Raw genomic sequence first — 72,089 nt, 5'->3', positions numbered from 1 at the left:
GGTCGGTGTAAATTATTACCGGGTGAAGAGCCCCCTCGAGCAGGTAACGCCACTCCTCCAATGCCAGTTTGATGGCCAATAACTCACGGTCTCCTATGGAATAATTGCGCTCAGAGGAGGAGAAGAGTTTAGAGAAGAAGCCGCAAGTTACCATCCTCCCGGAAGATGATTTTTGAGTAAGTACCGCTCCGACTCCAGAGGAGGAGGCGTCAACTTCCAGGAAGAACTGCTTGTTGCCATCCGGGCGATGCAGTACCGGGGCGGAAGAGAAGGCCTGTTTTAAGGAAAGAAAGGCCTCCTCTGCTTCGGGCGGCCACTCTTTGGGATTAGTACCCTTACGGGTGAGCGTGGAAATTGGGGCAGTCCGGGAAGAGAAGTGTGGTATGAAGAGGCGGTAGTAGTTGGCGAAACCCAGGAACTGCTGAATGGCCTTCAACCCCTCCGGTCGAGGCCATTTCTCGATGGCAGACAGTTTCTCTGGATCCATTCGTAGGCCGGTCTGAGAAATAATGTAGCCCAAAAACGGAAGCGAGGTCTGCTCAAAGAGGCACTTCTCGTATTTAGCGAAGAGGTGATTCTGCCTGAGCCTGAGCAGGACCTGACGAACGTCCCTCCGGTGAGTCTGGAGATCCGGAGAGAAGACCAAGATGTCGTCCAGGTACACCACCACGCAGGAGTAGAGAAGGTCCCGGAAGATGTCATTGACCAACTCTTGAAAGACGGCGGGAGCGTTACAGAGACCAAAGGGCATTACCAGATATTCATAGTGGCCGTCCAGGGTGTTGAATGCCGTCTTCCATTCATCCCCCTGACGGATACGGACCAGGTTGTACGCCCCACGGAGGTCCAGTTTGGTGAAGATTCTAGCCCCCCTCAGACGATCAAATAACTCCGGAATGAGCGGAAGGGGGTAATTATTCTTCACCGTGATCTGGTTAAGGCCTCTATAGTCTATACAGGGACGGAGAGAGCCGTCCTTCTTTTTGACGAAAAAGAAGCCTGCTCCCGCCGGGGAGGTAGATTTCCGGATGAATCCCCTGGCCAGATTCTCCTCAATATATTCGGACATCGACCGGGTCTCAGCAGCGGATAATGGATAAATACGCCCACGGGGAGGAGTAGTACCGGGTAACAGGTCGATAGGGCAGTCGTATGGTCTATGAGGGGGTAGTGTCTCTGCCTCCTTTTTATTAAAGACATCAGCATAAGACCAATAAGGAATCGGAAGTCCAGGTAGATTAGCTGGGGTAGGAGAAGGACGGACGGGATGGACGGGAACCAGACAGGTCTTATGGCAGTCCTGTCCCCAGCGAAGGACTTCTCCGGTCTGCCAGTCAAGCACGGGTGCATGTCTCTGGAGCCAAGGTAGGCCTAGCAAGAGGGTGTGAGAGAGTCCAGGCAGAACATGAAAGGAGATACTCTCAGAATGCAGCATTCCCACCTGCAGAGTAATGGATTCGGTGATGAGTTGGATGGGGCGTGGTAAGAGACCCCCATCCACGGCAGCAACAGACAAGGGTACAGCCAGAGGTTTGGTGTGGATGCGGTATTTCTCTACCAGGGACTGTGAAATAAGATTCCCAGCTGCTCCAGAGTCAAGTTGGGCTAGTTCGAAATGACGGTTCTCCCCGCAGACGATTGAGACTGACAACAGTAGAGATGGAGAGGGTTTATTCTTGTCTAGGTCGACCTCTCTGAGCGAACCTAGACACAGGCGTTTCCCGACCTCTCCGGGCAGGCACGGATCCGGTGCTCCTTACTGCCACAGTAGAAGCAGCTCCCCTCGGCACGGCGTAAGTCCTGACGGGTTTTGACCATCTTGGTCCGGTCGACCTGCATAGGCTCAGGAGAGTGTACCTGGGGAGAGACGGAGGGAGTGACGGGTTTCTGAAAAGTAGGAGCTAGACGTGGAAACCTCCTCTCACGGGTGACCTCCTTGGCACGCTCCTGGAACCGTAGGTCAATCCGGGTGGCAAGAGTTATTAGGTCATCGAGAGTGGTAGGAATGTCCCGACCGGCGAGTTCATCTTTAATACGGCCGGACAGACCTTCCCAGAAGACGGATACCAGAGCGTCGTTATCCCAGGCCAGCTCCGAGACAAGGGTACGGAACCGTATGGCATATTGGCCCACGGTGAGGCTTCCCTGACGGAGGCGTAACAGTGATGATGCGGATGAGGTTTTCCGTCCGGGTTCGTCGAAGACTTTCCGGAAAGCCGTGAGAAAGGCAGGCAAGTCGGACACCAGGGGGTCTCCTCTCTCCCATAAAGGATTAAGCCAGGCCAGGGCCTCCCCGGTGAGATGGGACATGATGAAGGCAATTTTGGCCCGGTCGGAGTTAAACTGGTGGGACAGGAGTTCAAAGTGCAGGGTGCACTGATTTATGAAGCCCCGAGCCTGGGCGGAGTCGCCTCCGAAGCGAGGAGGTGCAGAAAGCCGGGGTCCGGGGTAGGATACCATGGTATTAGTGGGCAGCGGAGCTGCCGGATTGCGAGTCATGGCACTGGCGGTGGTTGCTGGCGGAGCAGTCAGAGTGTCCAGGCGAGAATTGACATTCCGCAGGTGACCCAGGATGGACTCCTGTTGGGACCTCTGACGGGACAGTTCATGACACAGGTCCGAGAGCGAGGGAGCTTGGGTGCCACCGGGTTCCATGGCCCGAGCAAACTGTAACGGGTCTGGGAGGCGGAACCTCTGAGCTACTATATAAGGGGGCGGTCCTTATAAGGGAGCGGGTGGCGACCAGGGAAGACGGGCAGGCAGTCACAGCAGGTGACCGGGACAGTCTCTGAGTGAACGGGCTGGAGGTCACGGCAAGTGACCGGGGCAGTCTCTGGATGAATGGGCAGGAGGTCACGGCAAGTGACCGGGGCAGTCTCTGGATGAACGGGCAGGAGGTCACGGCAAGTGACCGGGGCAGTCTTTGGATGAACGGGTAGGAGGTCACGGCAAGTGACCGGGGCAGTCTCTGGATGAACGGGCAGGAGGTCACGGCAAGTGACCGGGGCAGTCTCTGGGTAAAGGGTAGGTACGACCTGTGATGGCAGAGCCTCCAGGTAGGCTAGCAGGCAGATGGTAGATGTGTGCTCCCAGGTGAGCAAGCGAGAGTCTCTGGAATGGCAGGTGGTCACAGCACGTGATGGCGGAGCCTCCAGGTAGGCTAGCAGGCAGGTAGCAGGTGTGCGCTCCCAGGTGAGCGGGCAGGAGTCTCTGGAATGGCAGGTGGTCACAGCACGTGACGGCGGAGCCTCCAGGTAGGCTAGCAGGCAGGTAGCAGATGTGCGCTCCCAGGTGAGCGGGCAAGCTGGTCCATAGACAGACTGACAGAAGTTGGTGGGCAGACCGTCGGACCTCAGGCTAGCAGGCAGGTAGCAGGATATCAGGCAGGAATAAGACAGCAAGCTGGCAGGAATCTGGCAGGTATCTGGCAGGTAACTGGCAACGGGACCTGAGGGCTGAAGCAGAGTAACGAACAGTGCTACAACATTGCTCGGGCACCTCCATTTTGGAGGAGGTGCCTTATAAATGGTGAAGTCCTCCGGCCATTGGCCGGGGACTCCTTAGGATGGCGCGCGCGGCCCCTTTAAGCACAGAGGCCGGGAAGGAGCGCGCGCTGCCAGCAGAGCGGGAGGAGGACGCCGGGCTAGCAGCAGAGAGGTGAGGGGAACAGCGTCCCTGCCTAGCAGAGGGCAGGGACACCGGCGCTACACCCACAAAGCGCTCCATGCTTCAGTACCCCCCTACATCTCCTCCCTTGTCTTAGTCTACCACTCTACACGTGCCCTCCGTTCTGCCAATGACTTAAAACTAAAATCCTCCATAATCCGAACTTTCCACTCCCGTCTCCAAGATTTCTCGCGTGCTGCGCCAATTCTTTGGAATGCACTACCCAGGACAGTTCGATTAATTCCCAATACCCACAGTTTCAAGAAGACCCTAAAAACCCATTTCTTTAGACTGGCGTATCGCCTAAACACACTATCTGTCCGTCCCAGTTTTCCCCCATATTAAAATCTTCTTCAATTTCAGGTTCATACCATCCATGTACCTAATAGCCTCGGTCAGGACCGTACACATACTGGCTGGCGACCAGTCCATGTATTATTATTTGTCCTATTTAGTATATCAAGGCTGCATTATACAATATATGTACACTTTACCTTTTGTGTCTCCCCCATTTCCTCATAGACTGTAAGCTTGCGAGCAGGGCCCTCACTCCTTTTGATTTGTAAATATCCTTATTCTGCATTGTCTGTATAAGTCCCCCCTAAAATTGTAAAGTGCTGCGGAATATGTTGGCGCTATAAAAATAAAAGATTATTATTATTATATGTCTGAAGGCGCGAGACTAAATCCAGCGCTGATTGGCTGCAGGGTTTGAGTGACGTCACACTGGTACATGATTGCCGACACGGCACCGGAGCTAAGTATAAGTGTTGTTATTTTAAAAGGAGGAAACATACCGATTGAGAGGGGTTGTCTCAAGTAGTGGACAACCCCTTTAAGCTTCGTTTTGATAATATATTTACCATGCCATCGTTTCAATGTAATAATGCATCTAAAAGGAAAGTTCAGTCAATGGCAATAATGAACTAAACAAAGGCTCACATTGGTGCCAAATAGGGGAAAACACTATGCAAGGCTCTTAAAATACGACATACATGGCAGTGATAAGCCAAAGTTCTCACTGTGGAAACATTTTCTATTTAGTTTATGTAACTTTACATTTATGAAGTGACTTGTGAGCAATGTCAACTTTAATGTATTCCTCTGAAATGAAATGTTACCATGATGCACGTATATACAATATGTGAAACACGTTGCCAAGAACCAGCTACATGTATTTTGGCCAAGAAGTCGATAAGTTTTATTTAAAGATTCCAAGTGTTCGAATTATTACAATGTGTTTATTGTGTTGAACAATTACTAAAACACTAGAATTTGTGTTTTATGACTTTTTGAATTTTAGTTTTAGGACTTTTCTATACATTTGGCTAAATAGTCAGTATATTTTATGTAATGGTATATTAGGCTTTAGAATTCAGTTCAGCACCTCCTTATTCCCTACTGCTAAAGTCTTATTGAAAATAATAGAGTAAAATCAATGGCAGCTTTCACTGACTACGGGTATATTACTTTTGATTCCAATAATATTATACTCAGTCCATACATATTTGGAAGCATTTTACTATACTGGTAACTGCATGATTTACTTTGGATGTCTATGTAGAGAATAGTGGTTCAATAAGAAGCAATTTCTCTAAAAATAATATATTTCAGTCAGACATAGTGAGATCAGTGCTTATTTCAAAATGGTCCAGCATGTTTTTATTGGTAAAAGAGACCATTTCTCAAATAGCATTAAAAAAAATGCTATTTAAGTCTTAACGCGTAACCATCATTTGAATTTTTATTTCATAAATCAATAATAATCGTGAAAATAAGCAACTTTGTAATATATCTTATTAAAGAAATCTGCTTATTTCTCCTCCATGACTGTTTATTCATTCTTAAAATTCTCAATTTTCGAATAAAATTTGTATTCAGTGAAGACAGATTTTTACTTGATTGAGATAGAAGATGTCAATAGCTATTGATAAAATTCTATGTAGACAGGAGGGAGGGGAAGAGGGGGGAGCTCTGTCCTTTTCCTCCCTCCTCTCCTTAGAACTTTATGAGCAACAATTGTCACCTCGCATGTAAGTAATGTAAAAATCTGTCTTCACTGAATACAGATTTTACCCAAGAATTGAGAATTTTGAAAATCAATGATAAATCCTGGTAGAAAAAGAAGCAGATTTTGCTATTAAAATACATTATATTGTTGCTTATTTTCACGTGTATGATTGATTTATGAAATAAAAAATAAAATGACGGTTATGTTTAAACTAAGTGATTTTGGCCCTTTATGGCAATAGGCTATCTAGAAATGCTTGAATACCCCTTAGTAAAGAATTTAATGGGAATCAAATTAATTTAGAATTTTTTGGAATTTGCTAAACTTGGCGATTTTGAACAACTTGCAATTCACTTTGTGTGAACAGCTTAAAATGCCATTTTACAATTGCATCAGCCTGAGGCTCCCATAATTTTGGGTGCTTGGGTGGGCTCCCTTATAATGCCTTCCAACTATAACATCACATAGGTATAGCACAGCCAATCAGGAGTGACTATAATAGCCTATGTAAAAGCAGAAGGAGGAATTCAACTGCCATTTTAGGGTAAATCTGGATAGTGAGATGACGTCACAGCTCACAGATTAGCCATAGAGATAGGGAGAGAAAGGCATAAAATGCAGAAGAAACTGTACAGATAGCGTGTGAAAGTACAGCAGTGAAGGAGATTAGTGTGTGAGAAAAAGAGAATAGTGTCATAAATACTTTCAGGCAATTGGAGGCTTTGGAATATCCTCAATTCATGTCAAATTGATTCATCGAATTTATTGTAAAAATTTGTCAAACTGGTGAATATGAATTTCATAAGATTTGCTCAGTTCTATCCCTTGGTCTTAATAAGTCTCCATGTGTTCCTTGTTCCATGTTCCTTTATATCTCATTTTGCTCATTAGAAAAACTTTATCATGAATACAAATGGTTCTAGTCATCTGAAAACTTTCAACACTTTAAGTTCCAAGTCTAATGGACCCAGAACTACTCCTGTTATCATGACAGTAAATGGCTATTCTGTTATATGTGTCAGTTTCGAAAATCTTTATTTTTTCCCAGAAAAATGTTACTGTCACTTTGGAAGATTGTGGCTAAGAATTGACTTTTTCTTGAAAATCAGATTAGGAGAATACCTGAAGTACTATGTGATACTGGCATAGCGGTTGTGGTAAATGCAATAACGCAATAGATTGTGGTAATTCATGGTATCATGACGCTGGGCAAAATACAAGGGAAGAATTACAGTCACACATTGCAATGCGAAAGTAAAATATGAAAATTGGAGATATCATGTAATCAAAAAGACAATCTACTAAATTTATAGAAAACATTAAAGCATAATTAAATTAGTCAGAGCTTTGTAATGCGATACATCCCAATGTTCCTTTATTTTCATTTTGCTAAATATTTTGACAATGAAGCTAATATTTAATTAGCTTGAATATGATTCAATTTAGTGGTGAAATATATGAAGAATGGAAAAACAACTAAATTGTAAAAAAGCTTTTAGTTTTATTAAAAGTTTATTTCATGAACAAGCGTCTCTCTTTCCAGACGAATTCGCTCAATTTGGGTGGTGGAGGTAGATTCAATTTGCATCATATAACTTCAGTGCAAATTAAATGTGTCTAGAATTGACATTAATGACGGACATCACACCCCATGTGACTATGTGGGACCTAGTCAGCTGCAATTATCTCCAGAAGGTAAGGAAACAGAAAGAGCCCAAAGAAAAAAAAAAGAAGAGGAGCAATGGAACTGAACTATATTTTTTGTGGTTGCGCATGTCAGCAGAAAGATGCACCAAATTTAATAAAAGGTGCACATGTCTTAATGAATTTGGCACATGTTGCTCCAGCACACTGTTCATTAAGACTGGTATACAAAAAAACAGTCTTAATAAATCAGGGTCTGAGTGTTCTGCTCACCCCTTAAAGAAAATCTGTCAACATAATTTTACTCCCAAACTTATTTATATGTGCATGGAGCACTGTCAAAGATAAGTCCAACAATAAGTTTACACGGCTAGTCTGTTTCTTCATTACTGGGAAATCAGCGTTTGAGTTGTTATGCAAATAAGGCTGTAGATCTATTTGTAGATCTGAAGCCTCTGTCACTCCAGCTCTAGTCCCTGTCCAGCCCCACCTACTCATGTTTGACTGACAGCCTCTGTGCTATATGACTACAGGAAAGTAACTGTCAGTCAAGCAAGAGGAGGCAGCACTAGGGGGTGTCATAAGTGGGCTTATTGGGTATACAGATCAAAGGCTGGGGGCATGGGATCACTGCCTGCACATTCCCACTGTGAACAAGTAATTGAAGCAGGTTAGCTGAAGAAGAGCAGAGTAGTATTATAAGTAGTGTGCATATACAGTAATTAACAGGTAGCTGTCAATGTTGGATAACTATTTGAACCAGCAGATGTATCCCTATATGCTTCCACTGGCACATTGGTGTTAAACGCAGGGGCATCAATACTCTCATCTTGTGCAGATGATCTACAAGTACTGCGCAGTCAGAACAAAGTAAAACAATATTTTATACTAGGTTTACAGAATCCATGGATATATCCATGATTGGAGAGCCTATTTGCATCTGTGGGTAAAATTGCAACAATTTTGGTAGCTAGCAACCCACAAGAATGCAACAAGAATGTGTGGTTTTTATTGAATGATTGAAGAATGTTTGGTAAGATAATGGCCATATTGTTTCTACACGAGGTTTCTGGGGTAAATCAAATCAGCTGCCCCCCCTTACCTCAGTAGAGGGAGTAATAAGGGTTCTGGTGGGACACTTTATTACATGTGATCTAATGAATATCTGGGTCAGATCCCAGGAGAAGCAACCGATATTGCAGATCTGTCCATATTTCCCTCAGTGTTCTCCACTAGAAACTCTGATTGATCCAATTTGTAAAATGTATCAGTATTTTATCCCTTTTATTTTATACTATTTTTGCTTCTATAATGAGTTCATCACTTGTTGCTCCAACGTACCCATGATCTCGAGGAGAGAAAATAGCTTTGTTATGTTACCTTGTAGTCAGATTGCAAGTAGTGAACCGTTTACAAGCTTGGAGAAGCTGGGTGTGCATGCTTTCCAGTATGCTTCCCAGTGCAGGCTTCTGGTTGACCTGGTAAAACGGCAAGTGGTGGCAGCATAAAGTGTGGTGTGGATGTGGGGACCATCTGTGGGGTGCGCTTAGCTCATTGTTAGCCTATTGCGATAGGAGAGTGAATGAGTGAGTGAGAAGTGGATTATCCCTTTAGGTCACGGTCCCACTATCAGTATTTGGTCAGTATTCAGTCAGTATTTTTTCCCAGAAGTGGGAGCCAAAACCAGTTGAAGAACAATCAGAGAAAAGGTATTATAGAAACAAGTCACCAATTCTGCATTTATCACCCACTCCTGGTTTTGGCTCCCACTCCTGAGAAAAAATACAGACCAAATACTGACCAAATACTGATAGTGAGTCCGTGGCCTTACAGTCACATCTAAGACACGAGTGTTGTGAGCATCTGGTATTCGTGATAGTGAGGAATAGAGCCGAAGTGACAGAGGTTTCAGATCTACCCTAGTCCTTTAGCCTCATTTGCATATCATTTCAAATGCTAATTTTTCAGTAATGGGGGAATGGATTGTCTATGTAAAGGTATTGCTGGACTTGTCTTTGAAAAAACTACATGCACATATAAATAGTTTGGGATGGTGAAATCCTGACAGATTCCCTTTAAAATTTCATATCTACAGTAATTTATTCTCGAGAACAGATCTTGAGTACGAAGATCATAGGAATTATTTTCATTAAGCGCCTTCTATATACAAGACATGGCTACATATTATTCCAATGAATATGGTACTTGAAAGATCTACAAAACTTTGAAGTGTGAGCACATCTAGTATACAGTACTATTAGGTTGTTTTTTTTCTACTACCTTCGATAAACTCTTTTAACTTTTAGATATATTTTTAACACGTAAAATGTGCATATTGCAACAAAGGTAAAGTAAAGTGCTGTTTATTTTTAAAAGTACATAAAGGAAGATAAAGCGATCTGGGGGCAAGGAGGCAGCATGTGACATCTGGCTGAGGAACAACCTCAGGCCTCTGGCCTGCAGGCTGGTGGAGTTAAGAGTAACAGGAGTTGACATATATGTTCTCCGGTGGGAATAGAACCTGCACTTTACACGTTATGAGAGCATCAAGCTTGACAGGCTGTGGGGAGGCTTCAGCAAGGTCAGCTGCAGCTCGATCTCGTCTCTCTGCTTTTTTTTTTACTAGAATAATCTAGTTCAGACTTTTGGTTGAGATAGAATGGGCACTAAATAAGAAATGGTTGGAAAATGTGTCATGTGTGAAATCTAATAGTGATTGATAGTTTCCTTAAACGAGCTACAAATAGGTCTGTCTTAAGTGAATGTAACTTATTAAAATGAAGCCCCCGTATTAGATTACTTTCCGTAGAATTGTACAATCTGCTGTGAAAATAACACAATATAGTAATGCGGAGTAAATAATTCTACATCTAGTCACTCTGAATTAGATTCATAGACTTCTACGCTAAATTGGATCTGTAGCTCTGGGCTAAAGCCTATATATTATATGCTCAGGGTGAAAAATTCTGCTTTTTAATAAGTTTTCACATGTTTTATTTTATGTTCTTCAAGATGTTTTGTCAATAATTGAATGTATTAATATAACATCAATCTTATTTATGTTATGGCAATATTCTTTAAAAAAGATAATGCTCTCAAAATATAAAACGCTGAAGGGTTTGGCCCATATATATTATATTTCTTTGTTAAATACATAGTTACTGGGGTTGAGAGACGACAATTGTCCATCAAGTACAACCATTCTCAGATCAATTATACATTATTTATTGTTACACTCTTTATTATCCTTGATTACCATTTGTAATTGTAAGGGTATATGTGCACGATCAGGAGTAGCAGCAGTTTGGAGGCAGCTCACCTGCGCTGCGTCCAAAATGCTGCATTGTACAGTACAAGCATAGTGGACGGGATTTAAAGAAATCCTATGTCCATCATGCTTCTATTTGCTGCCGTGTAAACTCACCGGTGGTGCGGCTTTGGGAGCCGCAGCATGTTAATTTCTGTTACGGAGACGCTAGTCTCCGCAACAGAAATTTCCATAATAGAAGGGATAGGATGCGTTAAATCCACATAGTTCAGTGAACACATGCAGATTAAACTGCGTGATTAGAACGCAGAGCTTTGTACGCAGCGAATATATGCTGCGTCCAAAGCGCTGCTATTTCCTGATCGTGGGAACGTGCTATCATGGTATCCGTTTAAATTGATCATAAACAAGTCAAATTTGTTGAGAATTTCCCAAAATTTGCAAGTTTTAGCTGACCCAAATTTTGGGAGATTTGACTCATGCACATGCAGCAGAATGTCATAGATTCATATAGTCCAGAAAAGGGTTAGAAAACGCTAAAATATCATACTCCCCTCTTCCCTCATCTGTCCCTGTCACCGCAGCTCTCTACCAGTCCTGTGCCTACTGCCTAAGCTCCAACTCAGGGCTTCTCTTAACTAGAGATGAGCGGTGTTCGACTAGAACTGTTCGCCAATCCCAAATTTGAGCTGTTTTGAGCGGTGTTCGAGTCGTTCGACGAACGCGAACAATTTGCAAAAAATTCGGCTGTTCGAGGTTATGTTCGATAACTGTTCGTGCACCAAAAGGGTGTCCTGCATGTCTGGCGCTATTTAGAGCACCAATCATGCAGGGATTGTCTGCCACTCACTGTAATGCCAAAAATTGGCGTGGGGTTCCCCATAATTTTAGTCTCTAGCGGAGGTTAAGCTGACGGCCGGGGCAGATGTTTGAAGCCTGGGAAGGGGGTAATACCCACAGAGCTTTCCAGGCTACTAATATCAGCCCCCAGCTGAATGCCTAGCCTTTACTAGCTATTAAAATGGGGGACCCCAAAAAAATGACGTGGTGTCCCCCCTATTTTAATAGCTAGCAAAGGCTAGGCAGACAGCTGGGGGCTGATATTAATAGCCCAGGAAGGGTGCCATGAATTTTGGCCCCCTCCCAGGCTAGAAACACCAGCTGTCAGCCGCACCAGAAATGGCGCATCCATAGGATGCGCCAATTCTGGCACTTAGCCTCGCTCTTCCCACTGCCCTGTAGCGGTGGCAGTGGGGTAATAGGGCTGGGGTTGATGTCAGTTTATAATGCCAGCTGACATCAAGCCCAGTTTAGTAATGGAGAGGCGTCTATGAGACACCCCCATTACTAACCCCATAGTCAAAGTTAAAAAAAACACAACACCCAGAATAAAGTCCTTTAATTGAAATAAACACACAATTCTTTATTGTTCTAAATTAAACCATACTTACCGTCACGCCCATTCCAGCTGAAGCCAACGATCTCCTGCAATAAAAGTAAAATAATAAAGCAACGTCATCCTTACCTTTCCATGGTTCCCACGACAGCTTCAGCTCTGCTACATTCACATGACAGGCTGGAGCGCAGCAGAACGCTGCCATACAGCTTGCCATGCGGCAGACACTGAGAAGCGCAGGCATGCTTGTGCTCCTCAGTGTCTCGCTGTGATGGCATAAAGATGAGCCGATGTCATGTCCAATGAATTCAGCTCACCTCATGCACGTCACTGACAGTGTGGGAAAATTCTCCTGCGCATGCGGTGAGTGCAGGAGAATTTTCCCATGCTGTCAGTGACGTGCATGAGGTGAGCTCATGTCCAATGAACTCGGCTCACCTCATGCACGTCACTGACAGCGTGGGAAAATTCTCAGCGCTCAGCAGGCATGCTTGCGCTCTGCAGTGTCTCTGAAGGATGACAAGCTGGATGGCAGCACTCAGTTGTGATCCAGCCTGTCATCTCAATGCCATCCCAGCGTGGGAGAATTCTCCTGCTGAAGCGCTGAGCACTGAGAATTTTCCCACGCTGTCAGTGACGTGCATGAGGTTAGCCGAGTTCATTTGACATGAGCTCACCTCATGCACGTCACTGACAGCGTGGAAAAATTCTCCTGCACTCACCGCATGCGCAGGAGAATTTTCCCACGCTGTCAGTGACGTGCATGAGGTGAGCAGAGTTCATTGGACATGACCTCGGCTCATCTTTATGCCGTCACAGCCAGACACTGAGGAGCGCAAGCATGCCTGCTCTTCTCAGTGTCTGCCCCATGGCAAGCTGGATGGCAGCGTTCTGCTGCGCTCCAGCCTGTCATGTGAATGTAGCAGAGCTGAAGCTGTCGTGGGAACCATGGAAAGGTAAGCATGATGTTGCTTTATTATTTTACTTTTATTGCAGGAGATCGTTGGCTTCAGCTGGAATGGGCGTGACGGTAAGTATGGTTTAATTTAGAACAATAAAGAATTGTGTGTTTATTTCAATTAAAGGACTTTATTCTGGGTGTTTGTGGTTTTTTTTTAACTTTGACTATGCGGTTAGTAATGGGGGTGTCTTATAGACGCCTCTCCATTACTAACCTGGGCTTGATGTCAGCTGGCATTATAAGCTGACATCAACCCCAGCCCTATTACCCCACTGCCACCGCTACAGGGCAGTGGGAAGAGCGAGGCTAAGTGCCAGAATTGGCGCATCCTATGGATGCGCCATTTCTGGGGCGGCTGACGGCTGGTGTTTCTAGCCTGGGAGGGGGCCAATATTCATGGCACCCTTCCTGGGCTATTAATATCAGCCCCCAGCTGTCTGCCTAGCTTTTGCTAGCTATTAAAATAGGGGGGACCCCACATCATTTTTTTTTGGGTCCCCCATTTTAATAGCTAGTAAAGACTAGGCATTCAACTGGGGGCTGATATTAGTAGCCTGGGAACCTCCGTGGGTATTACCCCCTTCCCAGGCTTCAAACATCTGCCCCAGCGGTCTGCTTAACCTCCGCTAGAGGCTAAAATAACGGGGAACCACACGCCAATTTTTTTTTTAATAAATCCTTTATTTTAACACTAAATGACAAGTACAGTAATCAACACTATTACTGTACTTCTTATATATGTGACTGACATGTTTCTATCTAACTAATCTATGTGTGATGCTCTATTCTTTCTGTTATAAATTGTCGGGTACCAATGCTGAATTGCCGGCCGGCTTTTTTAAAGAGACGGTGCGTGAAAACACTATTATTTTTTTTAATAAATCCTTTAACACTAAATGACAAGTGCAGTAAGCAACACTGTCACTGTACTTCTTATATATGTGACTGACATGTTTCTATCTATCTAATCTATGTGTGATGCTCTATTCCTTCTTGTCTAAATTGTCGGGTACCGGTGTATGCCGCTGCTGAATTGCCGGCCGGCTTTTTTAAAGAGAGTGTCTTCTGAGCAGTTTGTCAGCTTTTGTACACCTTTGAAGGTGTTTTCTATGTGTTTCTATGTGTTTTTGTTTGCCTGCCATTGGCTTTAACGGTGTTCGGCGGTGTTCTAAGGTGTTTGACGAACAGTTCCACGAACATCCCGGTGTCCGACGAACCGAACCGAACCCGAACACTACGGGGGTGGCTCAACACTACTCTTAACTCTTTGCTGGCACCAACTAGACCTCGACACAGATTATGACGTTATAAGCTACTTTACTCTACGTGGTCAATTACATCATAAGGCATCATACATCATTGAGACCCAATCAGTGAGGAGTTTTTATTTTAATTTTTCGCTAAGTCACTTTCCTAAGGAAGGTTGAACTTGATGGACCTAGGTCTGTATTCAACTTACATTACTATGTTACTATGCTACTATTCAAGAGCCCACACTGAAATATTGTTCCTAGTGAAGCTCAGTAGCAATATTATTATTATTATTGCTTTCATAAATCTCCAAGGGATTCAAAATCAAAATCAGCCTTTCCCGGGCACAAAGGAATAATAGCAAATAAACAGTTCATTGAGCAGGCACATAAATGTCAGTGCAAGCTTTTCATCCCAAACTCCAGTAGCTTCTAGTGCCAAACAAAATTATTCAACTCTGGACACAGTTCACACTGAAAAGGCTGTTGCTTCTACACTCTGCAGCTCCAACACACAGACTGCTCAGCTTTCCTAGATGACCATGACCCATGCAGTTTTCATTCAGAGAGAGACCCTGGCATGTTTCTCTCCCTGCTATAGTTCACATTTTGGTTGGTCAGTCACCAGCAGCACACTGAACTTAACATCCAGCAGACTGACACACCTAGTGACCACAGGCCATTGTTCTTAGTCAAAGCTAGTCAGGTGCATCTAATCAAGACCTGCAGTGCTAGGATTAACCCAGTCCTACCTGGATAAGTTATTTAACTGTCTTCCCTAAGAAATACTGAACCTTTTCCAGGATAATCTTTTCTCTACAGAGTAAAATAAACCTTTAGGATCAATCCATTATAAAATCATGACATTGTCAAGGATTCAACTAAATATGAAACATCAGTAATGTCATATACTATGATTTAAATGATTTTTTGTTCCTAGATCCTACATTTCTTACATTATGTATATACAGCAATTATAGAAGATTGCACTTACAGGATGGTGATTGACAAATGTAAAAAGGTTGCCATGGTAATGGACCTTATTGCCATTATTTCCAAGATAAGAAAGATCTGTTTATATTTATATATAGATGATTAACTTCTTTATCTATCTATCTATCTATCTATCATAGTAATAATACTAATAAGGTCAGTGCAGGGAGCACACAATGCAAAGAGGAACTTTCATTGCAGCAGAGCTTGGTTTTCAGGTTATTAACCGGGAGGGCAGGCAGAGAGTGCCATCACCGCATTACATATGGTTGGCAGGTGGAGAGTGGCAGACCCTGCACTACACATGGAGAGCAGGTAGAGAGCGACAGACTCCTCACTACGCATGGAGGGAAGGCAGAGAGAGACAGACCCTGCACTACATACGGAGGGCAGGTAGAGAGAGACAGACCCTCCGCAACACATGGAGGACAGGTAGAGAGTGACAGATACCACACTACACTAGGAGGACAGGTAGAGAGTGACAGATACCGCACTACACATGGAGGAAAGGTAGAGAGAGACAGACCCCACACTACACATGGAGGAAAGGTGAGAGTGAAAGACCTAACACTACACATGGACAGGTAGAGCGCGACAGACCCCACACTACACATAGAGGACAGGTAGAGAGTGACAGAGCCCACACTACACACGGAGGCCAAGTAAAGAGAGACAGACCTCTCACTACATATGGAGGAAAGGTAGAGAGTGACAGACCCCACACTACATATGTAAGACAGGTAGAGAGTGACAGTCCCCGCGTAAGGGGACAATACATTGAGGAATCAAAACAGCATGGAGGTAAGGCAGAGAGGAGGCATTTGATCAGGCCTCTGGGGACAGCTTTGTCAGGGAAACGAGCTGAGGAGAAAAACAGCACGTGTGCAAGTTGTGAGGTGATTCTGATGCCGGAGAGAGAGACAGGAGGAACAGCAGCAGTGTCTGGAGCTCCTGTCAGGAAGAAAGGTGCCGCATATCTGCCCAGCCCAGACGTCGACGGTAAAGCTCCGAATCCCGAGCGACGCTAGTCATGGTTCCCAGCCCAGACGTCGAAGGTCAAGCCCCGAAAACCCGAGCGACGCCAGTCAAGGTTCCTCACCTGGGTGATGTCGGCCGACAGAACAGGAACAGGTTGCGGCGGCACGGTTCTCAGACGTGTGCGCCAGTGACAGGACGTCGCAGAAGCTCCGGAGGTGTCAGATCGGGGATTCACGGTCGGGTCAGCGACCAGGAAGAATGCGCGAGACGGGCCGTTACCTCTGACGGGGACATATGGTACCGGGCACGGATAGAGGGAAACACAATAGTCAGACGGGGACCAGCAGACGCCAGAGTGGCATCGCGAAAGCGGATAGAGAGTTATGGGAGAAACATGCAGCGAGTTGTGATAGGAACAGAGTATTGCCAAAGCTTTAAAAGACTGACCCTTGCCCACTAAAGTTAATATAGTTTCCCTTCCCTCCAATAGATCATTTTAAACTACCAGCCCCTGAATTCTAGTGTATTCTGATAATTTATTCTGTTATGTGATTTACTGCTTATTTTACTGTCAAATGTTGTAAAGAAATTGTTAGCATATAATACATGTTTTACAGTTTACATTAGTTGTTAAATAAAAGAAATATACTGTTGTTCCACCTGTGTCTCCGCTGTTGCACACTGTTTACCTGCATTATATTTGGCGTAGTCAGCAGGATGCAACATTCCAGTGTGGAAATGGGGGAACAGGGAGATGGGGGGCTTGTCAGGGGAAGTATTCCCCTGGGGGCCATGCCCTGTAACCTCCCAAAATTCACATTGAATAATAAACTGTACAGTTGTGAGATTGGGTAGAGAGACTGCAGAGCATGGTTAGGATGTACCCTATGACCCCAGCCATACAGGCAGAGCTAGCCTTACTGACTCTTGATGGGGAAGCACGACAGTTATATAAACCTAAGGACCGTGACACAATGGAAAAAGCGATTGGGATTTTGGAAGATATGCACGGTGACACTACTGACCTTCGTAACTTACGCATGCGCTTATTTAAAGGGGTTATCCAGTACTTTATATTACCCCCCCAATGTATCCCCCGGGGCCCCTAAGGATTTTTTAAATTAGCTTACGTTGCAGATACTGCCTGTGAGCGGCGCTATCACTGGCCGCTCACAGGCATCACGTGACCCCTGGCTGCAGCGGGCTCTGACATCCGCTGACGTCACGACAAGTGTCTGTCTTCTGCACTCCACGATGGATGCGAGGCTGTGGGCGGGGTTGCCCCCCTGCATCACACCCGGCATCCACAGCGTGCTCTGCCTTTCCCCATTCATTGGAAAAGCGCGCGGTGGATGCTAATTCCACCCACAACCCAGCAGCCACCGTGGGGACGTGATGCCTGTGAGCAGCCAAGGATAGCACCGGTCACAGGTAGTATCTGCAATGTAAGCTAATTACAAAAATCCTTAGGGGCCCCGGGGTGGGGATACATTGGGGGGGGGTAATATAAAGTACTGGACAACTTCTTTAAACGAATTAAAGGGGAAGGTGAAACTATTGCGCAGTATGTCAATGCTCTGCAGGAGGTGACGGCCCATATCGCCAAGAAGACTAAAGAGGAATATCAAGGGCTGGGATCCTTAGATGAAGTACTGCAGGATCAATTTGTGGCCGGACTAAGGGACCCCTACCTGCGACACAGTTCAGAGTCACCAGGTAGCTACCATCTTGGAAGCTGCCGGCAGGGAACTTGACTGGGCACGAGAGTTACATCAGGAGATCAGAGATATTCGAGGAGAGTTACGCAATCTCAGAGGAGCCTCTAGTAACTTGCCAAGGGACGGCCCCTCAGCTAGACATAAGGAGAAGGTCCAAGGAGAGGAAACTATGCCCCCAAATTCCTCACCTCACTCCCGTCGCCAGATGGAAGAGTGAAGAGTTAAATGTTGGAACTGTGGTGGCCGAGGACATACAGTATATCCCAAGAGAGTCCAAGCCGGAGCCAAGGAAGAAAGTAGTGTCCTTTAAACTAAGGATCCCCACGGTTGAGGAGCACACCATGGGGTACCATGTCCTAGGAGAAGGGGAGGAAGGCTCTGAAAATATTGTCTCTGAAAGGCCCAATTTGGCAGAATTTGATGGGAAACGCATAGAATGTTTAATGGACACGGGGTCTCTGGTAACCACTATGCCTGAAGAATACTTACACGCTCAGTTCCCTGCGGTCGGCTGGTCCAACAAGGGGCCGAATATTAGACTAGTAGCTGCCAACCATCTCCCCATTCCAGTGGCCGGCGTGGTGTGGATGACTGTCCGTATGTGCGGACAAGAATTAGAAAAGAAAGGGATTGTGTTGGTGAAAGGCCCAATAAGCTCTGGGTCCATACTGACGTTGGGAATGAATATCCTGAAGCAAGTAGGGGAGTTCCTGACTGGTGAATCACAAAGAGGCAACCGGAATTGCGTAACCAGGCGTCACACTAGACAAAGGGTTTTTCAACAACTCATCCAAGTGAGTTAGGTTCAGAACTTACCAGACACCGCTCAGCTTCTTGGCAAAGTGATTATACCTCCAGAAGCTGCTGTGACTCTACCCATTGAACAAACCATACTCACCCTTCCTGTAAGGACCTGTGTACCAATTGAGGGGGTGTAGGTGCAAATTGAGCCCATAGAAGGAGACCAAACAATACCTGGGCTCCTGCTCGCCCGAACTCTCGCCACAGTGTGGCATGGGTGTGTGCTGGTACGCTGCTTCAACTTGAACAAAATACATTTACCGTTGAACCCTTGGAAAGAAATCACCCAGGTGAACGTAATGCCGTAGGATCTTCCCAAACCCGACTCCATCGAGTTGACACCCCTAGAAGGCGATCCATAGACTCTATCAGTGTCTCTCGCTATAAGAGTGAAAGAAGGGGGAGCATGGGTGGTTCGCGTCTCCTTGAATAGATGAAATAAGTATTGGATGCAAACATGTGCCAATTGTTCCCCCCGCATCCGTGTTCAAAAAGGATGCATTGTCCAGTTCAATGTTATAAATTTATTTCAAAACTAAAATCAGACGCGTTTCGTGGACATCCTGTCCACTTCATCAAGTGCATAGCACATGTTTGCATGTTTGCATCCAATACTTATTGCACTTCGGACCCCTGAGGTTTGGTGTCTCCGGCAGCACTCCATTTGCCACTACATGAGTTGTGCATCCTCAAAACTCAACAAGGTGAGCGTTCTTACAACATATATAATTGTTTGTCTTGGTAACAGATGAAGGCTGACCTTACAGAATTTTCCCCAGAGCAAGTAGGACAAATCGAGGGCCTACTGCAGCGTTATCACGGGGTGTTCGCTTGTTATGAAGACAATTTCGGGTGCACTGAGGCTATCCAGCATGAGATCCCTATGGGAGACACCACTCCCGTTAGAGCGAGATACCATCAGATTCCACCACAAATGTATCAAGAAGTGAAAGACCTCTTGTCCCATATGTTATGAAATGGAGTAATTCGAGAGAGCCCTTGGGCTGCACCCATTGTACTAGTTCGGAAGAAGGATGGGACCTTGAGGTTCAGCGTAGATTATCGATGGTTGAACGCTTGTATGGTGCGGGATTCCTATCCCCTGCCACGAATTGAAGAGTCCCTGTCTGCTTTATGAAAAGCTAAATATTTCTCCTCCCTCGATCTGAGCAGCGGCTACTGCCAAGTTCCTATTGCCGATAAGAATTGGTCGAAGACTGCCTTCATCCTTCCCATGGGTCTATTCGAGTTCAACGGGATGCTGTTCGGCCTAACTAACGCACCTGGAATTTTTCAACGGTTGATGGAGAGATGTCTTGGGGATCTCAATTTCAAAGCAACCATAATCTATCTGGACGACATTGTAGTATTCTTCTCCACCTTTGAGAAACATATCAGTCAGTTATAACAAGTGCTAGAGAGGCTCCAAAAGTATGGGCTGAAGATTAAACCTCGGAAATGCCACTTGTTCCAGAGGGAGATTGAGTATCTGGGGCACATCGTCTTCAGTGCTGGGGTCTACCGCACCCCCGAAAAAGTGTCGGCTGTACAGAAGTGGCCCATTCCGACTAATATAAGAGAGCTAAGAGCGTTCCTGGACCTGGCAGGTTACTATCGAAGATTCATCAAAAATTTTGCCAAAATAGTGACCCCGCTCCACGAGCTTCTGAAAGGATCAACTGGGGAGCATAAACAATGGGCCATTAAGTGGGGGCCCTGACAGGAAGGAGCTTTTTGTGCCCTGAAGATGGCATTAACCAATGTTCCCATATTGGCCTATGCCGACTTCTCCCAACCCTTCTTACTATACACCGATGAAAGTCTGTAAGGCTTAGGAGCAATATTAGTGCAAATTCAAGAAGGCAAAGAACAGGTGATTGCATATGCTAGTTGGTCACTGAGAGAAACCGAAAGGAACCCTGATAACTACAGTTCATTCAAGTTAGAGCTACTAGCACTAGTCTGGGCCATGACTGAAAAGTTTGCTGAGTATCTTTCAGGGTCGAAGGTTCAGGTGAGAACCGATAACAATCCCCTTCCTCATCTCGAAAATGCAAAGTTAAGAGTACTGTAGCAAAGGTGGGTTGCCAGAATGTCCAAATACTGGTACAGAATCGCGCATCGGTGAAAAGCTCAGAATACCCATGCCCATGTCGAGTCACTCCAATAAGTTCAAAGGGAGACATATGACGCGCCCCTGGGCCTGTGTCGCGCTGCGTTGCGCACGCGGGAGCTTACCCGGAGCCGGATCTGTTGAGGGTTGTAGTCTCGTGGCGGTGACCCGGTCCGTGCCCAGGGAGTCAAACTGAGCGGCGATGTATCAGCGGTAGATGTTGGACGACTACGCCACCCGTTGAGTACAGCTAAGGAGCTGCTGCTGCAGGGCAGACCGCTGAGGCCGGTGGTAGGATTGTGCAGCGTGATAGTATAACCCCCAACGGGAGGGGTATGGCCTCAGGGCAGCCGACGTGGATGATGGGGGTAGCAGGAACCACTCGGAGACGGTACGGTGTAGTTCAGGGTCTTTACTGGTGACAAAGATAGACCCTCCCGGAGTACTGGCTAGCGATTGGGGCCTGGTCAGTCCTTGAGCAGATGGGATCTCCCCTGGCCAGGCGGAGTTGTAGGCCTCCCAAACTAACTGTACTCTTCTGGCTACCTTGCTAGAGGCGGGTATAAGTAGCCCACGTCCCTGAGTGTACCGTGTGGTGCTCACCCGTATGGCCGGTGACTCGGGGCCTTCTAGTAGCTTCCGCTCCACGACGGCGGTGCTGGTCCCATGCGTGTGACCGTGCCTTCGGGTTTCTTGGCCAGAGGACCTGGAATCCCCTGCCTGACGGATTCTGCTGCTGGGTAGGAGTTAGTCCCCACAGCCTCGGACTCCGGGTCCGGTAAGAAATCTTCTCAGTCAGGGCGAGCTCTGCAGCTGCCAGCCCCTGACTCCTTGTAACACTGCTCCCACAGAGCTCCTGATTTTCTGTTCCTATATTTGCTTCTTTTCTCTGTCTCTACTTCTTCTCTACTCCCTAACCCTGCCTCAGCCCTAGGTTTATATAGGGGAAGTTCTTCCCCTCCCAGGACTGTGCAGGAGGTGTGGCATGCATAGGATCCCTGACCAAGAGACCTCCCACCTGCTCTCAGACGTAATATCTCTATCACTGTGGCAACCAGACCCCTGGGGTGTCACATTCCCCCCTAGTGAAATTTAGTACTCCGGGACTAAACATATTTTTGGAAAAACATAACAAGGTATAAACAATAATAGTACAATAAGAAAAACATATAAAGATGGTCACGGCGTGTCCGCAAACGGGTGCAGTTTTTGAAGAAAAGCAAGGTGTCCATTTCACCAAAACAGGGAGACGTAACCAGGTAGGGGTCTGTCCTGCCCCGAGTGCTTAACAGTCTTTAGTCCGTCCTGGGTTACGCTCCAACTATGTACACAGGATTCCCGGTAAATCCACCAAAGACTCCTATAAACAACTTGAAACACATAATTATACACAAGCAACAAGAAAAATAGGTAACCACAAATAAAACAATTTATACACTTCAAATCCTCCAACGTGCGGGTAACTGGCCTCTAGTGGCCCTAGTGGACCTACGGAGCTGACTGTCTGGCCCTGAACTACAGGGTGTAGGAGCTGTCAAGGGTAAATTGGGCAGCTGTCTACGGGCCCTTTGGCTCACTAGGGATATGGCAGGCTCACTGCAAGCAGAGGGTTGATCCTCCTGATCTGCTGGTGTGGGGTCTTCTGCCTCCTGGACCGGCTGTTCTTCCAGCTCTACCTGTTGCTCCATAGGTGCTTGGGATGCTGGTTGGAGGAAGGTGAGTACGGGTACCACAACTGCACCATTGACTTGAGTCCAAGACCGAGGGAAGTCTCCGAGCACAGTACTAACCATATCTTCCCTTTCCTCTACGGGTCGATGGTCTTCTTGTTCCTCTTCAGGGTTCCGTAGCTGTTCAGGACACTTCTTCAGGTGATCCCGGGATACAATGGCTGTGGTCTCCCCTCCGTCTTTACTGATGGTACAGACCTTCAGGTTCTCATGGCTTGAGGGCAGTACGGTGTACGGGTCCTTCTCCCACTGGTCGTCCAACTTGTGGAGCCGTCTTTTCCTCTTCAAGACCTGCTCTCCGGGCACCAGGGGAACAGCGGGAGCATACTGGTTGTAAGTTTTCTCTTGTCTCTCCCTAGCCTGACAGAGACTTCGCTCCACGCTCTCCTGTACTTTCCGGTACTGCTGCTGCCTCTCTGTGTCCCAGTCTGCTTCTGGTGAAGTGTCCTCGGGTGTCAGGACTCCCATTTCCAGGTCAACAGGTAACTTACCAGGTCTCGCCCTCATTAGGTAAGCCGGGGTACAGTTGGTGGAACCTACCGGGATGTGGTTGTATAGGTCCACCAGATCGGGCAGCTTCTCAGGCCACAGACTGCGTTCTTCCAGGGGCAACGTTTTCAGAAGATCCATTACCACCTGGTTCATTTTCTCACAAAGTCCATTAGTTTGCGGATGATAGGGTGTCGTCCTTATCTTCCGGCAGCCATACAGATTGCAGAATTCCTGGAAGACCTCCGCTTCAAAGGCAGGTCCCTGGTCCGTCAGCACTTGGTCCGGGTACCCGTGTGGACGGCAGAAGTGCTGCTGGAAGGCTCTAGCTGCTGTTTGAGCCGTTAAGTCCTTGACGGGGACGACAACCAAGAACCGGGAGTAATGATCCACGATGGTTAACGCGTAGACGTAGCCACTTCTGCTTGGGGTCAGTTTTACATGATCCAAGGCTACCAGTTCCAACGGCTGCCGGGTGACGATGGACTGCAGGGGAGTCTTCTGGCTGGCACGGTCCTTCCTCCTCAGGTTGCACGGGCCACAGTCTCTGCACCACCTCTCGATGGTTCCCCTCAAGCCTACCCAATGGAACCGCCCGCGCAGCAGGAACTCCAGCTTCTTCCATCCGAAATGCCCAGCTCCATCGTGGTATGCCTCCATCACCATGGCTGCGTCTCGTCGTGGCACCACTACTTGCCAGATTAGTTCATGCGTCCGGGAGTTAACCATCCTGCGGCACAACTTCCCCTTGTAAAGGAACAGTCTACTCTTTTCTGCCCACAGTTGCTTGGCTTCCTCTGGAGCGTCTGGGTCAAGGCGAGCCTCTGGCCGAGTCAGCATCTCCTTCACCAGCCGGACGGCAGGGTCACTGTCTTGCGTTTCCGCCCAGTTGTAGTGAGGTAAGGGGTTAAGCGTAGCGCCTTGCTTACTCCTTACCCGATGGGAATACTGGATAGTCCCATGACGGTGAAACGCGGGGAGTTCGACTTCTTCCAGTCCCTCTGGATCTTCTCCTACGTCCGGTAGGTTTGGCATCCTGGACAGGGCGTCCGCGTTGGTATTGGAGCGTCCTGCCCGGTATTTGATGGTGAACTCGTAGTTGGACAGGCGGGCCATCCATCTCTGCTCTAGGGCACCGAGTCTTGCCGTGTCCAGGTGTGTCAACGGGTTGTTATCCGTGTACACGACGAACCGGGAAGAAGCGAGGTAGTGCTTAAAGCGTTCGGTGACTGCCCACACCACTGCCAGGAACTCTAGCTTAAATGAGCTGTAATTCTCAGGGTTTCTTTCGGTGGGTCGCAGTTTTCGGCTGGCGTAAGCGATTACTCGCTCTTTCCCCTGCTGGATCTGGGACAGCACGGCTCCTAGCCCGATGTTACTTGCGTCGGTGTAGAGGATAAAGGGCTGGCTGTAATCCGGGTACGCCAGGATTTCATCCCCCGTGAGGGCCATCTTCAGCTGGCGGAAGGACTCTTCTTCCAACTTCTCCCATCTGAAGGGCGGCTTCTGGTTCTTGGCCTTCTGGGACTGGCCTATCAGGAGGTCCTGCATAGGAGCTGCCTTTTTGGTGAAACCGGGGATGAACCTGCGGTAGTAGCCTACCAACCCGAGGAACTGCCGCACTTCCTTTACACTGGAGGGACTTGGCCATTCCTTAATTGCGGTGATCTTATCAGGGTCGGGAGCCACTCCGTCAGCGCTCACCACGTGTCCCAGGTACTGCACCTTTGGTTTCAGGAGGTGACACTTGGAGGGTTTCACCTTTAGGCCGTAGCTTGCCAGAGCTTCGAACACTTCCGCCAGGTGTTTCAGGTGGTCCTCATAAGTCTTAGAATATACGATGACATCGTCCAGGTACAACAGGACCGTCTCGAAGTTTCTGTGGCCCAAACAGCACTCCATTAATCGTTGGAAGGTTCCTGGTGCGTTGCAGAGTCCGAACGGCATACAGGTAAACTCGCTAAGTCCCATCGGGGTGGTGAATGCGGTCTTCTCCCTGTCTGCCTCTGCTACAGGAACCTGCCAGTACCCACTAGTGAGATCCAAGGTAGAGAAGAAGTTAGCAGATCTTAAAGCAGCCAAAGACTCCTCTATCCTTGGTAAGGGGTACGCATCCTTGTGTGTGATACGGTTGATTTTCCGGTAATCTACACACATCCTCATGGTGTTGTCTTTCTTTTTGACTAAGACTAGTGGAGCTGCCCAGGGGCTACAGCTATCCCTGATCACCCCAGCCTCCTTCATGTCTCTAAGCATCCCCTTGGCGTGTTGGTAGTGTGCAGGGGGTACGGGTCGATACCTCTCTTTTATGGGAGGATGGTCTCCCGTGGGGATGTGGTGTTCTACCCCCTTGACTCGCCCGAAGTCTAACGGGTGTTTACTAAACACTCTCTCGTACTCTTGAACCACCCGATAGACTCCCTGTTTCTGGTGTGAGGGAGTGGAGTCAGTACCCAAATGTAGTTGCTGACACCAGTCCTCCATTGTTTTCTTAGAGCCGTTACCTTCCTCCGGGTGAGATGGAGGCAAGGGTTCCACAGATTGTATAGCATTTTGGTTAATGGTATATAATTTGGCTAGCGTGGCATACCGGGGCAGGTACACTTCCCTCTTCCCGATATTGATTATGCGAACGGGCACCCTCCCATGGCGTACATTAACCACCCCCCGTACTGTCAAGATGGTGGGCCTACTGTCTGAGTAAACTGGTTCTACCATTGCCTGGTAATCTCTACCTCTCAGACCAATAGCTGCCCGGCACCAAATCATCATTTCACTTTTTGGGGGCATGGCAATAGGGAAAGGGTCACACATTGTCACGCTACCAATCTCACCGCCGGAGAGTTCCACCTGTTGCCGTCGCATCAGTGCCCGGATCTCTTTTTGGAGCACTCGCTGCTCGCCGGAGCTGGCGTTCTTGGCAACCTGCTGTAAAAGGAAAATCACCTCTGCAAGACAATTTTCAATTACATTAGTTCCTAGAGTTATCTTTGGGTGACTCTCGTGTTTGTCAATGTCTACAATGATCAGTCCCTGTGCTGCCAGTTCAACTCTATCAATTTTAATGGTCACCTCTTTAAATCCGATCTGTGGCACGGGCTGACCATTGCTGGCGATGATACTCAAGTCGTCGTCAGGGTAGCGGGTAATATCCGAGTCATTCCAGTACTGCTTGAAGAGCACGTACGGGATGGTGGTGACCTGTGACCCGGTGTCCAGTAGGGCACTCATAGGAATGCCATCCAGTACCACAGGCAAGACTGGACGTCCTCCCACATATTTGTCGCGCCAGTTCGATGGGCCTGATGATCTTTTTCCTAGGGGTTGGCCCTCTACCCTAGGTTGTGCCAGTTTAAAGGACAGTACCTTGCCATATGTCCGGGTTGATTACAGCGGCGGCAGATGGGTCGTCCGTCCTCGTTGTATCGGTCGCTGGGTCTTCCTCTGGCCGGTGGGGTCCTCCTTGGTCGACGCCACGGGATGTCCTCCGGTCCGGATGCCAGCTGGATCTTCCCTGGAGTAGAAACCTGTAAAGACTGCACAGTTCGGGTTAGCGCAGCAACGCTTTTAGCTAGCTCTTGGACCTGATGGTGCAGGTCTGGAGCCGGGTCATTGCTCAAAGCCTGCGCATCAGCTCCCACAGGCCCTGCCGACAAGGGCGCCGCCTCCTGGTGGTAAGTAGTAGTGGGGCGTCTGTGGGTCACAACGCCACCTGGTACCGGTTCTCGGAGCACCCGGATGGCTCTGTCCTTGAACTGTGCAAATCCCAGATGAGGGTCCTGTAAGGCCATTGCCCGCAACTGGGTTCGGTGGGCATTGCAATATAAACCCTCTATAAATTGTTCAGTCAACAGCCTGTCCTCGTCTCCCACGCCGTCAGGGTCGGTCTGCTTAATGGCTCTCAGGGCTTCTTGTAGGTTTAATGCATAGTCCCTTATACTCTCATGTGCCCGCTGTTTGCACCCGTAGAATCTAAGCTTGATCTCGGCTGAGGTGCGGGTATCAAAGGTGTCCCACAACCGGGCCAGTATCCCTGCGACAGTCCTCCCCCCAGGTGGCCAGGACTTTACCTCCCTTTGGGCTGCCCCGGTTAATTGGGCCACCAGGATGCTCACTTTTTGCTCTTCTGTAAGGGGGTACACCTGGAAGAGGCTATCCAGCTTTTCTCTAAAGTCATGCAGGGTATGCGATTCCCCTGAGTACTGGGGTAGCCAGGCTGCCCCCGGGATATAGGGCATGGTGAAAGGCATGACCGCAACAGAGGTGGCGCTGGCGGGGGTTGAAGCGGTGAAGCTCTCCTCCGTATCAGACATCCTTCTCCCCCCTAGTGGACCGTGGCCTACCTTGCGATGATCCTCTTCCATAGGCCGCGGCTCCGCAGTGGTTCGTCAGGGTTGAGGACCTTCCGTCGCGCTCCTGTGACGTCGGCGTCTGCTGGGCTCCTTCCAGGACCTTACGCAACGTCCGGACGTGAGGCGGGGCTTCAGTTCTCGCGCGCTTTCGGAGTCCACGCCCCTCTTCTTCCCGCGCGGCGTCCTCAAGATGGCGTCCAATGGCGGGAAAACTCCACGTATGGCGGGAAGAAGGCTGAAGATGGCGCCGGATGGCGGGAAAACTCCACCGATGGCGGGAAGGAAGCGGAAGATGGCGCCGGATGGCGGGAATCTTCACCACAGGTAAGTTTGAACAGTCTTTTTCAGGCACGCAGTACCCGGTGGTTGCGGGCACGAAATCCTGCCGACTACGCCAAAAGTTGACGCGCCCCTGGGCCTGTGTCGCGCTGCGTTGCGCACGCGGGAGCTTACCCGGAGCCGGATCTGTTGAGGGTTGTAGTCTCGTGGCGGTGACCCGGTCCGTGCCCAGGGAGTCAAACTGAGCGGCGATGTATCAGCGGTAGATGTTGGACGACTACGCCACCCGTTGAGTACAGCTAAGGAGCTGCTGCTGCAGGGCAGACCGCTGAGGCCGGTGGTAGGATTGTGCAGCGTGATAGTATAACCCCCAACGGGAGGGGTATGGCCTCAGGGCAGCCGACGTGGATGATGGGGGTAGCAGGAACCACTCGGAGACGGTACGGTGTAGTTCAGGGTCTTTACTGGTGACAAAGATAGACCCTCCCGGAGTACTGGCTAGCGATTGGGGCCTGGTCAGTCCTTGAGCAGATGGGATCTCCCCTGGCCAGGCGGAGTTGTAGGCCTCCCAAACTAACTGTACTCTTCTGGCTACCTTGCTAGAGGCGGGTATAAGTAGCCCACGTCCCTGAGTGTACCGTGTGGTGCTCACCCGTATGGCCGGTGACTCGGGGCCTTCTAGTAGCTTCCGCTCCACGACGGCGGTGCTGGTCCCATGCGTGTGACCGTGCCTTCGGGTTTCTTGGCCAGAGGACCTGGAATCCCCTGCCTGACGGATTCTGCTGCTGGGTAGGAGTTAGTCCCCACAGCCTCGGACTCCGGGTCCGGTAAGAAATCTTCTCAGTCAGGGCGAGCTCTGCAGCTGCCAGCCCCTGACTCCTTGTAACACTGCTCCCACAGAGCTCCTGATGTTCTGTTCCTATATTTGCTTCTTTTCTCTGTCTCTACTTCTTCTCTACTCCCTAACCCTGCCTCAGCCCTAGGTTTATATAGGGGAAGTTCTTCCCCTCCCAGGACTGTGCAGGAGGTGTGGCATGCATAGGATCCCTGACCAAGAGACCTCCCACCTGCTCTCAGACGTAATATCTCTATCACTGTGGCAACCAGACCCCTGGGGTGTCACACATACATGAAGATCTAGAAGGCGACGAGATCTCGGATTTCACTTGTTTCACAGCCGCCATGGTGGCTGGTCAAGGAAAAGAAGGCAGGCATTAACCAGGTCCGGGGACACCCAAGGGATGAGTGGATTTAACTCCAGCAGTCCAATCCTGAACTTGCGGAGCTGAGGAAGTGGATTACCTTGGGGCAGAAACCTGATCAGGAGTTAAGAGCGTCGCTATCAGCTAGTATATTGCAGATCTTAGGCCAATGGGAACGACTTGTCATGAAGAATGATCTGCTGTGCTGAAGGATTAAGCTGCCTCGGGAGATGGACGTCATCTGGCAAGTGGTGATCTCTGAAGAGATGGCGATGAGTCTGGCAACGGAAGCTCATGAATGCGGGGCCCATTTTGGCACTGAAAAGACTTTCCGAAGGCTGCAATGATTAGTGTACTGGCCTCAGCTGTTTCAGACAGTGAAAGAAGCCTTTCAAAGGTGTCGTCAGTGTGAGTTAACCAAGCCTCCAGAAAAAAGGGCAGAAGTTCATCTGGATGCAAATCCAACAGAAAATTCAGGAATGTGTGCAGCTCTTGGCAGAAGTTGGACTACCCTTAAAGAAGCAACACACATTTGTAAACTTCCCTCACCCAGGGACTGGCGAGATAAAAGAATGGAGAATGTAAGGAGACATGACACTGAGGAACCAGAACAGCATGGAGGCATGGCAGAGGGGAGGAGTTTGATCAGGCCTCTGGGGACAGTGTTATCAGGGAAACGAGCTTAGGAGAAAAACTGCACGTGTGCAAGTTCTAAGGTAATTCTGACGCCGGAGAAAGAGACGGGATGAACAGCAGCAGTGTCCGGAGCTCCTGTCAGGAAGAAAGGTGCCGCATATCCGCCCAGCCCAGACGTCGACGGTAAAGCCCCGAATCCCGAGCGACGCTAGTCAAGGTTCCCAGCCCAGACGTCGATGGCCAGTCCCTGAAGACCAGAGCGACACCAGTCAAGGTTCCTCACACAGGTGGCGTTGGTCGACAGAACGGGAACAGGTTGCAGCGGCATGGTTCTCAGACGTGTGCGCCAGTGACAGGACGTCGCAGAAGCTCCGGTGGAGTCAGATCGGAGTTTCACAGTCGGGTCGGCGACCAGGAAGGACGCGTGAGACGGGCCGTTGCCTCTGACAGGGACATATGGTACCGGGCACGTATAGAGGGAAAGACAGTAGTCAAAAGGGGACCAGCAGACGCCAGAGTGGCATCACAAAAGTGTAAATGCAAATTTACAAAATGACTGTCCCAGAGTAATGATAATAATAGAGTTGATAATAATTAAAGAATAAAAAATGTTGGGAATATGCCAGCACTGCTGAAGAATAGATACAGCCCAAGGTATCCTCTCAAAGCATTTATTTATACATCCATATAAAACATGGCTACAAGTTTGGGCACTGAACCAGTACACTGGATATATTTCGTTATGTTCTCCTAATAGTCATTACTATAATAACAAATTAAGCTGCTGCAGTAGCAGTGTTTTATGATATTTTATAATGATGATGATGATGATGAATATCATTTTTGACAGAACTGTTTTTGTTCCTGTCTACTCAGTATTATTCATAGTAATAGGAGTGGCATTTTATTATTAATATTGGGGGTTGTAGTTAACATTAAATATCATGGTCTCAAATAGCTGCGGAAAAATCTTTCTTCACTTTTTTTCCAAATATAAGACTGACATTCTACCTGATCCTTTGCAAAAATTCTCTAACTCTCAGTTATTTATTTAAAGGTCACGCTGAATAGTGAAATATAGAGAATAGTCAGCGCAGATGTGCCGGGCAGTGCTGGGGATTACAAGAAAAAGGAAATAAAATAGAAATAAATTCTGTTAAAAATCTTAAAATGATGTATGTGAAATGTGGAAATGAAACATAGAATTGTATCTGCTATGTATTATTTATAAACAGTGCATTAAATAGCTCATGTTGTTGCCCTGTCTGCCAATAGCAGTTTGTATCACCGGCTAATGAATTCAGTGTGTACTGGGGAAAGCCGTGGCTAGGATTCCAGACTGGACAGAGAGAGACGAGCCGCATATTCCTCTGTATGGGATCTGTACGGCAAAATAGAAATGGATTAGACTTTGTCAAAGAAATATAATGTTTTAGCAAAGTCAGGGGAATTATCTTTCAGAAATGGAACAGAATGAATAATTTATCACTTGGTGACTTGATAGACATGGACTTGGAGAAGCAATTGGAATAGACATTGGTGAATAGATGACAAGCTCAATTTGAACAGTCTTGGGAGATCTCAAATAGTATTTGTATTCAGACGTCCTGGACTTTTTTTTTCTCTCTGGAGTGAAAATATAATTTAAGTCTTTCACCAATATACAATATAACTGTATCTATACCTGCAAGATCTTCAATCACCCAGGGTCATTTTTATGCAGATTGTAGCATTCCTTAAATTAAAATGTCTTAAAGGGAGTGTCCCTACTGAAAAACTTGCTCCTTTATATAATTGAATTATATATTATTATATTTCTTCTGTGCTGCCTCCAGTCTCTACATGGACCCAGGGCACCTTGCTTTTGAGAACAAGTTTTGAATTAGGACAGCCACAGTCATCAAATTTTAATTATGGGATTTGTATAAATATCCCTTTTAAGGAAACCACTGCCCAATCTGGCAACTTAATGGTTAGTGGGCTGGCTGAGCTCCTGATTTGCCGACAATACTGGCCAGTGGCATCATTGCACTGCTCGTCTGAATGTGTGTGCTCTCGAGCTGCTGTATAAGATAAAATATATAAATATATGTATAAGATAGTCTAAGCAGCATGTGGTCATCAACAAGTCTACAAAACAGGATTTAGGCTACTGCCCAAAATTTCATCCTATATCCTATAGACTTGAATGGAGGAAAGATGTGTGCAGGGACAGGAGCCACAGCTACTCTGCCCTTCTCTATTTTTACGTCCGCTGACACATAGTGAGGTGAACTACAAGAGTTAGAGACCGTCCTGATTGGGTTCACCTTGTCGTGGTGGGATGGCTTTTACGTTTTTTTGATCAAAACAATGTTAACTAAGTACCCTATGTTATTTACATATACTACTGCTATTTATTTACTTACTACAGGATACTTGCTCATTTTGTTTTTATCTTAGGTTCTAGAAGAAGTAGCAGGCGAGCTTTGCATGCATATCTGCTGCTGTGTCATAGTGATGGCCATAACTCTTGACAACAAGCTTTAAACAATGTGATGGTTCAGAAGAGGAAAGCAGGAGAACACGGCACATTGGTTACATAAAACCCATGGATGTGTTATTCATATTTAGCAATGTACTGGCATTTTGAATGATGGGAATTTTGGATAAAACAAGTTCTCTAGGATCGGTAATAACTTTCTGATCAATGGGGATCCGACCACTGGGACCTTCACCGATTGTCAGATAGAGGAACTTTTATCCCTGACAGAGACCTTTTACAAGATGATGAAGCAGGTCAGATGGCCGACTGCCACTCCATTAATTCCTATGGGGAATGAGGCTGCCAGGAAAAACCGGACACAACGCTCAGCAGCCCCATAGTACATGAATGGAACAGCAGTTAATCATTCACATTGCTGCTCCATTCCTACTGGAATAAAACTTCCCCATTCTGCTCATCGCTGCGTGTCCCAGCGGTTGGACCCCAACAGATGAATTAGTTATTACCTGTCCAAAGTCTGACTCTGAGAGTCTGAAGAGCTGTGACATCACCCAGAAGAGGACCAGAACAGCGCTGGATACCAGGGAAGATGTCAGTAAATATATTAACAAGTGCATGCTAAGTATATTCACATATACACAGGTTTCGGAGGGGGGGAAGAATGTGATGACTTTTTAAACATTTCAATACATCTCCCATTGAAAATAGGTTTTATTTTGGGGGAAGAACAAAAAAGAGTAGTCAAGTACACTTCTCTGTATGTTAAAAAAACAACTAAATATGACATAAACCTAACAAAACATATTCAGAAAACCTTTTTTTTTACTACGTCTCCCCCATTTTAGAACCAAATACAGTTTTTACACTATTTACAGTTTGTATAAAATTGAACCAAGCCCGTATTATATCTGCATTGATGATAAGTAAATAAAAATAATTTATGTGCAGTACATGAATATATTTTGGAAAGGTAACAAAAAGGTTTTCAATTAAAGACATAACTATAGGGTGGCTGAGGTAATAATTGCCACTTAGCCTATATCTGAGGGGCACACTGGCCCTTCTGCCACATTAGTGGACCAAGGTTTTAGTACAGCATGTAAAATTGGGGCATAAGGCAAAGTCTTGCATCTTGAGATGAAAGATTTGTGACACTTTCCTGCAACTTGCTATTGTGCAACTACTTTAGAACTCCAATTTGACTGCAAAACGGCCAAAGCTGGATTGTTTTCCTGATCTATTCCAGGGTAAAAAGTTGCAACTTTTTGAGATGTGCATATATAAAAGGTGCAAAACTAGACAAAAAACAGGTCTAAAGGTAACGATGAATCAGGGCCTATAACTTTGCTCCAAATTCATGAACCACATGTGCCATTTTAATGAATTTGGCACAATAAATGTTAGCTAATACCTCAAGACAAAAAAATAAAAGTGACCTGAAAGAAATGTAAATGATGAATAGGGGCCATAGTCTTTTTCAGGCAGGTGAATCTGCCGAGTTTTTCAAGAGTAAGACACTGGAGTAAAAGTCAGAATTTTTTTTCTTGAGTTGATTTTTTAGTGTTTTTTGGTTGAATCCTTATCACTTTTTCAATGTATTTGATCGCCGACTGGTTTTCTTTGAGCATTTTCCCAGCATTTTTGTGGGGTATTTTTACTGTCGTTTTTCAACAAAGTTTTAACTTCATTGAACAATGAAGAAACCACTAGCAGTTCTTCAATTAAAAGTATTGCCAAAATGCTCCAAAAAATGCTCACTGCTCAGGCATATTTTAAACCTTCCCATTAACCCCTTAACCCCCGATGGTGGTTTGCACGTTAATGACCAGGCCAATTTTTACAATTCTGACCACTGTCATTTTATGAGGTAATTACTCTGGAACGCTTCAACAGATCCCCCTGATGACATATTGTACTTCATGATTGTGGTAAAATTTCTTCGATATCACTTGCGTTTATTTGTGAAAAAAATGGAAATTTGGCAAAAATTTTTAAAATTTTGCAATTTTCAAACTTTTAATTTTTATGCCCTTAAATCAGAGAGATATGTCACACAAAATAGTTAATAAATAACATTTCCCACATATCTAATTTACATCAGCACAATTTTGGAACCAAAATTTTTTTTTGTTCGGGAGCTATAAGGGTTAAAAGTTGACCAGCGATTTCTCATTTTTCCAACAAAATTTACAAAACCATTTTTTTAGGGACCATATCACATTTGAAGTCACTTTGAGAGGTCTTTATGACAGAAAATACCCAAAAGTGGCACCATTCTAAAAACTGCACCCCTCAAGGTGCTCAAAACCACATTAAAGAACTTTATTAACCCTTCAGGTGCTTCACAGGAATTTTTGGAATGTGGAAGAAAAAAATGAACATTTAACTTTTTTCACAAAAATGTTACTTTAGACCCAATTTTTTTTATTTTCACAGGGGTAACAAGAAAAAATGGACCCCAAAATTTGTTTTGCAATTTCCCCTGGGCACGCAGATACCCCATATGTGGGGAAAAAACACTGTTTGGGCACACGGCAGGGCTTCGGAAGGGAAGGAGCGCCATTTGACTTTTTGATTGTAAAATTTGCTTGAATAATTAGCGGACGCCATGTTACGTTTGGAGAGCCCCTGATGTGCCTAAACATTGGAGCTACCCCACAAGTGACCCCATTTTGGAAACTAGACCCCCCAAGGCACCTATCTAGATGCATAGTGAGCACTTGGAACCCCCAGGTGCTTCACAAATTGATTCGTAAAAATGAAAAAGTGTTTTTTTTTCACTTTTTCATTTTTACGAATCAATTTGTGAAGCACCTGGGGGTTGCAAGTGCTCACTATGCATCTAGATAGGTGCCTTGGGGGGTCTAGTTTCCAAAATGCGGTCACTTGTGGGGGAGCTCCAATGTTTGGGCACACAGGGACTCTCCAAATGCAACATGGTGTCCGCTAACAAATTGAACGGCTCAAATTGTTAGCGGACACCATGTTGTGTTTGGAGAGCCCCTGTGTGCCCAAACATTGGAGCTCCCCCACAAGTGACCCCATTTTAGAAACTAGACCCCCCAAGGCACCTATCTAGATGCATAGTGAGCACTTGGAACCCCCAGGTGCTTCACAAATTGATTCGTAAAAATGAAAAAGTGTTTTTTTTTTCACTTTTTCATTTTTACGAATCAATTTGTGAAGCACCTGGGGGTTCCAAGTGCTCACTATGAATCTAGATAGGTGCCTTGGGGGGTCTAGTTTCCAAAATGGGGTCACTTGTGGGGGAGCTCCAATGTTTGGGCACGCAGGGGCTCTCCTAACGCAACATGGCGTCCGCTAACAATTTGAGCCGATTTTCCATTCAATTTGTTAGCGGACACCATGTCGCGTTTGGAGAGCCCCTGATGTGCCTAACAGTGGAGCTCCCCCACAAGTGACCCCATTTTGGAAACTATACCCATCAAGGATTTTATTAAGGTGTATAGTGAACATTTTGAACCCAGAGGCACGACACAGAATTTGATAACATTAGGTCATCATATTGAATAAGTTGTCATTAGTCTTGAGCGCAAGTGCTCGCTACTTGAGTTTGCATCGGGTACTCAGGTATGCACCATGTACTGCGTGTGCTCGAGTGACATGCTCGAGTCCCTGCCCCGCATGTTTCATGGTTATCAGACACCCAAAAAAAAACATGCGGGGATCGCTCGTGCATGGCAGGCAATCCCCGCAAAGTTTTTTTGGCCGTGAAGCATATGGGGCGGAGACTCGAGCATGTCACTCAAATACGCACGATACTCAATGCATACCCGAGCACCCGATGCAAACTCAAGTAGCGAGCACTTGCGCTCAACACTAGTCACCATATCGTCATCTTTTTTTCTTACTTTTGAAAAAAATCACAACCCCATCACAACCCTAACCCCAAACCCAGCCCTAACCCTAGCCCAACCCTAACCCGAGAGTTTATTTTTTACGCCGTTCTTCGTGCGGTATAAGTTATTAGACGACTTTATTCTTCGTGTCGGTGCGATTACAGTGATACCAGAATCATATGGGGTTTTTATGACTGACAGCTGTCACACACTAAAAGACGCATTTTTTGTAAAATCTAGTTTTTGCATCGCCATATTTTGAGAGCTATAATTTTTCCAGATTTTGGCAGACAGTCATGTGACGGCTTGTTTTTTGCGGGATGAGTTGACGTTGTTATTGGTGCCATTTTCAGGCACGTGACATTTTTTGATCGCTTTCTATTCCGATTTTTGGGAGGCAGAATAAACAAAAACCAACAATTCAGGAATTGTATTTTTTGTTTTTTTTTATTCTGTTCTGCGTGTGGTAAAATTGATAAGGCAGCTTTATTCTTCGGGTCAGTATGTTTACAGCGGTACCACATTTATATAGTTTTTCTATGTTTTGCACTTTTACATAATAAAAGCAATTTTATAGAAAAAATTATTTTTTAGCATAGCTTTATTCTGAGAGCTATAACTTTTTTATTTTTCAGCTGATGGAGCTGTATGTCAGCTTGTTTTTTGCGGGATGAGATGACGTTTTCAGCGGTACCATTTTTATTTATATTCATCTTTTTGATCGCGTGTGATTCCATTTTTTGTTTGGCAGTATGATGATAAAGCATTGTTTTTTGCTTCGTTTTTTATTTATTTTTACCGTGTTCACTGAAGGGGTTAACTAGTGGGACAGTTTTATAGGTCAGGTTGTTCCGGACGCAGCGATACCAAATATGTGTACTTTTATTGTTTTTTTTATTTTTTTTTATAATAATATTTATTGATGGGTACATTATATTTTTATTTTGGTGGATTATTTTTTTTAATTTTTTTTAATATTTTTACAATTTTTTTTTTTTTTTTTTCACTTTCTGACAGTTTTTATACTTTTTTACTCTGTCCCACTCTGGGACTTTCACTTTTTTTATTCTGATCGCCTGCATGGCACAGGAATGCAGCACCATCCCTGTGCCATGCAGGCTGTCAGCGCTGGACAGGGAGAAGATAGTTTGGAGATGCACTGCGCATGTCCAAATAATCTTCCTGTTGTCTGGTGACCCGGATGTTGTCATGACGACATCGGGTCGTCATGGCAACATCCTGGAAGCCACGGCAGACAGCGCTGGAGGCCAGAAGAGGAGATGAGTATCTGCGATCACCTCCCCTTGCCACCGCAATGCTGCGATCGACTTAGATCGCAGCATTGCGGGGGTTAATGTGCTGGGAGCGGTGCAGGACTGCTCCCTGCACATAGCACCGGGTGTCAGCTGTGACAATCAGCTGACACCCGGCGGCGATCGCGCCCGCACAGCCTGTGTGCGCGCGCGATCGCGATGACGTACTAATACGGGTCTGACTCTTAAGTCCCAGGGCACAGACGCGTATTAGTACGTCTAATGTTGTTAAGGGGTTAACTTCTATTGTAAAGTATAGAGTGTCTTCAAGGTGGAAACACTTAAAGAATGATCCACTCGCTTCTTGCAACCACTTTGCGTCTTTGGAAACCTGAAGCAGTTAAAAGACGCTCAAAAGACTGAAAATATGAACAACAAATTGTTTTTACACAGAAATGTATATGTTCATTTTAAGTGTTTAGCTAGCGCTTTTTCAGGTGGTTTTCGAAGCGGAAGGCACCTGAAGAAGATGTCATGTACACATAACCAAAAGGTCACATTTAAGTCGCAAGTTCTATGTGCAACATGGGGCCAAAATTTCAACAGGGTAGAATTTTTTGCAATGATGTTGTTGTAGACTGAGGGCCTCAACGTGACTCCACTGACCATTATTTGATGTGCTGTCGAAATTTTTGCACAAAGCCTAATAGTTGGGGACATTAGTGTTGAATTTGCATAAGGGGTCTCTTTTTTTCTTTATTATGTCATAGGTATAATACATGATCTGCAAATCATTCTTACATAGCTGCCATTTATTTATATGCATGAAATGGAAGAGGCATGGGAAAAATGTAGGTTTCCATACTGTGCAGATGTAATGAAGGTTAACCAAGTCAGAGCAGCATTGAAATCAAGCTGTTACAAGTAATGAACTTCATATTTAATAGCTGAAAGGTGCAGAGTATCCAAAGTTCATTGACATACAGTAGATAGAAATAGTTTTAATGGCAGAGAAAATCATGTGAAGACAGAAGGATGGCGGCATCCTATGTAGATCACACATGAATGATGGCAACCGGTCAAAGGGACGCTGAAGAAAAGCACCTGGTCACCAGAAATCTGTAATAATAGCGTGAAGGGTATTAGACTGTAGATAGGCATATATTAATCACCAAAATATCTTGTTGGGAAAATGTTATGTGACACAGAAGTAAAGTATAAAGTGAATGCAATTTAGTAATATCTTCTTTCTCATAGTTAAACATGTTGCGCATGTGAAGCCGCTGAACGATGATTTATCCTGTCATTGATGACTCCCATTGTTCTACATGGTGAAATCCCACTTTTCAAGTATTGTCTTAGATTATTACTTACACTCAGACATCTCTTTTATGTGCCTAGGCAATGTAAGTGAGCGTAAGTAATGGAATGAGGAGCGTAATTGTTCTCAGCAATATGGACACTTGAGTTATATGGCCGGAATTGTGCTTTCGAGACGCGAGCTAAACGTCTTCATTTATATCATAGACACTTGCAATTAAAAGTCTGAAAGCTGCACAAACTCTATATTAAAAACTATATGTAAAGTAAAATGAGCTAATTCTGCATAGTATATCTTCATTTCATTTATTTCCCATTTCTTACATAGCACCAAGATATCTAGTAGGGCTGTACAGATATTATCATCACTCACATCAATCCAAGTGCCCAGTAAGACTCACAGTCAAATTTAAGAGAAAACCATTAACCAAACTAATAGAGATAAGCAAATTGTTTTAAGGTGAATTGAGACTGCTTTCAATTAAAAAAAAGAAACACAGATTCAACAGAATAAAAAACAAATTGTGTCTTATGTTTTGGTCGAACCGAGTAGAATCACAGCCAGCCTACCACCATTTACCTGGTTTGTAAAGGGCAGGGAAGGGTTAACAAAAATCTTTAAATAAAACACTCACCTCTCCACACGCCCTGCCTTATCTGTCCTGCCACCTGTCCTCCAATCAGATCTTCTATCTTCTTTCTTCTATCTTCTTTCTTCTATCTTCCTCTATCTATCTTCTTCTATCTAACTTCTGCTGAGATTTCCATTCGCTAGACTCCGTGGCTATGCCATTCAGTGGACCGTGATGCACTTCAATGGTGTGCGCCGGGCCCCTCGTGACCACATTCAGCGCAGCACACATTCATAATGACAATTTGAGGCATAGTGAACAGAAGACCCAGCTGGAAGGAAAATGGAGGACATAAGATAGAAGAGCTAATTAGAGGACCTGCGACTGCGGGACAGTTTTGAGTAGAGCCGAGGACAGAAGAGTATTAAATTTTTTTTAAACCCGTTTCTTGGCCAACTAAATTTGAAAATGGAATTTCACTTTTGAATTAAGCAAATCTGTACAAATTGAATTTCATGGCAAGAACTCAACTCTTTTAATAAGTATTTTTATTTTAACTGTTGGATAAAAGCAGAGAACCAGAAGGAAACCACTCAAAAACAAGAAAAACATTCACACTTAACCAAAGCTCCAGTGATAACCACAGAGCCATCAACCCACAAAACATGGAAGAAACAAAAGATTGATGGAAAAGACAACATAGTTGATTTAGCATGCTTGTATGAATATACTATAAGATATTAAAATAGGACCTGTAGGTCTAACTACACTATACTAATGCATGTATGGTAAATAGCTATTATATATTCAGATGTGATATCGCTTATCATTCCATTTGTTAAAGGGAAACTGGAAATCGATTCATGAGTAGCATGATTTGGAGCATGGCCACACTATTCGAGACCGGTATGTTTTACTCCGAAGCCCTCTGGAAATTCAGAGAAAACATAGTTTGAAGATCTGTCCGAAACCATGGGGAGACATGAGACTAGTCTGCTGCTGCCCCAGGCTGGCTTGTCCCAGCACTGCTCTAGTTAATTGACTGGTCTCTCCTTATGTACACACATCGGAAAAACTTGTGAATCAACTAGAATAGTGCAGGTAGATTCCAAAAGGGGGTAGTGCCCTTCAATTTATGATATATTTGAAATTTTTGAGGGGCAGTGTGGGGTGCATGCAAGTGTCCTATTTGACAAGTGTCTGTCAGTCATTTAAATGGCAGTCATTCAGGGCAGGAGTCAGGTAACCCACACTTTGTACTCTCTTCTAACTATGTACTTTATTCCTGCGTCCATATTCCTGTTTGCTTTTTTCATCCACATTCACTGCCCCATCCCCCCCTCCATCACCACTCATCCACATCTGCCCCTCTCTCCTGCCCTTTCCCTTGTACAGCTCCCATGCTCTTTTTAATTTTCTGAAAAATCTCACTCTATCTTATCCAAAGATATTGCACAAGAAACCATGTCACAAATCCAAAAATTATCTGCTCTTTTTACTGCTACTACACACTTCAGGGGATATCTCTCCTAACCCCGGTCTACACTCCACCAACCTCAACCCCTTCCCCATCTCACATCGAAACCCTGCTAACCTTATTAACATCAGTTGTACTCCTTCATCTCCCTCCTTCAATTGTGCACTGTGGAATCCATGTTCTGATTGCAACAAGCTCTCTTTCCTGCACAATTACTTTCTGACCAACTCTCTCAATCTGCTGGCCCTCACTGAAACCTGGATTCAGGATTCTGACACAGTCTCCCCTGCCACTATTTCCCATGGTGGTTTGCATTTTTCTCATTCCCCGAGACCTGCAAACAGACTTGGTGGTGGAATCGGCTTACTCCTGTCCTCACAATGCACCTTCCAGGTCATCCCCCCAGTTCCATCATTCTCCTTCCCTTTTTTTGAGGTCCACACCATCAGGCTCTTCTATCCCCTCTCCATACATACATCGTTTATAAGGCCGAAAAAAGACAAGCGTCCATCCAGTTCAGCCTATTTCTTGTGCACTGCAGCTATTCCGCAGCGTTGATCCAGGGGAAGGCAAAAAAAAAACCATGCGGTATAGGCCAATTTACATCATTGAGGAAAAATTCATTTCCCGACTCCAATCTGGCAGTCAGATTAAATCCCTGGATTAATTAACTATCACTAAGCATAAGATGTAATTTTATTGTTCTCAAGAAAGGCGTCCAGGCCTCTCTTGAACTCATTAAGTGAGTTGGACATCACCACTTCCTCTCCCAGAGAGTTCCAGAGTCTCACGGCTCTGACCGTAAAGAATCCCCTTCTATGCTGGTGCAGGAGCCTCCTTTCCTCCAGACGCATAGTGTGCCCCCTCGTCTTTGTCACCATCCTTGGTATAAACAGGTCATGGGAGAGATCTCTGTACTGCCCCCTGATGTATTTATACATGTTTATGAGGTCTCCCCTAAGCCTTCTCTTTTCCAACGTAAATAGGCCTAATTTTGACAACCTCTCTGGGTATTCTAGTCCCTCCATTCCCTTTATTACCTTAGTCGCCCTCCTTTGTACCCTCTCTAGCTCCAATATGTCTTTCCTGAGCACCGGAGCCCAGAACTGTGCACAATATTCTAAGTGCGGCCTTACCAGCGCTTTATACAGAGGAAGAACAATGTTCTCATCATATGCCATGACTCCATTTGCCTTCGCAGCTGCTGCCTGACACTGGGCACTCCAATTTAATTTGCTGTTAACCAAGACGCCCAGGTCCTTCTCCATGTCAGTTTTCCCCAACGGTTTACCATTTAATATCTATGGGTGACTGCTGTTTTTCTTTCCCATGTGCATGACCTTACATTTATCGGCATTGAACCCCATTTGCCATTTTTTGGCCCAACTCCCCAATTTATCTAAATCCTCCTGTAGCTGTGCCCTATCCTCATCTGTATTAACTACTTTACAAAGTTTAGTATCATCTGCAAATATTGCTATTTTACTATGCAACCCTTCCACTAGATCATTAATAAATATATTAAATAATATAGGGCCCAAGACAGACCCTTGAGGCACCCCGCTAGTAACCCTGACACACCCTGAGCTTACTCCATTGATAACCACCCTCTGCTTTCTATCACTCAGCCAGCTATTTACTCACTTGCACACATTATCCCCCAGACCAAGCATTGTCATTTTATATACCAACCTTTTGTGTGGCATGGTATCAAACGCTTTGGAGAAGTCAAGGTGTACAACATCCACTGACTCTCCCCGATCCAGCTGTGAGCTCACCTCCTCGTAGAAGGTGATCAGGTTTGTTTGGCAGGAGCGATCCCTCATGAATCCATGTTGATATGGAGTTAGACAGTTATTATCATTAAGATATTCTACAATAGCATCTCTAAGAAATCCTTCAAACAATTTAACCACAACAGACGTTAAGCTTACTGGTCTATAGTTCCCAGGGTCACTTTTAGACCCCATTTTGAATATTGGTACCACATTTGCTTGGCGCCAGTCTAGTGGGACAGTCCCTGTCCATAAAGAGTGCTTGAATATAACATACAGCGGTCTGTCTATCACATTACTTAATTCTTTTAGTACCCGGGGGTGTATGTCATCTGGGCCTGGTGACTTGTCTATTTTGATATTATTTAGGCGTTTCTGAACTTCCTCCTGGGTTAGGTGGGTGATATTTAGCGGAGGGTTTACTTTATCACTCTGCATTTCCTCCGGTAAATTGTTTTCTTTTGTGAAAACAGTTGAGAAGAAGCTATAGAGTAGGTTTGCTTTACCCTCATCGCCCTCTGTAATGTACACGCCCGGGCTGAGTGGCGTGTGCGTGTGTATGTAGTGATTCCACTGTGCCATGAACCGGAGAGTGCCTGGAGGGGCGTAACTAAGTATCTGCCCGATCCGACCAAGGTCGCACGACGGCATACGATGCCAGTGCAGCAGGGAGGAACCGAGCAGAGGGACCAGGGTCTACTCCAGGTCAGACTCCGGACACGGCTGTTGACCCACACCAGGGAATACAGGAACAGGCAGACTAGAGCGCAGGCTGGGTAGGGTCCAGTACAGACTGGGAGACAAATTCGAAACCGCAGACGCGGTGGACAGGGCAGAGCAAAGCAAAACTGCAGACGCGGTGGAAATGGCTGAGCAAAGCGAAACCGCAGACGCGGTGGACAGGGCAAAGCAAAGCGAAACCGCAGACGCGGTGGACAGAGCTGAACAAAGCGAAACCGCAGACGCGGTGGACAGAGCTGAGCAAAGCGAAACTGCAGACGCGGTGGACAGGACTGAGCAAAGCGAAACCGCAGGCACGGTGTACAGGGCTGAGCAAAGCGAAACCGCAGACGCGGTGGACAGGGGTGAGCAAAGCGAAACCCCAGACGCGGTGGACAGGGCTGAGCAAAGCGAAACCGCAGACGCGGTGGACAGAGCAGAGCAAAGCGAAACCGCAGAAGCGGTGGACAGGGCAGAGCAAAGCGAAACCGCAGAAGCGGTGGACAGGGCAGAGCAAAGCGAAACCGCAGACGCGGTGGACAGAGCTGAGCAAAGCGAAACCGCAGACGCGGTGGACAGAGCTGAGCAAAGCGAAACCGCAGACACGGTGGACAGGGCTGAGCAAAGCGAAACCGCAGACGCGGTGGACAGGGCTGAGCAAAGCGAAACCGCAGACGCGGTGGACAGGGCTGAGCAAAGCGAAACCGCAGACGCGGTGGACAGGGCTGAGCAAAGCGAAACCGCAGACGCGGTGGACAGGGCTCAGCAAAGCGAAACCGCAGACACGGTGGACAGGGCTGAGCAAAGCGAAACCGCAGACGCGGTGGACAGGGCTGAGCAAAGCGAAATCGCAGACGCGGTGGACAGAGCTGAGCAAAGCGAAACCGCGGACGCGGTGGACAGGGCTGAGCAAAGCGAAACCGCAGACGCGGTGGACAGAGCTGAGCAAAGCGAAACCGCAGACGCGGTGGACAGGGCTGAGTAAAGCGAAATCGCAGAAGCGGAGGGGACAGGGCTCTGTTCACACGGAACAGACTGGAAGGGAAGGGCAGAGCCAGATACACACAGGATACTTTCAATGAAGTAGAGAATGGACTCCAAACTCACAAATCGGAGTACAAAGACAACGAGTAGGAGATAGGTACGGGATGAGATTCTGCAAGAAAAGGGAAGGTACGGACATAGATAAAAACAGATAACAGGCTAGAAGAGTATACAAACAAGAGCAGGCAAGATACAGGAACGAGTCTAGGTATGCGGCCTCTAGAAGGCGGAAAGAACAGGCTAGGAGCGTGTTCACACTGGCCTGGAAATAGAGCCTCCAGGATAGGCAGAAGACAACAGGCTAGAGAGCGTGTACAGACTGCAGGTTAGAGTACACAGTTAGGACACAGTACAGACACGGGAACAAATACTACAAGACAGGTAACATACACAGGACCTGGCATGTCAGAGACAAAAAGCCAACTGACAGGGCAAGATGCTCAGGTGTGGGTTAATTGGAGCAGCTGGTTTAAATACCAGGTGACAGACAGCAATAGGCTGAGGACACACAAGGGGTGTGCCTGCAGCAGGTACAAAAAGCAGGAAGTGATCGGGCGCCGCCCTTAAGCAGCAGAAGCAGAGACAAACAAACAGCATGGAGGGAAGCCAGAGAGACATTCTGAATTGGAGATCAAGTGCGCTCTCTTGCACAGTGGGAGATGGGCCACTATGCAAGGACGCCGCCAGGTATGTTACAGTACCCCCCCCCTTACGCCACCTCTTCTTCAGGCCTGCCAGAATCTTCCGCAGGGAATTCGAGGGCCAATCCTTCACTTCAAGGAGATCACTTCCACTGTCCACAGGAAAAACTGGTCTCATCTGGGTAGCTAGGATTCTACCTCCTATCCAGCCATCCTCAGCAACAGACGAAATGGGTGGAGTACCAGGAACAGCACACAAGGATGTCTCTCTCCACATATTTTCAGGTGGCACCCCAGAGGGTACAGAAGACAACTGAAAGTCCTCTGCCAGGTTGGAGGGGGGCAGAGACTCGGGGGTAACCTCCGCTTCGGAGTACACTTGTTCAGACTCACTGGATGAAGCAGGCGAGGTATCAGGTACCGAGTATAGGAGAGTCTCAGTTCATTCGCTATCAAGTAGCACCCCGAAGGGTTCAGGAGACACCTGGAGGTCCTCTGCCGGGTCAGAGGAGTGCAGAGACTCGGGGGTAACCTCTGCTTCAGAGAACACTAGGTCGGACTCACTGGACGAAGCAGGCGAGGTATTGGGTGCCGAGTATAGGAAAGTCTCTGTCCATTCACCACCAGGTGGCACCCCGAAGGGTTCTGGAGACAATTGGAGGTCCTCCGCCTGGTCAGAGGGGAGTAGAGACTCGGGAATAACCTCTGCTTCGGAGTACACTAGGTTAGACTCACTAGGCGAAGCGAGCGAGGTATCAGATCCAAGATATAGGAAAGTCTCTGTCCATTCACCAGCAGGTGGCACCCCGAAGGGTTCTGGAGACAACTGGAGGTACTCCGCCTGGTCGGAGGGGTGTAGAGACTCGGGAGTAACCTCTGCTTCGGAGTACACTAGGTTGGACTCACTGGACGAAGTGAGCGAGGTATCAGGTACAGAGTATAGGAGAGTCTCTGTCCTTTCGCTACCAGGTAGCACCCCGAAGGGCTCAGGAGACAACTGGAGGTCCTCCGCCAGGTCAGAGGGGTGAAGAAACTCAAGGGTAACCTCTGCTTTGGAGTACACTAGGTCGGACTCACTGGATAAAGCAGCCGAGGTATCAGGTACCGAGTATAGGAAAGTCTCTGTCCATTCGCTACCAGGTAGCACCCCGAAGGGTTCAGGAGACAACTGCAGATCCTCCGCCTGATCGGAGGGGTGTAGAGACTCGAGGGTAACCTCTGCTTCGGAGAACACTAAGTCGGACTCACTGGACGAAGCGGGCGAGGTATAAGGTGCAGAGTATAGGGAAGGCTCTGTCCATTCGCTGCCAGGTAGCACCCCGAAGGGTTCTGGAGACAACTGGAGGTCCTCCGCCTGGTCGGAGGGGAGTAGAGACTCGGGGTTAACTACCGCTTTGAGGTACCCATTGTCAGGCTCACAGGACGGAGCAGACGAAGTATCGGATACCGGGTGTAGGGAAGTCTCTCTCCATTTGTCATCAGGTTGTATCCCGGAGGATTCAGGAGGCAACAGGGGGTCCTCCGCCAGGTAGTAGAGATGCACAGACTCGGAGGTAATCACTGCTTCAGAGTACCCTTGGACAGGCTCACCGGTTAAAGTGGGTGAAGCATCAGATACCGGGTGCAGGAAGTCCTCCAGTGTGGATTCTGGGTAGGCAGTAGTCTCTTCGGGCAGGAGAACTGGTGCGCTACCCACGCACATTACCAGTCGAGGCTGCTCCAGGATACCGGGAAATGAAGCTTCAGCAGGAACCTTAAGGTTGGAATCAGGAGGTCTTTGGGAGAACAGACCTTAGCGTGACGGCTTGCCTCTACGCCTAGCACGTCTGGACTGCCTCTTGAGGTCGTGAGAAGTATTCCGGAGAGCGTAGTCATCCTGTGTGGATTCTGGGTGGGCAGTAGTCTCTTCGGGCAGGAGGACTAGTGCGCTACCCACACACATTACCGGTCGGGGCTGCTCCGGGATATTGGGAAGTGAAGCTTCAGCAGGGGCTTCAGGGTTAGGGTCCTCAAAGACCATACGAAAGGCCACCAGGAAGGCCTGCAGGTCAAGGACGACAGGATCCCATGCTTCCCATAGGGGGGTGCCCATTTCAAGGCATCACCCGCTAGGTAGTCAATCATAAAGGCCACTTTAGCCCAATCGGAAGGAAAATAGAGAGGGTAGGCCTTAAAGTGTAGTATGCATTGCTCCACAAAAGCACGACTCTGTCTTGGATCCCCATAGTACCGTGGCGGATCCGCAGGAACGAGTGCAGAAAGATCCATCTGGACGGGTGCGTAATTCGCCTGGAACTCAGCTAAAGAAAAAATAAATAAATAAATATATATTTTTTTTATTTATTTTTAATGCACGTATTCGCTGGAAAACGTCTCAGAGAGCGAAGGCCGTGGGGCTCAATGGGAACCATGGCCTGAGTATGCTGTAATGCACACGCCCGGGCTGAGTGGCGTGTGCATGTGTATGTAGTGATTCCACTGTGCCATGAACCGGAGAGTGCCTGGAGGGGCGTAACTAAGTATCTGCCCAAGGTCACACGACGGCATACGACGCCAGTGCACCAGGGAGGAACCGAGCAGAGGGACCAGAGTCTACACCAGGTCAGGCTCCGGACACGGCTGTTGACCCACACCGGGGAATAGAGGAACAGGCAGACTAGAGCGCAGGCTGGGTAGGGTCCAGTACAGACTGGGAGACAAATTCGAAACCGCAGACGCGGTGGACAGGGCAGAGCAAAGCGAAACCGCAGACGCGGTGGACAAGGCTGAGCAAAGCGAAACCGCAGACGCGGTGGACAGAGCAAAGCAAAGCGAAACCACAGACGCAGTGGACAGAGCTGAGCAAAGCGAAACCGCAGACGCGGTGGACAGAGCTGAGCAAAGCGAAACCGCAGACGCGGTGGACAGGGCTGAGCAAAGTGAAACCGCAGATGCGGTGGACAGGGCTGAGCAAAGCGAAACCGCAGACGCGGTGGACAGGGCTGAGCAAAGCGAAACCGCAGACGCGGTGGACAGGGCTGAGCAAAGCGAAACAGCAGACACGGTGGACAGGGCAGAGCAAAGCGAAACCGCAGACGCGGTGGACAGGGCTGAGCAAAGCGAAACCGCAGACACGGTGGACAGGGCAGAGCAAAGCGAAACCGCAGACGCGGTGGACGGGGCTGAGCAAAGCGAAACCGCAGACGCGGTGGACAGGGCTGAGCAAAGCGAAGCCGCAGACGCGGTGGACAGGGCTGAGCAAAGCGAAACCGCAGACGCGGTGGACAGGGCTGAGCAAAGCGAAACCGCAGACGCGGTGGACAGGGCTGAGCAAAGCGAAACCGCAGACGCGGTGGACAGGGCTGAGCAAAGCGAAACCGCAGACGCGGTGGACAGGGCTGAGCAAAGCGAAACCGCAGACGCGGTGGACAGGGCTGAGCAAAGCGAAACCGCAGACGCGGTGGACAGGGCTGAGCAAAGCGAAACCGCAGACGCGGAGGGGACAGGGCTCTGTTCACACGGAACAGACTGGAAGGGAAAGGCAGAACCAGATACACACAGGATACTTGCAATGAAGTAGAGAGTGGACTCCAAACTCACAAACGGGAGTGCAAAGACAACGAGTAGGAGATAGGTACGGGATCAGATTCTGCAAGAAAAGGGAATGTACGGAAATACAGCCTCCAGGATAGGCAGAAGACAACAGGCTAGAGAGCGTGTACAGACTGCAGGTTAGAGTACACAGGTAGGACACAGTACAAACACGGGAACAAATACTGCAAGACAGGTAACATACACAGGACCTGGCATGTCAGAGACAAAAAGCCAACTGACAGGGCAAGATGCTCAGGCGTGGGTTAATTGGAGCAGCTGGTTTAAATACCAGGTGACAGACAGCAATAGGCTGAGGACGCACAAGGAGTGTGCCTGCAGCAGGTACAAAAAGCAGGAAGTGATCGGGCGCCGCCCTTAAGCAGCAGAAACAGAGACAAACAAACAGCATGGAGGGAAGCCAGAGAGACATTCTGAATTGGAGATCAAGTGCGCTCTCTTGCACAGTGGGAGATGGGCCACTATGCAAGGACGCCGCCAGGTATGTTACACCCTCTATGATTTTACCCAGGTTATTTTTCAATGGGCCAACTTCATCAGTTTTAATCCTTTTACTGTTTATATAGTTAAAGAACAGTTTGGGATTCGTTTTACTTTCCTTGGCAATTAGTCTCTCTGTCTCCTCTTTTGCTATTCTTATTTGTTTCTTACAGATTTTGTTTTTTTCCCTATAAGATATTAGCGCTTCCTCGCTGCCTTCTTGTTTAAGTTTACCAAAAGCCCTTTTTTTGTTTTTCATTGCCCTCTTGACTTCCTTATTTAGCCACATTGGCTTCCTCCTATTCCTAGCCCTTTTATTCCTACTGAAGCACATGTGGAATTGTATAATGTTGTGGTCACTATTTCCCAGGTGCCCCCCGACCTGCACCTCAGTTATTCTGTCTGGCCTTTTAGTTAATATTAAGTCTAAAAGGGCCGTCCCTCTAGTTGGTTCCTGCACAAGTTGTGACAAATAATTGTCTTTGATAATTGACAGAAACCTGTTTCCTTTCTGAGATCTACAGCTTTCGGTTTCACAGTCTATATCGGGGTAGTTGAAGTCTCCCATAATAATCACCTCTTTATTTTTTGCTACTTCATCTATTTGTCTCATTAATTGACTTTCCGTGGCTTCTGCTATATTTGGTGGTTTATAACAAACTCCTATGATAATTTTATTATTGTTTTTTGCCCCATGTATCTCCACCCATAAGGACTCGACCTCCTCATTTCCCTCCCATACATCCTCCCGTATTGTAGGCTTTAGACACGTCTTTACATATAGACAGACTCCACCCCCTTTCCAATTTCTTCGATCGCTTCTAAACAGACTGTAACCCTGTAAGTTAACTGCCCAGTCATAGATTTCATCTAACCATGTCTCGGTTATTCCCACTATGTCATAGTTACCTGTAGATATTTCTGCTTCCAGTTCATCCATCTTGTTTGTCAGACTTCTGGCATTTGCTAGCACGCAGTTTACACGATTTTGTTTTGTTCCAATCTTCTCCCTGTGGATTGTATTAGAAATTTTCTTACCTCCCTTCCAAGTATCTTGTCTTGGACCTTCTTTGTCGCACTTCATATCTTTCATTAGTATGTTCTCTGGTTTCATGTTCGTGTCCGGCGTTTTTCTTCCCATCCCCTCTTCTTCTAGTTTAACGCCCTTCTGATGAGTGTTGCGAGTCTCCTGGCGAATGTGTGTTTCCCGGGTTTGTTGAGGTGTAGTCCGTCTCTGGCAAGGAGTCCGTCATAGAGGTAATTCACACCGTGGTCCAGGAATCCAAATCCTTGTTGTCTGCACCATCGTCTCAGCCAGTTGTTCACATCAAGGATCCTGTTCCATCTCCTGACGCCATGCCCGTCTACTGGAAGGATAGAAGAAAAAACTACCTGCGCAACCAGTTCTTTTACTTTCTTCCCCAATGCTTCAAAGTCCTTGCAGATTGTCGGTAGGTCCTTCCTTGCCGTGTCATTGGTGCCAACATGTATCAGAAGAAATGGGTGGACATCCTTGGAACTGATGAGCTTCGGTATCCTATCGGTAACATCCTTGATCTTCGCACCTGGGAGGCAGCATACTTCTCTTGCGGTTATGTCCGGTCTGCAGATAGCTGCTTCTGTTCCTCTCAGTAGTGAGTCTCCCACCACCACCACGCTTCTTCCCTTCTTGGCTGTCCTTTTTCTTGTCGCTTCTGGGTGTTTCTGGGTGCTCTTTTCTTTTTTGCTTGCTGGTAGTGCCTCATCCTTAGGTGTGCCATCTTCGTCCTCCTCAAGTCCTTGGAATCTGTTCCTCAGTTGTGTGGTTGGTGGTGTCTCCCTCAGAGTAGCGGTCGTATACCGTCCCCAAGGGTCACCCACCCAGTTCCTTGACCATTTTTCTGCCTGGTTGCCACACTTCATGTCCTCAGATTTACCAACCCTTATCCTGGGAGACTTCAACATCCCCATAAACAGTCCCACCTCCTCATTCGCATCCCAGCTTCTATCTTTAACCACTTCTCTTGGCCTCTCACAGCTTTCAATCTCTGAGACACACAAAGACGGAAACCCCCTTGACCTGGTCTTTGTCCGGCTTTGTTCAATCCCCTACCTAGATAACTCCCCTCTTCCCCTCTCTGATCATAACATTCTCTCCTTCACGCTCACAAATCCTCGCCCGCCCCAGCACACTCCTAGCTATCACACATTCAGAAATCTACAAGCCATTAGCCCTAATACACTTACAGACTCCCTTCACTCATCACTGTCCCCAATCTCCTCTTTTTCCTGTCCTGATCTGACTGTAAATCACTACAATGACACTCTCAGAAGCACCCTGGACCAAGTAGCACCGCTCACCCACAGAACCTCTAAACACAGAGTAAAACAGCCCTGGCTCACACAGCAAACCCAATTTCTTCAGCGATGCTCTAGAAGTGCCGAACGCCTATGGAGGAAAACTCGCACACTAGAAAACTTTAATCACTATAAATTTACAGTGGGTGCGGAAAGTATTCAGACCCCTTTAAATTTTTCACTCTTTATTTCATTGCAGCCATTTGGTAAATTCTAAAAAGTTCTTTTTTTTCTCATGAAAGTACACTCTGCACCCAGTCTTGACTGAAAAAAAACAGAAATGTAGAAATTTTTGTAAATTTATAAAAAAGAAAAACTGAAATATCACATGGTCTTAAGTATTCAAACCCTTTGCTCAGATACTCATATTTAAGTCACATGCTGTCCATTTCTTTGTGATCCTCCTTGAGATGGTTCTACTCCTTCATTGGAGTCCAACTGTGTTAAATTAAACTGATAGGACTTGATTTGGAAAGGCACACACCTGTCTATATAAGACCTCACAGCTCACAGTGCATGTCAGACCAAATGAGAATCATGAGCTCAAAGAAACTGCCCAAAGAGCTCAGAGACAGAATTGTGGCAAGGCACAGACCTGGCCAAAGTTACAAAAGAATTTCTGCATTACTCAAGGTTCCTAAGAGCACAGTGGCCTCCATAATCCTTAAATGGAAGAAATTTGGGACCTCCAGAATTTTTCCTAGACTCTGCACATCCATCTTGACTGAAAAAAAAAATGTAGAAATTTTTGCAAATTTATTAAAAAAGAAAAACTAAAATATCACATGGTCAAAAGTATTCAAACCCTTTGCTCAATAATGAGCAGAAGCACCCTTTTGAGCTAGTACAGTCATGAGTCTTCTTGGAAATGATGCAACAAGTTTTTCAAACCTGGATTTGGGGATCCTCTGACATTCTTCCTTGCTGATCCTCTCCAGTTCCGTCATGTTGAATGGTGAAGGTTGGTGGACAGCCATTTTCAGGTCTCTTCAGAGATGCTCACTTGGGTTTATGTCAGGGTTCTGTCTGGGCCAGTCAAGAATGGTCACAGATTTGTTCTGAAGCCACTCCTTTGTTATTTTAGCTGTGTGCTTAGGGTCATTGTCTTGTTGGAAGGTGAACCTTCGGCCAAGTCTGAGGTCCAGAGCACTCTGGAAGAGGTTTTCATCCAGGATATCTCTGTACTTGACCGCATTCATGTTTCCTTCAATGGCAACCAGTCGTCCTGTCCCTGCAGCTGAAAAACACCCCGATACCATGATGCTGCCACCACCGGGTTTAACTGTTGGAATTATATTGGGCAGGTGATGAGCAGTGCCTGGTTTTCTCCACACATACCTGTTACGCACACGCCCGGACAGACTGGCGTGAGCATGATTAGTGATCCCACTGGACCATGAACCGAGGAGTGCCTGGAGGGGCGTGACTAAGTATCAACTCAGTCTGACCAAAGTCACACGGCGGCTCAGTCAACTCCGTGAACTGGGGAGAAACCAAGCAGAGGGACCAGGTACTACTCCAGGTCAGACCCCGGTCACAGCTTTTGACCCACACCGGGGAATGCAGAAACAGGCAGGTTAGGCTGGCATACAGACAAGTGGGTACTGGCAGGCACGGCTGGCATGCAGACAGGTGGGTATTGGCAGGCACGGCTGGTATGCAGACAGGTGGGTACTGGCAGACATGGCTGGTATGCAGACAGGTGGGTACTGGCAGGTAGGAACGCAGGCAGGACAGGGACTAGTACAGACTGGAATACAGGAACAGAGCCGCAGGTGCGGTAGACAAGCAGAGCAGAGCAAAACCCGCAGGTGCGGTAGACAAGCAGAGCAGAGCAAAACCCGCAGGTGCGGTAGACAAGCAGAGCAGAGCAAAACCCGCAGGTGCGATAGACAAGCAGAGCAGAGCAAAACCCGCAGGTGCGGTAAACAAGCAGAGCAGAGCAAAACCCGCAGGTGCGGCAGACAAGCAGAGCAGAGCAAAACCCGCAGGTGCGGTAGACAAGTAGAGCAGAGCAAAACCCGCAAGTGCGGTAGACAAGCAGAGCAGAGCAAAACCCGCAAGAGCGGTAGACAAGCAGAGCAGAGCAAAACCCGCAGGTGCGATGAACAAGCAGAGCAAAGCAAAACCCGCAGGTGCGGTGAGCAAGCAGAGCAGAGCAAAACCTCAGGTGCGGTGAACAAGCAGAGCAGAGCGAAACCGCAGGTGCGGTGAACAAGCAGAGCAGAGCGAAACCGCAGGTGCAGTGAACAAGCATAGCAGAGCGAAACAGCCGGTACGGTGGACAAGCAGAGCAGAGCAAAACCGCAGGTGCGGTGAACAAGCAAAGCAGAGCGAAGCCGCAGGTGCGGTAAACAAGTAGAACCAGATACACACAAGGTACTTACAATGAAGCAGCGAGCGTACACAAAACTCACAAACAGAAGTTCAGAGACAACGAGTTGGAGTTAGGTGCAGGTTCAGACACTGCAGGAAAAGGGAAGGTTCGGACATAGAGACAAACAGGTAACGGGCTAGGACACAGTTCAGACAGGAACTGAGCCAGGAACAAGATACAGGAACGAGCCTGGGAACTCAGCCCCCAGGGTGGCGGAGACAGACTAGAAGTCACAGATACAGGTAACAGGCCTGGGTATACAGCCCCCAGGGGTGGAACAGACAAGATACAAGACAGGACCTGGCAACTCTGTTGCAAGGATCACACTGAAGAAAAGTGTTGCTCAGGCCCCTCCTACTGGGTGGAGGGGGTTTAAGTGTCCAGTGACTCACAGCAATAGGCTGGGGATGCATTAGGACTGTGCACACAGTAACTATAAGAAACAGGCAGTAACCGCGCCGCCGCCCTAAGCAATCAGACAAGAGACAATCACACAGCAGGTACTGGAGCAAAGTGTGCAGCCTGCATAGATAGGTAAGATAGCGGTCTTGCATGGTGGGAGGTGGTAAGCCATGCCAGCACGCCGCCAGGGATGTTACAATACCGCTTAGAATTATCCCCAAAAAGTTCTATCTTCATCTCATCAGACCAGAGAATCTTATTTCTCATAGTCTGGGAGTCCTTCATGTGTTTTTGAGCAAACTCTATGCAGGCTTTCATATGTCTTGCACTGAGGAGAGGCTTCCGTCGGGCCACTCTGCCAAAAAGGCCCGACTGGTGGAGGGCTGCAGTGATAGTTGACTTTGTGGAACTTTCTCCCATCTCCCTACTGCATCTCTGGAGCTCAGCCACAGTTATCTTGGGGATCTTCTTTACCTCTCTCACCAAGGCACTTCTCCCACGATTGCTCAGTTTGGCTGAACGGCCAGGTCTAGGAAGATTTCTGGTGGTCCCAAACTTCTTACATTTAAAGATTATGGAGGCCACTGTGCTCTTAGGAACCCTGAGTAATGCAGAAATTCTTTTGTAACCTTGGCCAGATCTGTGCCTTGTCACAATTCTGTCTCTGAGCTCCTTGGGCAGTTTCTTTGAGCTCATGATTCTCATTTGGTCTGACATGCACTGTGAGCTGTGAGGTCTTATATAGACAGGTATGTGCCTTTCTAAATCAAGTCCTATGAGTTTAATTAAACACAGCTGGATTCCAATGAAGGAGTAGAACCATTTCAAGGAGGATCACAAAGAAATGGATAGCATGTGACTTAAATCTGAGTGTCTGATCAAAGTGTCTGAATACTTATGACCATGTGAAATTTCAGTTTTTCTTTTTTAATAAATTTGAAAAAATTTCTACATTTCTGTTTTTTTTCAGTTAAGACGGGGTGCAGAGTGTACTTTCATGAGAAAAAAAATGAACTTTTTAGAATTTACCAAATGGCTGCAATGAAACAAAGAGTGAAACATTTAAAGGGGTCTGAATACTTTCCGTACCGACTGTATGTTAAAAACCTATAACTCTGCCCTTCACCTCACCAAACAGTCCTACTTCACCACCCTGATGTCCTCACTATCCAACAACCCCAAAAAACTATTCAACACCTTTCACTCCCTCCTCAGTCTTAAAGCGCAGGCCCCCATCAGGGACATTTGTGCTGAGGGCTTGGCCTCCTACTTCACAGAGAAAATAGACACCATCCGTCGGGAAATCAGCTCCCAGCCACCAAGTGCCATGACTCCCATCCCTCCCCACATCTCCTCTGGATCACTCTCCACATTTGACCCTGTCACAGAAGAAATAATCCCCAGGCTCCTCTCTTCTTCTCATCCCGCTACATGCACCACTGACCCCATTCCCTCACATCTACTCCAGTATCTCTCTTCAGTTGTCACTAATCACCTAACTAAAATCTTCAACCTCTCCCTCTCTTCTGGTATCTTCCCCTCCTTCTTCAAACACTCCATCATTACTCCATTATTAAAAAAGCCCTCTCTTGACCCTTCCTGCACAAAAAACTACAGACCAGTCTCCAATCTCCCCTTCATCTCTAAACTCTTGGAGCGCCTGGTCTACTCCCGCCTTACCCGTTACCTCTCCATTCACTCTCTTCTAGACCCATCACAGTCCGGCTTCCGGCCCCTACATTCTACAGAAATAGCACTCATCAAAGTAACGAATGACCTTCTGACACCAAAAAGTAATGGTGACTACTCTCTGCTCATTCTTCTTGACCCCTCTGCAGCTTTTGACTAGTGTTGAGCCACCCCCGTAGTGTTCGAGTTCGGTTCGGTTCGTCGAACACCCGTATGTTCGCCGAAATGTTCATCGAACTGTTCGTCGAACACCTTCGAACACCGTTAAAACCAATGGCAGGCAAACAAAAACACATAGAAACACATAGAAAACACATAGAAAACACTTCAAAGGTGTCCAAAAGCTGACAAACTGCTCAGAAGACACAACTAACACATGGAAAAGTGACAAGTACATATAGTCATGCGAAAAGAAAAGAGGTGGAGGAGTAAAAGGAGGGGGAGACACAGATATAGGCATGTCATGACCTTCTAAAACCAAAAAAGTGCGAAGTCAACACGGCCAGTCCGTTCCTGCCCGTAAGACCTCCATGTCGCTGGGTTTGTGCCAGAGCCGCGGTGGACCCTGACGGCCAGCCCCCCTCTCCCAATACTGGTGCCTGTCCGCTGGTGGTTCGAGCGAGCCCCCCAGCGGTGGAGGCAGGTCTAATCTTTTTAATTTAAATTGTCTCTCTAATTTGAATGAGTAGACTTTAAATCCTTTTACAAGGATCTATTGGAGGGCAAGTCTCATGCCAGCAGCCGCATAATTCCAGCTCCTGTAGCATCCACTAAAGCTGCTGCAGTTAAAAAGCTTTTATAAGGATCGAGCTTGGCGGTCCACCGCAAGGCGTCCTACCGCCAGTCCCAGCCCCTGTGCCTTGGGGTGCCTCCCCAATGCTCTTCACTGAGTGTCCCGGGGGCCCGAAGCATTTCCTTTGAAAAACTTAAGTGTCCAGACTAGAGATGAGCGTTGTTCTACTCGAACTGTTCGCCAATCTCAAATTTGAGCTGTTTTGGGCGGTGTTCGAGCCGTTCGGCGAACACGAACAATTTGAGAAAAATTCGGCTGTTCGAGGTGATGTTCGATAACTGTTCATGCACCAAAATCATAACTGGATTTTTTCTCAGTAATGATGAAAATTAATGTTAATACGCAGTTTGAGTGTACAGCGGGGTGGGGGGAGGGGCAGGGGATGGATCTCTGCAGGAACAATGAAGATCTCCCTTTTTTTTTTCTCTTTCCTGCATTTACAGTGGGGAGGTGCAATCTGTCAGCCTATCAGCAGCGCACACACGGAGCGAAGTGCTTTTTTTCACACAAGCAAGGGCATGTGTCATTTTCAGTGTATGTCACATGTCCTTGCCCTATAAGACCAAGCCATTTTCCCCGTCGCCACCATTTTCTCACTCCTGCAGCTGCGTGTTAGACGGCACCGCTGTTGCTGTGTGCGCTATACCTTGTTAATTTCAAGCCAATTTTCGCACAAATCTACAGATAGCTTGGGAGTAGGGAATAGTTGTGATTGCAGTCCTTTTAAGGACTAGGTTACAGCATTTCCTACGACTTTTATCAGTCAGGTCTGTGCTCTTAAATAGATAGATTGTGGGAGTAAAGACTAATTGTAATTGGAGTCCTTTTCAGGACTAGGTTACATCAGTTCCTATCAGTTTTTTCCAGGCAGGTCTGTGCCAGTGCTGTGCAAGTTTTTTCACAGCATTTGGCTGAATCTAGCAAAGCTAATCCTTTTTGGCCTATTGCAGAGTGTGTTAGTCAGTGGAGTAGCCTATCTGTGTTGCAAGATATACCACCTGTGTATAGAATACCAATTTTTTTACTGCACCTAGTGAAGTAAAATCTTTAGGGCATAGCATCATTCTATTAGTCCATCTATACTGACCTCCATCAGGTTGCAAATTGAATATAACTTTTTTCTGCATCTAGCTCTGAAAAAATATTGGGCTTCTAGCTGTGTGTGGGACTGGTTGTATTAGTCCATCTATACTGACCTCCATCAGGTTGCAAACTGAATACATTTTTTTCTGCATCTACCTCTGAAAAAATATTGGGCTTCTAGCTGTGTGTGGGACTTGTTCTATAAATCCATCTATACAGACCTCCATCAGGTTGCAAACTGAATATATTTTTTTCTGCATCTACCTCTGAAAAAATATTGGGCTTCTAGCTGTGTGTGGGACTTGTTGTATTAGTCCATCTATACTGACCTCCATCAGGTTGCAAACTGAATATATTTTTTTCTGCATCTACCTCTGAAAAAATATTGGGCTTCTAGCTGTGTGTGGGACTTGTTCTATTAATCCATCTATACAGACCTCCATCAGGTTGCAAACTGAATATATTTTTTTCTGCATCTACCTCTGAAAAAATATTGGGCTTCTAGCTGTGTGTGGGACTTGTTGTATTAGTCCATCTATACTGACCTCCATCAGGTTGCAAACTGAATATATTTTTTTCTGCATCTACCTCTGAAAAAATATTGGGCTTCTAGCTGTGCGTGGGACTTGTTCTATTAATCCATCTATACAGACCTCTATCAGGTTGCAAACTGAATATATTTTTTTCTGCATCTACCTCTGAAAAAATATGTGGCCTTCTAGCAGTGTGTGGGACTTTCTCTATTAGTCCATCTATACTGACCTCCATCAGGTTGCAAACTGAATATCATTTTTTTCTGCATCTAGCTCTGAAAAAATATTTGGCCTTCTAGCAGTGTGTGGGACTTTCTCTATTAGTCCATCTATACTGACCTCCATCAGGTTGCAAATTAAAAATAATTTTTATCTGCATCTACAGTACCTCTGAAAAAATATTTGGGCTTCTAGCTGTGTGTGGGACTTGTTCTATTAGTCCATCTATACTGACCTCCATCAGGTTGCAAATTGAATATAATTTTTATCTGCATCTAGCTCTGAAAAAATATTTGGCCTTCTAGCAGTGTGTGGGACTTTCTCTATTAGTCCATCTATACTGACCTCCATCAGTTTGCAAATTGAATATAATTTTTATCTGCATCTAGCTCTGAAAAAATATTTGGCCTTCCAGCAGTGTGTGGGACTTTCTCTATTAGTCCATCTATACTGACCTCCATCAGGTTGCAAATTAAAAATAAATTTTATCTGCATCTACCGCTGAAAAAATATTTGGGCTTCTAGCTGTGTGTGGGACTTGTTCTATTACTCCATCTATACTGACCTCCATCAGGTTGCAAACTGAATATATTTTTTTCTGCGTCTACCTCTGAAAAAATATTGGGCTTCTAGCTGTGTGTGGGACTTGTTGTATTAGTCCATCTATACTGACCTCCATCAGGTTACAAATTAAAAATAATTTTTATCTGCATCTACAGTACCTCTGAAAAAATATTTGGGCTTCTAGCTGTGTGTGGGACTTGTTCTATTAGTCCATCTATACTGACCTCCATCAGGTTGCAAATTGAATATAATTTTTATCTGCATCTAGCTCTGAAAAAATATTTGGCCTTCTAGCAGTGTGTGGGACTTTCCCTATTAGTCCATCTATACTGACCTCCATCAGGTTGCAAATTAAAAATAATTTTTATCTGCATCTAGCTCTGAAAAAATATTTGGCCTTCTAGCAGTGCGTGGGACTTTCTCTTATTAGTCCATCTATACTGACCTCCATCAGGTTGCAAATTAAAAATAATTTTTATCTGCATCTACCTCTGAAATAATATTTGGGCTTCTAGCTGTGTGTGGGACTTGTTCTATTAATCCATCTATACAGACCTCCATCAGGTTGCAAAATGAATATAATTTTTTTCTGCATCTAGCTCTGAAAAAATATTTGGCCTTCTAGCAGTGTGTGGGACTTGTTCTATTAGTCCACCTATACTGACCTCCATCGGGTTGCAAATTCAAAATAATTTTTTGTCTGCATCTAGCTCTGAAAAAATATTTGGCCTTCTAGCAGTGTGTGGGACTTTCTCTATTAGTCCATCTATACTGACCTCCATCAGGTTGCAAACTGAATATATTTTTTTCTGCATCTACCTCTGAAAAAATATTGGGCTTGTAGCTGTGTGTGGGACTTGTTCTATTAATCCATCTATACAGACCTCCATCAGGTTGCAAACTGAATAAAAAAATTTTCTGCATCTACCTCTGAAAAAATATTTGGGCTTCTAGCTGTGTGTGGGACTTGTTCTATTAGTCCATCTATACTGACCTCCATCAGGTTGCAAATTGAATATAATTTTTTTCGGCATCTAACCCAGCCAATAGTTTTGGCCTAATACCACAGTTTGGCCACTCAGCTCTGCTCGGTTCCCATCCATTGTTTTTTTGTGCAAACAACTCCAGAGTTGTGAATTAGTTAACCACCAAAATGAGTGGAAAAAGGCCTGCTGCTGGTGGAAAGGGGAATAGGCGTGTTGGGAAGGGGAAAAAAGGTTGTGTCCGTGGGGTAGGTGTTAAAGCAACAGTAACATCTGCAGAAGAAAGACCATCTTCCAGCCAAACTAAAATGTCTACTTCTTTTAGCGGACAATGTGATAAGATCCCTTTCTTACGGCCACGCCAATCGCTACAAATTCCAGATGAGGCACAAAAACAGCAGGTGCTTCAACGGATATCAAGTGCTCCTTTAAGTGGGCTCTCCTCCATATCAACTTCAACATCACAAATACTCCAGTCCTCAAAGGTGTCACCCAAATCGCACTTGCTTCCTCACAGCTCCCAAATCTCCAGCTGCCCGTCTGAGTATGAGGTAGAACAGATGGTTGAGTCTGCAGAGCTGTTTACTCATACTATAGCCTGGGAATCAGAGGTCGACTCCAGCGCTTCTGTGAATCCAGACGAGGAAATGATCTGCACTGATGCCCAGAATCTTTATGAGTCGGATCCAGGACCAGACGCAGAAGGTTCTGACCATAATGTAGACCCTCATTCCCAAACTGTAACTCCTGTTGGTGGAGACAATGAGGAAGACGATGATAAGACTCAAATACCTGATTGGAGCGACAACTTTAGTTTTTTGTCAGGGCAGGAACAGGTTGGCTCTGAGGACGACGGGTGTGATAACGCACAGGGTGATGATGATGAGGTTGGAGATCCCACTTACTGTCAACCCACAGTCAGCCAAGAGATGAGGTCAGCAGAGGAGGTGGAGGAAGATGCTAGTGACGACGAGGTCAGGTTGCGCCTTCCTGGACAGAGACGTAGTACTGGAAGCACGTCAACAACTGCATCCTCAAACACAACTGTGCCTCTCACCACAAGTCGTGGTGGCTCTTCAGGTCACATGGGTGCTAAGCCTTGCATAGCCTGGGCATTTTTTCAGATCGATAAAGATGACCCAACTCGTGTTATCTGTAACATTTGTCAGCAAAAGCTAAGTAGAGGCCAAAAAATACATAGTTTGAGTACTTCATGCATGAACCGGCACATGGACATGAAGCATAAGTTGCAGTGGGAAGCTCAGTGTGCTACAATGCGGTCTAGCCGGCCGGGCCAACCACCGTCTGCCATATCTTGTGCATCCGCGGCCTCTTCATCCTCTGTGACTGGGGGGACAGCAGTCACACCTGTTTTGGGGCGCAGACCTGCCACCTTTTTACACGCAACAGCCAGCGTGATTGGCAGGTCATCATTTTCTTTGGAGGTGGTAATGTGACACCCCAGGGGTCTGGTTGCCACAGTGATAGAGATATTACGTCTGAGAGCAGGTGGGAGGTCCTTTGGTCAGGGATCCTGTGCATGCCACACCTCCTGCCCAGTCTTGGGAGGGGAAGGACTTCCCCTATATAAACCCGGGGCTGAGGCAGGGTGAGGGAGAAAGAAGACAGAACAAGAGTAGAGAAGAGAAGCAGCATAGCAAGAAACATCAGGAGCTCTGTGGGGAGCAGTGTTACAACGAGTCAGGGGCTGGCAGCTGCAGAGCTCGCCCTGACTGAGAAGATTTCTTAACGGACCCGGAGTCCGAGGCTGTGGGGACTAACTCCTACCCAGCAGCAGAAACCGTCCAGCAGAGGATTTCAGGTCCTCTGGCCCAGAAGCCCGAAGGCACGGTCACACGCGTGGGACCAGCACCGCCATCGTGGAGCGGAAGCCATTAGAAGGCCCCGAGTCACCGGCCATACGGGTGAGCACCACACGGTACACTCAGGGACGTGGGCTACTTATTCCCGCCTCTAGCAAGGTAGCCAGAAGAGTACAGTTAGTTGGGAAGGCCTACAACTCCGCCTGGCCAGGGGAGATCCCATCTGCTCAAGGACTGACCAGGCCCCTATCACTAGCAAGTACTCCGGGAGGGTCTATCTTTGTCACCAGTAAAGACCCTGAACTACACCGCACCGTCTCTGAGTGGTTCCTGCTACCCCCATCATCCACGTCGGCTGCCCTGAGGCCATACCCCTCCCGTTGGGGGTTATACCATCCACGCTGCACCATCCTTCCACCGGCCTCAGCGGTCTGCCCTGCAGCGGCAGCTCCATAGCTGCATTCAACGGGTGGCGTAGTCACCAACCATCTACTGCTAGTACATCGCCGCTCAGTTTGACCCCCTGGGCACGGACCGGGTCGCCGCCACGAGACTACAACCCTCAAGAGATCCGGCTCCGGGTAAGCTCCCGCGTGCGCAACGCAGCGCGACACAGGCCCAGGGGCGCGTCAACTTTGGCGTAGTCGGCAGGATTTCGTGCCCGCAACCACCGGGTACTGCGTGCCTGAAAAGCAAAGACTGTTCAAACTTACCAGTGGTGAAGATTCCCGCTATCCGTGGAGGTTTCCCGCCATCCGGCGCCATCCTCTACCTTCTTCCCGCCATCCGCGAAGTTTTCCCGCCATCCGGCGCCATCTTCGACCTTCTTCCCGCCATCCGTGGAGTTTTCCCGCCATTGGACGCCATCTTGAGGACGCCGCGCGGGAAGAAGAGGGGCGTGGACTCCGAAAGCGCGCGAGAACTGAAGCCCCGCCTCACGTCCGGACGTTGCGTAAGGTCCTGGAAGGAGCCCAGCAGACGCCGACGTCACCGGAGCGCGACGGAAGGTCCTCAACCCTGACGATCCACTGCGGAGCCGCGGCCTACGGAACAGGATAATCGCAAGGTAGGCCACGGTCCACTAGGGGGGAGGAAGATGTCGGATACGGAGGAGAGCTTCACTGCCTCAACCCCCACCAGCGCCACCGCTGCTGCAGTTATGCCCTTCACCATGCCCTATATCCCGGGAGCAGCTTGGCTACCCCAGTACTCAGGGGAGTCACATACCCTGCATGACTTTAGAGAAAAGCTGGATAGCCTCTTCCAGGTGTACCCCCTCACAGAAGAGCAAAAAGTGAGCATCCTGGTGGCCCAACTAACTGGGGCAGCCAAAAGGGAAGTAAAATCCTGGCCACCTGGGAGGAAGACTGTCGCAGGGATACTAACCCGGCTGAAGGACACCTTTGATACCCGCACCTCAGCCGAGATTAAGCTTAGATTCTACGGGTGCAAGCAGCGAGCGCATGAGAGTATAAGGGACTATGCACTAAACCTACAAGAGGCCCTGAGGGCCATAAAGCAGACCGACCCTGATGGGGTGGGAAACGAGGACAGGCTGTTGACTGAACAATTTATAGAGGGTTTATATTGCAATGCCCACCGAACCCAGTTGCGGGCAATGGCCTTACAGGATCCCCATCTGGACTTTGCACAGTTCAAGGACAGAGCCATCCGGGTGCTCCGAGAACCGGCACCGGGTGGCGTTGTGACCCACAGGCGCCCAGCTATCACTTACCACCAGGAGGCGGCGCCCTTGTCGGCAGGGCCTGTGGGAGCTGATGCGCAGGCTTTGGACAATGACCCGGCTCCAGACCTACGCCATCAGGTCCAAGAGCTAGCTAAGAGCGTTGCTGCGCTAACCCGAACTGTGCAGTCTTTACAGGTTTCCACCCCAGGGAAGATCCAGCTGGCATCCGGACCGGAGGACATCCCGTGGCGTCGACCAAGGAGGACCCCACCGGCCAGAGGAAGACCCAGTGACCGATACAGCGAGGACGGACGACCCATCTGCCGCCGCTGCAATCAACCCGGACATATGGAAAGGTACTGTTCTTTAAACGGGCACAACCTGGGGTAGAGGGCCAACCCCCAGGAAAAAGATCACCAGGCCCATCGAACTGGCGCGACAGATATGTGGGAGGACGTCCAGTCTTGCCTGTGGTACTGGATGGCATTCCCATGAGTGCCCTACTGGACACCGGGTCACAGGTCACCACCATCCCGTACGTGCTCTTTAAGCAGTACTGGAATGACTCGGATATTACCCGCTACCCTGACGACGACTTGAGTATCATCGCCAGCAATGGCCAGCCCGTGCCACAGATCGGATTTAAAGAGGTGACCATCAAAATCGGTAGAGTCGAACTGGCAGCACAGGGACTGATCATTGTAGACATTGACAAACATGAGAGCCACCCAAAAATAACTCTAGGAACTAATGTAATTGAAAATTGTCTTGCAGAGGTGATTTTCCTTCTACAGCAGGTTGCCAAGAACGCCAGCTCCGGCGAGCAGCGAGTGCTCCAGAAAGAGATCCGGGCACTGATGCGACGGCAACAGGTGGAACTCTCCGGCGGTGAGATTGGTAGCGTAAGAATGTGTGACCCTTTCCCTATTGCCATGCCCCCAAAAAGTGAAATGATGATTTGGTGCCGGGCAGCTATTGGTCTGAGAGGTAGAGATTACCAGGCAATGGTAGAACCAGTTTACTCAGACAGTAGGCCCACCATTTTGACAGCACGGGGGGTGGTCAATGTACGCCATGGGAGGGTGCCCGTTCGCATAATCAATATCGGGGAGAGGGAAGTGTACCTGCCCCGGTATGCCACGCTAGCAAAATTATATACCATCAACCAAGACTCTATACAGTCTGTGGAACCCTTGCCTCCATCTCACCCGGAGGAAGGTAACGGCTCTAAGAAAGTAATGGAGGATTGGTGTCAGCAACTACACTTGGGAACTGACTCCACTCCCTCCCACCAGAAACAGGGAGTCTACCGGGTGGTTCAAGAGTATGAGAGAGTGTTTAGTAAACACCCGTTAGACTTCGGGCGAGTCAAGGGGGTAGAACACCGCATCCCCATGGGAGATCATCCTCCCATAAAAGAGAGGTATCGACCCGTACCCCCTGCACATTACCAACACGCCAAGGGGATGCTTAGAGACATGAAGGAGGCTGGGGTAATCCGGGATAGCTGTAGCCCCTGGGCAGCCCCGCTAGTTTTAGTCAAAAAGAAAGACAACACCATGAGGATGTGTGTAGATTACCGGAAAATCAACCGTATCACACACAAGGATGCGTACCCCTTACCAAGGATAGAGGAGTCATTGGCTGCTTTAAGGTCTGCTAACTTCTTCTCTACCTTGGATCTCACTAGCGGGTACTGGCAGGTTCCTGTAGCAGAGGCGGACCGGGAGAAGACCGCATTCACCACCCCGATGGGACTTAGCGAGTTCACCTGCATGCCGTTCGGACTCTGCAACGCCCCAGGAACCTTCCAACGATTAATGGAGTGCTGTCTGGGCCACAGAAACTTCGAGACGGTCCTGTTGTACCTGGACGATGTCATCGTATACTCCAAAACTTATGAGGACCACCTGAAACACCTGGCGGAGGTGTTCGAAGCTCTGGCGAGTTACGGCCTAAAGGTGAAACCCTCCAAGTGTCACCTCCTGAAACCAAAGGTGCAGTACCTGGGACACGTGGTGAGCGCTGACGGAGTGGCTCCCGACCCCGATAAGATCACCGCAATTAAGGGATGGCCAAGCCCCTCCAGCGTAAAAGAAGTGCGGCAGTTCCTCGGGTTGGCAGGCTACTACCGAAGGTTTATTCCCGGTTTCACCAAAAAGGCAGCGCCTATGCAGGACCTCCTGATAGGCCAGTCCCGGAAGGCCAAGAACCAGAAGCCGCCCTTCAAATGGGAAGAGCTAGAAGAAGAGTCCTTCCGCCAGCTGAAGATGGCCCTCACGGGGGATGAAATCTTGGCGTACCCGGATTATAGCCAGCCCTTCATCCTCTACACCGACGCCAGTAACATCGGGCTAGGAGCCGTACTGTCCCAGATCCAGCAGGGGAAAGAACGAGTAATCGCCTACGCCAGCCGAAAACTGCGACCCACCGAAAGGAACCCCGAGAATTATAGCTCATTTAAGCTAGAGTTCCTGGCCGTGGTATGGGCAGTCACTGAGCGCTTTAAGCATTACCTTGCTTCTTCCCGGTTCACTGTGTACACGGATAACAACCCGTTGACACACCTGGACACGGCAAGACTCGGTGCCCTGGAGCAGAGGTGGATGGCCCGTCTGTCCAACTACGAGTTCATAATCAAATACCGGGCAGGGCGCTCCAATACTAACGCAGACGCCCTGTCCAGGATGCCCAACCTGCCGGACGAAGGAGAAGATCTGGAGGGACTGGAAGAAATTGAACTCCCTGCGTTCCACCGTCATGGGACTATCCAGTATTCCCACCGGGTAAGGAGTAAGCAGGCTGCTACGTTGAACCCCTTACCTCACTACAACTGGGCGGAGATGCAAGACAGCGACCCTGCCGTCCGACTGGTGAAGGAGATGCTGACTCGGCCGGAGGCTCGCCTTGAACCAGACGCTCCGGAGGAAGCCAAACAACTATGGGCAGAGAAGAGTCGACTGTTCCTTTACAAAGGGAAGTTGTGCCGCAGAATGGTTAACTCCCGGACGCATGAATTACTCTGGCAAGTAGTGGTGCCACGAAGAGACGCAGCCATGGTGATGGAGGCATACCACGACGGAGCTGGACACTTCGGGTGGAAGAAGCTGGAGTTCCTGCTGCGCGAACGATTCCACTGGGTAGGCATGAGGGGAACCATTGAGAAGTGGTGCAGAGACTGTGGCCCGTGCAACCTGAGAAGGAAGGACCGCGCCAGCCAGAAGACTCCCCTGCAGTCCATCGTCACCCGGCAACCGTTGTAACTGGTAGCCTTGGATCATGTAAAACTGACCCCAAGCAGAAGTGGCTACGTCTACGCGTTAACCATCGTGGATCATTACTCCCGGTTTCTGGTTGTCGTCCCCGTCAAGGACTTAACGGCTCAAACAGCAGCTAGAGCCTTCCAGCAGCACTTTTGCCGTCCACACGGGTACCCGGACCAAGTGCTGACGGACCAGGGACCTGCCTTTGAAGCGGAGGTCTTCCAGGAATTCTGCAATCTGTATGGCTGCCGGAAGATAAGGACGACACCCTACCATCCGCAGACTAATGGACTTTGTGAAAAAATGAACCAGGTGGTAATGGATCTTCTAAAAACGTTGCCCCTGGAAGAACGCAGTCTGTGGCCTGAAAAGTTGCCCGATCTGGTGGACCTATACAACCACATCCCGGTAGGTTCCACCAACTGTACCCCGGCTTACCTAATGAGGGCAAGACCTGGTAAGTTACCTGTTGACCTGGAAATGGGAGTCCTGACACCCGAGGACACTTCACCAGAAACAGACTGGGACACAGAGAGGCAGCAGCAGTACCGGAGAGTACAGGAGAGCGTGGAGCGAAGTCTCTGTCAGGCTAGGGAAAGACAAGAGAAAACTTACAACCAGTATGCTCCCGCTGTTCCCCTGGTACCCGGAGAGCAGGTCTTGAAGAGGAAGAGACGGCTCCACAAGTTGGACGACCAGTGGGAGAAGGACCCGTACACCGTACTGCCCTCAAGCCACGAAAACCCGAAGGTCTGTACCATCAGTAAAGACGGAGGGGAAACCACAGCCATTGTATCCCGGGACCACCTGAAGAAGTGTCCCGAACAACTGAGGAACCCTGAAGAGGAACAAGAAGACCATCGACCCGTAGAGGAAAGGGAAGATATGGTTAGTACCGTGCTCGGGGACTTCCCTCGGTCTTGGACTCAAGTCAATAGTGCCGTTGTGGTACCCGTACTCACCTTCCTCCAACCATCATCCCAAGAACCTACGGAGCAACCGGTAGAGCTGGAAGAACAGCCGGTCCAGGAGGCAGAAGACTCTACACAAGCAGACCCGGAAAATCAACCCTCTGCTTATAGTGAGCCTGCCATACCCCTAGTGAGACAAAGAGCCGGTAGACAGCTGCCCAGTTTACCCTTGACAGCTCCTACACCCTGTAGTTCAGGGCCAGACAGTCAGCTCCGTAGGTCCACTAGGGCCACTAGAGGCCAGCTACCCGCACGTTGGAGGATCTAAATGTTTAAGCTATCTTATAATGTTTACTTGTTTATAGTTGCTTGTGTATAATTTTGTGTTTCTAGTTCTTTTTAGGAGTCCTTGGTGGATTTACCGGGAATCCTTGTACATAGTTGGAGCGTAACCCAGGATGGACTAGAGACTGTTAAGGACTCGGGGTAGGACAGACCCCTACCTGGTTACGTCTCCCTGTTTTGGTGAAATGGACACCTTGCTTTTCAAAACTGCACCCGGTTGCGGACACGCCGTAACCATCTTATGTGTTTTTCTTATTGTATTGTTATTGTTATACCTTGTTATGTTTTTCTAAAAAAATATGTTTAGTCCCGGAGTACTAAATTTCACTAGGGGGGAATGTGACACCCCAGGGGTCTGGTTGCCACAGTGATAGAGATATTACGTCTGAGAGCAGGTGGGAGGTCCTTTGGTCAGGGATCCTGTGCATGCCACACCTCCTGCCCAGTCTTGGGAGGGGAAGGACTTCCCCTATATAAACCCGGGGCTGAGGCAAGGTGAGGGAGAAAGAAGACAGAACAAGAGTAGAGAAGAGAAGCAGCATAGCAAGAAACATCAGGAGCTCTGTGGGGAGCAGTGTTACAACGAGTCAGGGGCTGGCAGCTGCAGAGCTCGCCCTGACTGAGAAGATTTCTTACCGGACCCGGAGTCCGAGGCTGTGGGGACTAACTCCTACCCAGCAGCAGAAACCGTCCGGCAGAGGATTTCAGGTCCTCTGGCCCAGAAGCCCGAAGGCACGGTCACACGCGTGGGACCAGCACCGCCATCGTGGAGCGGAAGCCATTAGAAGGCCCCGAGTCACCGGCCATACGGGTGAGCACCACACGGTACACTCAGGGACGTGGGCTACTTATTCCCGCCTCTAGCAAGGTAGCCAGAAGAGTACAGTTAGTTGGGAAGGCCTACAACTCCGCCTGGCCAGGGGAGATCCCATCTGCTCAAGGACTGACCAGGCCCCTATCACTAGCAAGTACTCCGGGAGGGTCTATCTTTGTCACCAGTAAAGACCCTGAACTACACCGCACCGTCTCTGAGTGGTTCCTGCTACCCTCATCATCCACGTCGGCTGCCCTGAGGCCATACCCCTCCCGTTGGGGGTTATACCATCCACGCTGCACCATCCTTCCACCGGCCTCAGCGGTCTGCCCTGCAGCGGCAGCTCCATAGCTGCATTCAACGGGTGGCGTAGTCACCAACCATCTACTGCTAGTACATCGCCGCTCAGTTTGACCCCCTGGGCACGGACCGGGTCGCCGCCACGAGACTACAACCCTCAAGAGATCCGGCTCCGGGTAAGCTCCCGCGTGCGCAACGCAGCGCGACACAGGCCCAGGGGCGCGTCAGTAACACCAGCTGGTGTTGAGCGCTGTCCGACATCGATAGCACCACCTTTGGATCAAGGCAACCTAACATGTCCGCCTGCATCTTCCTCACAGACCGGCAGTTTGCCGGGGACACCCTTCTCAACCCCGTCTAAGCACAATAGCCAGCCCTCGGTCCCTCAGATGTGGACAAGTAAAAGACCATTTCCTCCTAGCCATGAGAAAGCTAAGAGGTTGAATTTCACCATCTGCAAGCTCTTGGCTACAGAAATGCTGCCTTTCCGCCTGGTGGACACAGAGGATTTTCGAGACCTTATGTCCGTCGCAGTGCCCCAGTACCAGATGCCCAGTCGGCACTACTTCTCAAAGAAAGGTGTGCCTGCGCTCCACCAGCATGTCGCACACAACATCACCGCTTCTTTGAGAAACTCTGTGTGTGACAGGGTGCATTTCATCACAGACACTTGGACGAGTAGGCATGGACAGGGGCGTTACATGTCGCTGACTGGGCACTGGGTAACTATGGTGACAGCAGGACAAGGGGCTGCTGTCCAAGTCTTGCCGTCCCCACGAGTTGTGCGTCAATCCTCTTTATGTCAAAGTTCCTCCACTGCTTCTGCCTCCTCAACCTCCTCTCGGTCTTCCACCTGCACCCAAAGCCTGTCTGGTCATGCCACAAGCTTTCTAACTGCGCAGAAGGGATCCTGCACACCTCCTTACTATGCTGGCAGTAGGGCTCAACGTCATCAGGCGGTTTTTACATTGAAATGTCTGGGAAATGTGAGTCACACAGCTGAGGAGTTGTGGTCAGCTCTGGAGAACCAATTTCATGAATGGTTGTCTCCACTAGTGTTGAGCCACCCCCGTAGTGTTCGAGTTCGGTTCGGTTTGTCGAACACCCGTGTGTTCGCCGAACTGTTCGTCGAACTGTTCGTCGAACACCTTCGAACACCGTTAAAACCAATGGCAGGCAAACAAAAACACATAGAAACACATAGAAAACACCTTCAAAGGTGTCCAAAAGCTGACAAACTGCTCAGAAGACATAACTAACACATGGAAAAGTGACAAGTACATATAGTCATGCGAAAATAAAAGAGGTGGAGGAGTAAAAGGAGGGGGAGACACAGATATAGGCATGTCATGCCCTTCTAAAATCCAAAAAGTGAGAAGCCGACACGGCCAGTCCGCTCCTGCCCGTGCCACCTCCGTGTCGCCGGGTTTGTGCCAGAGCCGCGGTGAACCCTGACGGCCAGCCCCCCTCTCCCAATACTGGTGCCTGTCCGCTGGTGGGTCGAGCGAGCCCCCCTGTGGTGGAGGCAGCTCTAAGCTTTTTAATTTAAATTGTCTCTCTAATTTGAATGAATACACTTTAAATCCATTTACAAGGATCTATTGGAGGGCAAGTCTCATGCCAGCAGCCACGGTAGCAGGAAGTGGAGGAGGTGTGGCCTGTGTTCCTAGCTGAGTGAGAGCTGTGTGGAGGAGCTCCTGGGAAGCTCCAACTAGGACTTTTTTCTAAGCCCGACCCTTGCCTCTTCGTTTTCCCAGGACCGAGGCAGGGGTGTCGGGGGGTATCCCCGGGCTCCGGCCCTCCCGGTCTGGGCCGGGTGGGGTCGGAGGACTGAATATGGATCCATCGGAGGACTCTGTGAGGAGGTCTGGGAGGCTGTCCCAGCGTGAAACGGCTACGGTGAGCATGCCGGCATCGGCTAACAAGGTGACTGGCAAGCCCAAGGGAAGCAAGGGGAGTGCCCCATGGGCCGAGAGGGGCCCGGACGAGTCAGCGGAGGCTTTCTCCCAGCGGGTGGTGGAGATGTTGCGGTGCCACGAAAAGGGGAAGGTGGCACTGGCGAAACTCCTGCTGGACTTGCGGCAGGCCAAGGCGCTATATAATGCAGCAGCCCAGAGGAAGCGCCCGGCGATCGCCACGCAAATCCAGAGGGTCAAGGATAGGATCGCCGAGGTGGAGCAGAGGCAGGCAGAAATAGAGAGGGCTGCGGGTCCCTTTCTGGAGAAATTCTCTAATGATCGGCGGTTCTCGGGCCAGGAGGGGTTAACCACGCAGCAAGGAAGGGGGGCGTGTGAAGGGGGCCTGCCGGCCAGTGAAGGCACTCCCAGGACTACGCATGGCAGCCAGGAGCCTGGAAAGGAACGTTTGTCTGGAGCCCCGCCCCCTGTCCCACCCACCACAGCTCTGGGTGCTGCCCCGGGGGTTACCCCAGCCATGGAGGAGGAGAAGGTGGGGGGTGGAGGAAGTGGCGCGCTGTTAGTGCGAGCAGAGGATAGTGTGGGTGCGGGCACAAAGGCCGGGGGATCGCGGTCCGGGGCTCCGCCCCTTGCCCCACCCACCTCAGCGCTCGGCGTGGCCACCATGAGAGACACACGTAGAACTGCAGAGCCCAGCGGCACCCGGTCTGCCGGCCCGCCCCTAGCCCCGCCCACCTTGGCAATCGGCGTGGCCACCATGCGAGACACACGTGGAACTGCAGAGCCCAGCGGCACCCGGTCTGCCAGCCCGCCCCTAGCCCCGCCCACCTCGGCGCTCAGCGCGGCCACCATGAGAGGCACAAGTGGAACTACCGAGCCCAGCGGGCCCCAGTCTGCCAACCCGCCCCAAGCCCCGCCCACCTCGACATTCGGCGTGGCCACCATGAGAGAGACACGTGGAACTGCAGAGCCCAGCGGCACCCGGTCTACCAGTCCGCCCCTAGCCCCGCCCACCTCGGCACTCAGCGCGGCCACCATGAGAGGCACACATGGAACTACCGAGCCCAGCGGCCCCCAGTCTGCCAACCCGCCCCAAGCCCCGCCCACCTCAGCGCTCGGCGCAGCTACCATGAGAGCCGCGAGTGGAACTGCAGAGCCCAGCAGTTCCCGGTCTGCTGGTCCGCCTCTAGTCCTGCCCACCGCAGCTCTCTGCACTGCCTCTGTACAGTCTGTGGGCGGAGGGAAGGAGGGAGGCAGGAGGGACATGAAAGAAAAAGCAGCAAGCAATGCTTATAGTACCAGAAGGCTCAGCAAGCCTTGCGCCAGTGCCCCGCCCCTCGTCCTG

The sequence above is a fragment of the Phyllobates terribilis genome, unplaced genomic scaffold (assembly GCF_046119375.1).
Source record: "Phyllobates terribilis strain yellow unplaced genomic scaffold, ASM4611937v1 Scaffold_4__5_contigs__length_816908805, whole genome shotgun sequence".
In the NCBI taxonomy this organism is placed as follows: domain Eukaryota; kingdom Metazoa; phylum Chordata; class Amphibia; order Anura; family Dendrobatidae; genus Phyllobates; species Phyllobates terribilis.
The sequence above is the reverse complement of the archived record's forward strand: the minus strand, read 5'-3'. Positions refer to the sequence as shown.